Source organism: Melospiza melodia, chromosome W (assembly GCF_035770615.1).
Source record: "Melospiza melodia melodia isolate bMelMel2 chromosome W, bMelMel2.pri, whole genome shotgun sequence".
Classification (NCBI taxonomy): Eukaryota; Metazoa; Chordata; class Aves; order Passeriformes; family Passerellidae; genus Melospiza; species Melospiza melodia.
This window is the reverse complement of record NC_086225.1, coordinates 14,928,116-15,000,204: the sequence shown is the minus strand read 5'-3', so window position 1 is coordinate 15,000,204 and position 72,089 is coordinate 14,928,116. Positions and strand designations below refer to the sequence as shown.

Below are 72,089 nucleotides of genomic sequence, written 5' to 3'. Positions count from 1 at the left end.
CGAGCTGAGCTGTGGTTTTACCTGCGTGATTGTGGGGAAAACATGAGAAGGTGGGATAGGAAACCTGGCACGACGGGTGCATGAACTGAAGGAAGCCACCAGAAGGAAAGCAGCTCCAGTTGCCCGTAGCCGAATGGCCAGGTATGATGATGATGACATGTCTGATCCCCTCGAAGGAACATCCAAAACATACGCCCAGGGAAAGAAGGATAACCAGGCTTAGAGGGCCCCTGCCTCCAGCCAGGTAGAGGCCAGGGAAAATCGTGTTTTCTGGTCTGTGTGGATTCGTTGGCCTGGCACATCGGAACCACAAGAGTACAAAGCTTTGGTCGATACTGGTGCGCAATGCACATTAATCCCATCAAGACATGTGGGGACAGAGTCTGTTTCTATTGCTGGTGTGACAGGGGGATCCCAGGATTTCACTTTGGTGGAAGCTGATGTGAGCCTAACGGGACATGAGTGGAAGAAGCATCCTATTGTGACTGGCCCAGAGGCCCCATGTATTTTGGGCATAGACTACCTTCGGAGTGGGTACTTCAAAGACCCAAAAGGACTCAGATGGGCATTTGGAATAGCTGCTGTAGAGACAGAGGGCATCCAGCAATTGAACACCTTGCCTGGGTTGTCTGAGAATCCATCTGCAGTAGGATGCCTGACGGGAGAAAAGCAACGAGTGCCAATTGCCACTTCCATAGTGCATCGACGACAGTATAGGACCACTCGAGATGCTGTGATCCCCATCCATAAGATGATCCGAGAGCTGGAGAGCCAAGGGGTGGTCAGCAAGACCCACTCACCCTTCAACAGCCCCATTTGGCCTGTGCGAAAATCTGAAGGAGAATGGAGATTGACTGTGGACTACCGTGCATTGAATGAAGTGACTCCACCACTGAGTGCTGCCGTGTCAGACATATTAGAGCTCCAGTATGAGCTTGAGTCCAAGGCAGCAAAGTGGTATGCCACTATAGACATTGCCAATGCATTTTTCTCCATTCCGCTGGCAGCAGAATGCAGGCCTCAGTTTGCTTTTACATGGAGAGAAGTGCAGTACACCTGGAACCGACTGCCCCAGGGGTGGAAACACAGCCCCACCATCTGCCATGGACTGATCCAGGCTGCACTAGAAAGGGGTGAGGCTCCAGAACATCTGCAGTATATTGATGACATCAATGTGTGGGGGAACACAGCTGCGGAAGTGTTTGAGAAAGGGAAGGAAATCATCCAGATCCTCCTGGGAGCTGGTTTCGCCATTAAAAAGAGCAAAGTAAAGGGACCAGCTCATGACATTCAATTCCTGGGAGTGAAGTGGCAAGATGGACGGCATCAGATTCCTACAGATGTCATCAACAAGATCACAGCAATGTCTCTACCCACCAATAAGAAAGAGACACAAGCTTTCCTGGGTGCAATAGGTTTTTGGAGGATGCATATTCCTGAGTACAGTCAGATCGTGAGCCCTCTTTACCTGGTCACCCGCAAGAAGAACAATTTCCAGTGGGGCCCTGAGCAGCAACAAGCCTTTGTCCAGATCAAGCAGGAGATTGCTCATGCAGTAGCCCTTGGTCCGGTCAGGACAGGACCAGAGGTAAAGAACATGCTCTACTCTGCAGCCGGGAACCATGGCTTGTCCTGGAGTCTTTGGCAGAAGGTGCCTGAGGAGACTCGGGGTCGACCACTGGGATTTTGGAGTCGAAGCTACAGAGGGTCTGAAGCCAACTACACTCCAACAGAGAAGGAAATCTTGGCTGCCTATGAAGGAGTCCAGGCTGCCTTGGAGGTAATAGGCACTGAAGCACAACTCATCCTGGCACCCCGACTACTGGTGCTGGGGTGGATGTTCAAAGGCAAGGTTCCTTCCACTCACCATGCCACCAGTGCTACATGGAGCAAGTGGATTGCTCTCATCACTCAGCGCGCCCGTGTAGGTAAACTGAATCGCCCTGGGATTTTGGAGGTCATTACAAATTGGCCCAAAGGTGAGAATATTGGTGTCACAGATGAAGAGGAAAAAGAACCAGTGACACGTGCTGAAGAGGGTCCTCCCTATAACCAACTGCCCCCAGAGGAAACACGCTACGCTCTTTTCACTGACGGTTCCTGTCGCATCGTAGGGATGAACTGGAAGTGGAAATCAGACGTATGGAGCCCCACAGGACAGGTTGCACAAGCTACCGAAGAAGAAGGTGGATCAAGCCAACTTGCTGAACTCAAAGCTGTTCAACTGGCCCTAGACATTGCTGAGAGAGAGAAGTGGCCAAAGCTCTACCTCGACACTGATTCATGGATGGTAGCCAATGCTCTGTGGGGATGGCTGGAGAGGTGGAAAAAGGCTAACTGGCAACGTAGAGGGAAACCAATTTGGGCTGCTGATGAGTGGAAAGACATTGCTACCAGGGTAGGGAGGCTACCTGTGAAAGTCCGCCATGTAGATGCCCATGTACCCAAGAGTAGGGCCAATGAGGAGCACCAGAACAACGAGCAGGTAGACCAAGCTGCAAAGATAGGGGTGTCCAAAAAAAACCTAGATTGGGAACATAAGGGAGAGTTATTCCTAGCTCGATGGGCCCATGATGCCTCAGGCCACCAGGGCAGAGATGCCACCTATAAGTGGGCACGAGACCGAGGGGTGGATCTAACCATGGACAGTATTTCTCAGGTTATCCATGACTGTGAGATGTGTGCTGCCATCAAGCAGGCCAAGCGAGTGAAGCCCCTGTGGTACGGTGGGCGGTGGTCCAAGTACAAGTATGGGGAGGCCTGGCAGATTGACTACATCACACTGCCCCAGACACGCCAGGGCAAGCGTTACGTGCTGACCATGGTGGTAGCCACCACTGGATGGCTGGAGACCTACCCTGTGTCTCATCCTATAGCCCGGAACACCATCCTGGGCCTTGAAAAGCAAGTTCTGTGGAGACACGGCACCCCTGAGAGGATCGAGTCAGACAATGGGATTCATTTCAAGAACAGCCTTATCAACACTTGGGCTAGGGAACATGGCATTGAGTGGGTGTACCATATCCCCTACCATGCACCAGCTGCAGGAAAAGTGGAGAGGTACAATGGACTACTAAAAACCCAGTTGAAAGCTTTGGGTGGGGGATCTTTCAAAAATTGGGAGCAGCATTTAGCAAAGGCCACCTGGTTAGTTAACACTCGAGGTTCCACCAACCGAGCAGGTCCTGCCCAGTCTGAGTTCCTGAATGTAATAGAAGGAGACAAAGTCCCAGTGGTACATATCAGAGGTTTGTTAGGGAAGACTGTGTGGATCAATTCTGCCTCGAGTACAGACAAACCCATTCGTGGGGTTGTCTTTGCTCAGGGACCAGGTTGCACGTGGTGGATAATGCAAAGAGATGGAACAACATGATGTGTACCTCAGGGAGATCTGATTGTGGAGTAAGAATGATATGCAATATCACTGTTCATTGGATGTTACTGCCATTGTCTGGACATTAAACCATACAGACATGAGATAGAAGGAAATGTGTAAGTGTTGAAGGTCTGGGCAAGTGGAAGATGGAGAAAGAAATGTGTAAGTGTCGAAGGTCTGAGCAAGTGATAGATGGAGCTTTAAGTGAGTAAAGTGAAAGGGGGGAATCCTGCAGCTCTGTAATATAGGGCCTGGATTCAGTGGTCCAGTGTGGGGATGTGATGAAGGCGTGATGGGTATTGCTTGTAAATTTTGGGGGAACAGATGGAAATTTTGTATGAATAATGCATGATGTGTTGTAGTATGTTGATGATATGGGGATAAGGGGTGGAATGTCCTGGGGTGATGTTATGATGCTTGTATCCCCATTCATCTGTTCTGTGCCTTTAAGACCGGCTCTGAAGAGTGGAAGTTTTGTTTGGGTTTCTCTTATCAGGGACACAGAGATGGGCAGTACATAGGGCTGTTTTGGCTTCTTGCTTTCAGCTTGCTGATTTGCTTGCTCTCTTTTCTGCTCTCACTTCTGCTCTGCTTTGGCCTCTGCTTATTAGCTAGTTCTAGCTAAACAGTCCAAATTCCTTCCTGGACTGTTTCTCCTCTCCTGTTTCTGTGACCATCTCGAACCTGCTCTGGACTGGGACCTGGGAACACCGAGGGTTTGCACCGTTTTGGCCTGCAGCAGCTGCCCCAGTGCCAGAGGGACTGAAAACAGAGCAACCACCCCCGAAAGAAACTTTCTGATTTTGTCATCTTTCTCAGAGCGGTGTTATCTGGTATTGTTCATTTTGTGTGCTGGGGGGTGCTGTGCCAGTCAAATAAACAGGTTCTTTCCACTTCTCTCTGAGGAATTCTTCCCAAACCAGTTGGGGGGGGGAGGGACCGTGTGGGTTTGCTCTCTGGAGGGGCCCTCCATTGCAGATTCTTTAACAAATTTGCCCTAAACCAGGACAAATGTGCTGAGGTGTTCCCACTTTCCTGCACACCTCCACCAACTCTGCCAAGGACGGTTGTCCAGGGATTGCACTGATGACCCGCTGGCAATCCGGGTTGGCATTGGCGTAGGCTAGACTTTCCATGAGATGTGGCTTCACTGCATCATCAGTCACCTGTCGATCCACAGCTTGTGTGAGTCGATCTATGAATGATGAAAATGGTTCAGTGGGACCTTACCTGATGCTTGTGAATGGAACGTCTGGTGCTCCTGCAGGAGCAATCTGCAGGATCGCTCTTCGCGCTGCTTCTTTAATGTCATTCAACACTTGTCTTGGGAGTCTCACTGCTTGCTCTGCTGGATTGTCATCTGGAGGATCCTCTGCTAACTGTGCCTCTGTAAGGTTTGCGCTTGGCCCGCCTTGGTAGCTGAGCCTCAGCTCTGTGAGATACCTTCTCCATCTTCTGTCCCATATAAGATTTTGCGTGTTGGTGAGAATCATTGACACAAGGCATTGGATGTCGTAAGGTGTAAAATCATACATGTTGAAAGTTCCCCTCAAGAGCTGTTGAAAATATGGTGAATTCAGCCCATTGTCTCTGGTGGCCTTTGCTAATTCTTTGATCACGTCGCGATCCATTCTGTCCCACCTTGGATTCTGACCCTGTGCATCATATGTCACTGACATTGTGAGGTCTCCTGAACCTTGCAATAGATCTTTTTCTTTTGATAATGCTTTTCTGATATGTTTCCAATCCATTGTTTTCACTGGCTCTTCTTCTTCTGGAAACTCCATTGGTATCTGCATGCACAGTGGAGTTGTAGAAATCATTGGTGTCTCTGAAGTCCACATTCTTCGCCTTGATGAAGTCTTTGGCCTTGCTCCTAAATCCGGAGTAGGAATCTGAAATTCTCGTGGTCGCGTTTTCTTGGCTGTGTCAAAAGATTGTAGAAAATGTTTTGCTGCTTCTGCTGCTGAAAACATCCATGTTGGAATTCCTTCTGATGCAGTGATACGTATTATGTCTTCTTGTGGTTGTGTTTCATCTGAAGTGTCTTGAGCGTCACGAGATTCAGAAGCTGAAGAATACTCCATTTGTTGTGTTGTCACTGTCCTCTTAGATGTAGTTTTGTTCTTGTACGTTGTTGGAAAAAAATGGCTGCAATGTTGCAGTCCCGCCACCAGATGGCGGTGTGGCTTGGCCGACTAGGTCTAGCATGTCTTGCATTGTAGTCATCCCACCAAGAGGTGGCGCTGTTGCTCGCCTAGTTGACCACGATGGCGTCACTACTTCGATTGGCTCCTGTTCGGCTGACTGCAGCATCCGCGATTTTGAGTGAGACTGAGACTGAGCGATTTTTGACTGAGCTAGCAATTGAGATTGGATACGTGAGCGTCTCCCCGGGATACGAGAAGTCTGGATCACAGGGACTGGGATTGAAGGGACCAGGATCAGGGAAGGGGTGGAGCCCCGGGATGTCGAACCCCGAGCACGCCCCTTCCTTGCCCGTGTCGTCACAGGGGAGTGGACCTGGCTCCAACCATGCTCTGCCCGCATCTTTCACTCACGTGCACCTTTGGGAACGCCTCCTGTCTCCCCTAGACTGATGTCACTGTTTCCATCCCGTTCCGCCTCTGATGTCTCCTCCCTAGCTTGATCCGTCACCACCGCCGGCGTCGCACCCGCGCAAACCGCATCAGATCCCATGTTTCTCACTGCGTCCGCACCCCCCTCATTGGCTGAGCCCGCCGCCACCTGAGGCTGCCGTTGCCGGCCACCCACTGCTGCGCGACCGCGCCTGCCGTGAGAGAGTTTTTCCCCGCCCCCCTCTGGTCCCACTTCGACCCCCCCTTCCCGACTCGGATGTTTTCCCTCCCCTACGTCCCTTTGGCTCCTGCGAATCAGGAGAAGGCACCCCAAGAATGGCGCAGTCCGGCTCCTCGATTTCACTTGGGGAAGTTTCAACCCTGAGCTCTCCCAGGAGTGAGATGGTGTCTGAGTCGGAGCTCGAAAACCCTGAAATATCTGGGGTTTCTGGGCGTTTTGGAGGTCCCATGGACTTTTGGGATGGTGAGGGAATTGGAGGTGATGAAGTTTCCTCCTGCTCCCCTTCTACGGGAGCTGTCTCCACCGGGACAATTGGGACTAGAGCCAACCTCCGTTTCAGGCTTTGCTCCCCTCCTTCTGCACCTGTGGGAGTTCTAACAAGGTGCTGTTTGGCAACCCTCCTAGATTTTGCTGAGGTTGCCTCCAACATCACCCGTGCAGGTGATAAGAGTTTCAGGGCCGTTTCATCCTTTCTAGTAGCTGAATGATAAAGATGCCTGTTAATTTCCTGCTAAAACCTACTTCAAACAACAGACGCGTCTCTGAGTACGGATAGTTACAGCATACCCATAACAAGAGATCTTTAAGTTCTTTCTTTGAAATTGCAATGGGATGTGCCTCTGCCATGCCCTGTAAGGTGGACAAAATCCTTAACTGTTCTTGGGAATATGTGGCCTCCATGTTCTTGATTTTGACCTTCTTACCAAATTTGAGTCGCCAGGGCAGTCCGAAGGTTCCTGGTCACTGGCCAGCAGTTCACAGGAGAGTGGATCCAGGCTCGCTTTCTGGCTCTGCTCTGGACTGGTCTGCTACGAGTCTCTTCGGCAGAAGTGGGAGTGTGATGGTCTCGAGAGTGGCTGCTGCTTCTTCGGGCTGTTCTTCGGAGCTGTTCTGGCTGCTTCCCAAGGAGGCTTATCAGTGCCCTCCTGGGAGCGAGTCCAGCTCGAGAGTTGCCCGCTTGGTGCCCACCCAGGAACGCCAAATCTCGGGTCGGCTGTCTGTTCTCCCCGATGGGGTTCTCAGCAACTCTGGACATCTGGAGTGATGTGTGAGTTCCCACAATAGATAAGCTCCTGTGGGGGGGGTGAGATGCCCTGCTAAAGGCTTTCTTGCCAATTACTTTATTGGTTAGTAAAAGGTATTTTACTTGTCCGTCAAATCTCTCTACCCTTCAATTGTTTACATATTTTCTTCACTGGTTCTCATGGGATAGGTTTAATGCTTATGCAGGTGCTAGCTGTTTTTAACCCAGGAATAGATTGTTATGTTAACGAACTGCCCACAACGGGATTGCTTTCACACGGGAATTTGCTAAGTGACAAGGCCAGCCACCCATTTAACAGAGCAGGCCTGACTTTATGAGGCCTTTCTCTTATAATTTTTCTACCTTACTGCAATAGTCCTATAGTTGTTCAAGGTTGAACTTCCAAACCATTGGAGCAGAGAAGTCCTCCAAATACTAGCCCATATTCTCCCACATTCCATGCCACTCATGACTATTCCCTGGCGGCAGAAGTACGACTGACACTGAAGAAGGTTCCAAGAATGAGCACTTCATTGTTTTTCAGTACAGATCTTAAAGAGCTTGAGAAAAAATGCATTGAAGTAGATTGTAATGGAATATAATTACCTTTTTCAATCCTGATATCTTTCACATTAGTTTGAAAGTTTAGCTTCTAATAGTTCTTTATGCTTAGTTATGTTGATTTGGCATGGCCTGGTCTTTTGGTAGTAGGGGAGGGCCGCAGAAGCAGCTTCTATAAGAAGCTGCTAGGAGCTTCCACCATGTCCGACAGAGCCAATCTCTGATGGTTCTGAAGATGAACATGCTTCTGGCCCAATTAGAGAGGTTGGTAATGCCTCTGTAATGACCTGTTTAAGAAGAAAATCAAAACAGTGCAATGCACAGTTTTTTCCAGAGGTGGCAAGGCACCGCCACTGGGGCCATCCTGGCGCAGTGTGCGGCTATGCGCTGTGGCTGCCACCATCTTGGTGCAGCCTGCGGCTAACCTTGCCTGCCTGGCTGCCCCTAGCCAGCCACTCTGAGGGCAGAAGGGCAGGGGTGGCAGCTTCTCCTTCCCAGCATCTGGCATGAAGAGAGGTGTTAAATGGTACCAGCCTCACGGCGGCCACCACTGCTCACGCAGTGGCAGTGGAGCCACCTGGCCGGCAGTGGAAACATGCTGAGCTACTCCCTGATGAGGAACCTAGACGAAATCAAACTCTCGGCATTGTGAAATTCTGCAAGAATCTTTGAATTGTTGGAACTTGCTGGCAATGGTACCTACAGGCAGCAATTTTTCTTCTAGTCAGAGAAGAGAAGGAAGTGAGGACATGTGAGGGAGAACACATGGTGGCACCAAGGTCAGTGGAAAAAGAGGGGGAGGAAATGCTCCAAGTGCCGGTGTGGTAATCACATATCCTCTGAACAGAGAGAGATATAACTCTCTCCCAGGATCTTCCTGGAAAGCTGTGAGAAAGCTCAGAGAAAAGAATGAGAAACAATTCTTTTCTCCACTAGCTGCACCTGTTGTTATGCACATGTGGAATGTGTTATGGAGATTTGTTTACCAAAGGGTGATTTCTTAATTGGACACTGGTGATGGTGTTTTGGATTCATTGACCAATTGGATCCACGTGTGTGTCATGACTGTCTGGCAAGGGCGATGGGTTTTTCTGAATAGTCTAGTATAGTATAGTGTAGTAACAATAAAGCAATTGATCTGCCTTCTGCAATCATGGAGTCAATGCTCATTATTCCCCGGCGGGGACCGCTACTACAATAGACTAGAGCTGAGATTCCTCTGCAGGCCATGATGAAGATCATAGTGAAACAAGCTGTCCCCCTGCAGCAGTCCATGAAGTCCACAGGGGATGCAGAGATCCACTCGTAGCTCATAGGAGAAGCACTTGCACCAGGGCAGGTGGATGCCAAAGAAAGCTGTGATCCAGTGGGAGACCTGAATGGAGATAGAGGGCCCCTGCTTCCAGACATAGAGAAAGAGGGCCCTTGCTTCCAAAACTGAGCAGTCTATCTTTAGAGGACTGCACCCTGTGGACCAGGGACCCATGCTGCATCAGTTTTGAGAGGACTGTTTGCCTGTGGGAGGGACTCACATTGCAGCAGTTTTGGGAGGACTGCTGCTTGTGAGATTTGAGCCACACTGGAGAAGTTCATGGAGAACTGTCTCACGTGGGAGGGACCCCACGGCATAGCAAAGACTCCTCTCCCTGAGCAAACAGAAGATCTCGAGTGGCGAACTGACCAAAACCCCCACACCCTGTCTCTCTGTGCTGTCAGTGGGAAGGAGGGGTTGGAGGAAAAAAGGTGTTTTTAAGGGCTTATTATACTTCTCATTATCCTCCTCTAACTCTGCTAATAATGCATTTACTTTATATCTTTAAATTTGAACCTGTTTTGCTCTTAGAGTGTTTTCTCCCAGTCCTCATCTCAACTCATGAGCCCTTCATTAATTTTATTTTCCCCTCTTCTCTGCCCAGCAGAACGGCTTGCATGGAGGCCTGGCATTTGGCCAGCGTCAAACCAAAACATTAGTTTACCACTCAGTCTATTTACCTTAATCTGTGTTTAACAAATTTAGGGTTTGGGCTACCATCTCATCATATTTCTATCTGAAGCTTTGTATACTATAAAAAATGTTCCACTATTCCAATTCTAAAATGTATTCCAGAATGAACTCGGTTAAAACAAGTATTTGTGAGCCATGCCTACTTAGTCATTTTACTGGAGAGCAAGGTTATCTGGTAATGGTGTAATCTGGTAATCTGTAGTGTGGGGATCAAATGTAACAGATTGTAAACCAGTTTAATCTTCTGTTTTAATTAAATGTAATGCTGTCATCCTATGCTACCATTGCAAATTTTTTTTCGATATATGTGTATAAGCAGGCAGTTTCTTTATCATATTTAAAACTACCCGTATAAGGGGACCAGAATGTATCCGCTTCCCAGGTAAATTATTTTCTCTTGTATTTTAAACAAAAGGAATTAAAAATGTTGCATATAATCTGAAGATAAACAGGACATAAATCCAAGTATTGCAATTAGTGAGGAGGAAAGTTTAGGAAGCTTGAATTTAGTTTTTGGCTGTAAGTTTATGAGAATTGTATGTTTAAGAGTTTAAAGTTTCTTAGTTTCCCAGCACAGTTTGAAGTGACTTTTAAAATTTTTGTTACTCTTCTTTTTGAGTTTCCATAGGCAGATATTCATTATTTAAAGCAGCTATTTAATTTTTGAATTCTGAATGCCTTTTAATGGTGGATGTAGTATCATTTAATTTGGGAAGGGGGGAAAGCTCTGTATTTCACATTTGTTAGTACAACAGGATGTAGCTCTACTGATGGTGTTAGCGTTCAAAAACACATAATCACGGGGGATTATATGCGGTGCTTTTTATTAAGAGCTCTGGGAATCGGGGTATATTCAACCCAAATCTCACTCCGACCATACATCCGAAATGATAATGTTTTATACTCTATCGTTACATGACTTTCATGTTAATTATTAAACTTATATTGTTCTATTGTATACATAAATATAGCCCCTCTCTGAATTTCCAACATAGTTTCTCACTATTCTTCTTATGGTTATATAATAATTACATTTAATTACTAAACAATCATCACATCTAACAATTATATAATTTATCATACTGCTTACGCAGGTGCAGTTGATCTGGGAAAGCACAAAGCCTAATATTTTAGATTCTATCTTTAACTTTTTCCAGGCTTCCACTACCATTCTCCCCGCTTTGAAAGCATTTTCACTTCACTATAGGTGTAAATGTTTTCACTTGATACAGTCCTTTATTCCTCAGTTCGTACTTGGTTCTTCAAATCCAGGGTTGATGTAAACGTTGTCGTGGATGCTGTTACGAACTGGAGAACCAGAAGGTGGTGGGCGTGGATCTCGTGTTAGTGCCTTTATTATCCTCTGGTTCCAGGATGTTTTCTTCTCTATCTCTCCCTTTAAGATGCTGTAAACTAACCAAATTGCTAAGAATACAATTAGTAAGATTATCACACTCTCAATGATAGATTTAATCCATGAACTCACATTCCACCCTAATCCTTTAAAGATTTTTTCCTAACCAGCTTGTAGCCAAATCCTTTTGCTCTTCTTGTGCTTCATGATCTATTTGTTTCAACTGATTGATGTCATATTCTACATCTGCAGTTACATTTGGGATATGAACACAGCAATGATCAACTTCTCCCTTTAAAAATCCACATACTCCATGCTCTTTCAGGAGTAACATATCTAGGGCCAATCGATTTTGTAAAGTCATTTTTGTGGTGGCTGGTAACTGTATATTTAATTCTTTAAATCCTTCCCGGGTGACTCTTGCCAGTCTACCTACCTGACCTGTAAGTTTGTACAGCATCTCTCTGCTCTTATAGTTTGCTATAGGACTAAGCAATGACTCTAGGGCCCATCCAAATTTCACTCCACTAGAGGGTTCTTGCCAAGTGTCATCTGGATTTTCATTGTCTAGAACTTCTCGTCTTGCTCTTATCTGCAGAAGTTCATGTTTTCCATTAAATGGGGACTTTTTCCAAATTGGACATAAGGTTAGGAGGCCTATAGTAATCTCCTTTACTTTCCCGTCTACAGGCAGATGTGTTGTCCAGGTACCATCACTTGCTGCCCATACAAATTGTCCTGGATCTCGGATTGTAATCCTGGTTCACCCTATAATTACTTTATAATTCACTCTGCCTTGTTTATGTTTGATCCCTCTGCAAGCACAACCAATTTGTAGGGCTATTGCCAGGGGTGGCATCTGTTTTATCTCTTCATCATCTGAGGTGCAGTCATAAGTTTTATTACATGCCCACCAACTTACTTTGTCTGCCCTCGTTCTGCTACTAGTGTCAGTGTTCGTTATTGCTGGATCTGTTTCATTCTCGGGGCCTTCCCACTTAATACACCAAGGGGTGTTTGCCATATATTGGAATCTTTGAAGAATACTCACAGATCACGCACTGTCCCAAGGCTCTATCTGATCTTTCCTATCCTTGGCCTCACATTCCCATACCAGAGTGGTTTCTGTAACTTGCCTCGATTTGGGTACCAGTTTACATGTAATTGTTTTGTTCTTTTGTATTTCAGGTAGCTTTGATGTTATGATTCCCCAATTTACTGGATCTCCTGCTGCCTTTGGTATTGGCAGACAGGCAGTTATTTGGCTGGTGTTCTGCATTTTGGCAAAATCTTTGACTAATCCAATCATTACATTCTCAGCCCGAACTGCATTAGAAACCTTTATCACCTGTGTTTCCGTTTGTACCTCTCTCTTCATTCTAGAATGAAGAGTGGCTAGTTGATCATTTTGCATTCCACGTCCCAAAGATATTAATAACCATAACGTTAGCACAATTACTGATAGCATTCTGAAAGCAATTAAACACGTCTTATCTGCAGCCTTTGTTCATTCCAGAGTTTATACAATCTGTGATCCAGGATGGACTTTCTTCACTCGGGTATAGTGGATCCAGGGTTCCACGCCGGCTACTTTGACTGCTGTAAAGGTGGTCAGTAGTACCTGATGGGGTCCACTCCACTTTTCTTTCAGCGGTTCCTCGTTCCAGTTCTTGATGTACACCTCGTCTCCTGGATGTGTGTTATGGACTGGGTTCTCGAGAGTCAGTGGTCTATTCCACACGAGGATACTCCGGAGCCGAGCTAAAGTTTTCCCAAGAGACAGAACATAATTATACACTTCCTGCTTTCCTGTGACATGTGCATTAGGGTTAGGCTCAGGAGATTCATATGGTTTCCCATACAATATCTCATAAGGACTGACTGACATCCCACTCCTAGGCTTTATCCGAATCCTCAACAGTGCTATTGGCAAAGCCTGGGGCCACTGCAATTTGGCTTCTTGGCATATTTTACTGATTTGCCTTTTTAGTGTCTGATTCATCCTCTCTACCTGTCCACTTGACTGGGATCTCCATGGTGTGTGGAGGTCCCAATTTATCCCCAGCAATCTACTTACCTCTCTTACTACTGTAGCTATGAAATGGGGTCCCCTATCTGATGATACCCCTAGGGGTAGCCCAAATCTGGGAATAATCTCCTGTAGTAACCACTTAACTGTTTCCTTTGCTTGGTTCGTGCGACAGGGAAGGGCTTCTGGCCACCCAGAGAATGTGTCAACCCCTAAATGAGCCTTGCTTGGTCTTATCCTATGCAAACTGTTACAGCTCCAGAGCTCAGTCCCCAAGGGGACTGGGTGCTAGAAGCCAGCTTGCTCTCAGACAAAGGCCACGGGACAGCCCTAGCAAGCAGGGAATATTCAGCTCTTAGTGATTAGGCAGCTCTTATGATTTCAAGCTCTTTTGCTTGCTAGGTAGCTTTTCCCTTGGCCTAAGGCTCCAGCAGACGGTAGAGAGAGGAGAAGCAGAAGACGCTGGCTGTTCCACAAGTATGGCTTTATTGGAGGGTCCGTGAAGGGTCTCAGCTCTTCTCCTTCCGAGTTAGTAGGGGTACAGTATGCTACTTTTATACCCTTGGCCTGGATCCAATCCTGACCAATGGCAAAGGTGTTAGAGTGACCATAAGTGACCAATAGTAGGGTTAACAACATATTGCCTTACATGGCTATAGGGATAAGGTACAAGGCGGATGTCCCTGGAGACAGGAAACTTCTTTGCCGCTGTGTCAGCATTCTATTCTCCAAGGGGCCCTGGCTAAACCTGAGGGGTTTACTACAAACCCCCACTAACAGGTATTTGTATCCTCGAGTTCTTGGTAGCTCTACAAAATCTACCTGCCAATAGTCTCCTGGCTCTATTCCTATCCGAATTCTTCCTAGCTGTGCCTGTCGCCTGGCCACCGGGTTGTTTTTCAAGCAGATATCACATTTTGACATTACTGATTTTGCCATTGTTAACATTCGTACTGAAATTAAACTCTGCTTTAGTAATTTTACCAATGCCTCTGCTCCCCAGTGACATTCGTTATGTTTAATTTGTAGAACTTCTCTCATTATCAAGGGGGGTACCACTATTTGTCCTTGTGCAGTTACATACCATCCCTCTGAATTCTTTTGTGCATTTAGCAAACGTGCCAGTCTCTCATCTTCTACTGAATATTTTGGTTTTGGAGGCAAATTGAATTGGGACACATTAAGCTTCAAAGGTATCAATGCCATTGTTGTTTGTACCCCTCAAGCAACCTGTCGGGCTGGCCAGTCTGCCTTTCGATTTCCCTCACAGATTTTGGAGTTTCCTGATTGGTGTGCTTTGCAGTGTATGATTGCCACTTGTTCAGGTTTTTGTTCTGCCTTTATCAATTGCAGGACTGCATTTTGATGTTTAATGTGCGTACCCCGAGAAGATAACAACCCTCTTTCTTTCCACAGTGCTCCGTGTACATGCACCACTGCAAAAGCATATTTTGAGTCAGTCCAGATATTTACCTTTTTCCCTTCACTTAATTCTAGTGCCCTGGTTAAAGAAAACAGTTCTGCCCTCTGGGCAGATGTATTTGGTGGTAATGCCTTTGCCTCCACTACTGTATTGACTGTTGTTACCGCATATCCAGCGTATCTGGTTCCGTTTTCCACGAAGCTGCTCCCATCTGTAAACAGCTCCCACTCCGGCTGCTCTAATGGGACGTCTTTCAGGTCTTCTCTTGCTGAATAGGTGTACTCTATTACTTCTACACAGTCGTGTTCTAATGGGCCTTCTTCAGTTGTGGTACCTAGGAACAAAGCTGGATTCAAAAGGTTAGTTGTTTTTAATGTGACATCATCCTGCTCAGTCAGGACTACCTGGAATTTCATCATCCTGCTGGGAGATAGCCAATGGCCCCCCTTTTGTTCTAAGACAGTGGTTACCATGTGTGGTACATAGACATCTATGTGCCTTCCCATAGTAAGTTTCCTGGCTTCCTGTATCAGCATCACAGTAGCTGCGACTGCCTGCAGACATGGGGGCCACCCGGCACTTATGTTGTCGAGTTGTTTGGAAAAGTAGCCCACCGGCCTTTTCCAGCTTCCCAGACGTTGGGTCAGGACTCCTAGAGCTAGGCGCAGCCTTTCATGTACAAACAGCTGAAAATCTTTAGACAAATCAGGTAACCCTAATGCTGGAGCAGTTGTCAGTGCTTCCTTTAATTTTAGGAAGGCTTCTTTCTGTGGTTTGCCCCAGGTGAATGGCTGTGTCTTCTGAGCTTCATACAGGGGTTTCGCAATCAGTCCATAGTCCATGATCCACAAGCGACACCATCCTGCCATCCCGAGGAAGACTCGCAGCTCATGTAAATTCTGGGGCTCTGGAATAGCACAAATAGCTTGGATATGGTTAGTACCTAGTTTTTGTTGCCCTTGTGAAATTTCACATCCCAGGTAAATCACAGTCTGTCGCTATTAGTATATCATCAACATACTGCAAGAGTAAGTATTGGTCTCTTGGTGCTTGCCCATTTTTGGTCCAAGTCTCCAGTTCCTTTGCCAGTTAGTTTCCAAATAGGGTCAGTGAGTTCTTTTCGTGTCTAGGTGAGCTGGGTCTTTCTTCCGTTCCCTGGGTTTTTCCACTCAAAGGCAAACAGTTTCCTACTTTCTTTGTCAAGGGGGATGCAGAAAAAGGCATATTTTAAATCAATTATGGTAAACCATTTATATATCTCCTTTACGGATGTTAGCAATGTATAAGGATTTGTTACCACTGGATAAATGTCTTTTGTTATTTTATTTATTGCTCTCAAATCCTGCACTAATCTATATTCACCATTTGGCTTCTTTACTGGAAATATTGGTGTATTAAATTCTGATTCACATTCTTCTAAAATTCGGTATTTCAAGAATTTCTCAATAATCTTTACTATTCCTTGCTGTGCTTCTGGTTTTATGGGATATTGTTTGACTTGTACAGCCCTTGCCCCCTTCTTTTAACTCTACATGCACTGGTTGTGCCAATTTAGATTTCCCTGGTATATCTGTCTCCCATACAGAGGGAATCACTGCATCTTCTACCTCCCTAGGGATAGAGGGGACAGGTTTTTCTTTGATCATTAATATCTGTCCCATCTTTGATTCAGGTATTTTCATTATAAGCTCTCCATTTTCAAAGGTTATTACCGTATCAAGTTTTGCTAGCAAATCTCTCCCTAAAAGCGGAATTGGACACTCAGGTACATATAAAAATTCATGTGTTATAACCTTGTTTCCAAAACACAAATTTAGGGGTTGCAGGAAAGGCCGTTTTTCCTCTTTCCCTGTAGCCCCAACTATTGTCGTTTCCTTGTCCCCAATTTGTCCTTGCAAATCATTCAATACAGAAAAAGTAGCTCCCGTATCTATTAGAAATCTGACCTCTTTATGCCCTAACTGTATGTTTACAACAGGTTCCTTAACTTGTTCTACCGGTTCTACGTCTAGTCAGCTGGTATACTCCCCCAGGACCATCTCCTTGGTAGCCTGCTGGAACTGATTGCCCTGGTCAAACTGGTTATTCAAACTTGGGCAATTTCGATTCCAATGTCCCACCTCCTTGCAATATGCACATTGATTCAGGCTTAACCCCTGGGTAACTGGTCTCCTACCCCGACCATTCCTGTTACGCCCCCTGAAATTTGGGTTCCCTCTCCCCTGTATTACTGCCAAAAGATTCTGCTGCTGCCTTTTACTAGCTTCTTTTTCCCGATTGTTATATACCTTCCAAGCGACCTCGAGTAACTTATCCAAATTCCTTAATTATTCGCCTTCTAATTTTTGCAATTTTCTACAAATGTCATCCTGTGATTGACCCAAGAATATGAGAGCGAGCTGAACCTTTGCTTGTTCTGTATCCATTTGAAGGTCTGTATATTTCCTTGCTACCTCCTTAAGCCTCTCCAAAAACGCAGTGGGAGATTCCTTCTTTTCCTGTTGAACCTCATATAGTTTGGACCAATTTATAGTTTTGGGCACAGCATTCTGAACTCCTATTTGGATCCACTCTTGGTATTTCTGTAATCTCCTCATATTGCACAATAAATTAGGGTCCCAATTTGGATCCTCAATTGGGAAATTCACATCTAAACTCCCTGTTACTAGTCCATTTCTAATATCTTCTCTTGCCCTCTCTTTGGCTGCCTTAAGTACCATTTCTTTTTCAGTAGAATCCATCAGAGTATCTAATATTACTTGTATGTCATCCCAGTAAGGATTTTGAGTTTTCATAACCATTTTTACTACGCGTGCCACTTTATCAGGATTTTCTCTATAAGTTCCAGCTGACTGTTTCCAAATAACTAAGTCTGCCGGGGAAAAAGGCACTTTTACATATACTGGCCCTTCCACTCCGACACCTTGTCGCAAGGGGGCAATCACAGTCTGTTTTTGTTTCCTTATGCCATCTCTATGCACAACTGGAGCAAGCTTTGCCCGACCCCGGGTTCTATGGGCTATTGGGGTCACTGATTCATTACCATTGCTATCTTTTTCACTCGCATACCTCTTTCCCCTTTCTATCACATTAGGTTTTGCTCATCTTCCAAGGAAGAGGGATCAGGTGATGATGGGAGAGGAGGATAAAGAGGGAAAGGTGTACTAGATGAGACAGGTTCAGGGGTAGGTGGGTGAGGAGCAGGTAGTGGGATAGGGTTAGGTTCTCTTGTTCCTATTGGAGCTACTTGTAAATCACTATCTGTATAATTTTCCCTACTCAAGCTTTCTCTTAATGCCAAGTGTTCTAAACAACGTTCCTCACAAACCCCACACTTTGCAGATGTTTTAACCATTAATAATCCACATTCATCCTGCCATTCTGGCTTTCCCCGTAAGGAGAAAAACAGATTGACATATGGGACTTCATCCCATTTTCCTTCTTGTTTACAAAATGACATTAACCACGAAATAGTGTTATATTGCAGGGTACCGTATTTTGGCCATTTTTCACCGTTCTCCAAGGCATATTCTGGCCATCATGAATTACAATAATCAATCAACTTAGTTTTACGTAATCCTTCCCCAAAGTTACCTTGTTTCCAATGTGCTAATAAGCACCCCAAAGGAGAATTTTGCGGGATAGGGGTGTTACTGCCCAAAATCCCTTTAAGTTTCTCCATTTCAAAAATACCACAAATGCCGAACCCGCAACACTTTCGCCATTGTCTTACGGAATGGCGCCTAGGCTTACACCAACAGGAATTCCTTTAGCCCAACCAAGCGTAGCTTTCGCTGCGTCTTATTGGCAGGCATCCAAACCAAAGTAAAAAGCACCTTACCTTTCTCCCGGGGATGTTTGTGAGCGGCAGAAGCGGTCACCGCCCATGGGCTCCCCGAGAATCCCTCGGTGCCGGCTGGAGTGTGATCGAGTCGTGAACTCGCTCAGCAGCACTCACAAGGCTCCCTTCTGGGTTCGCCAAAATGTTAGCGTTCAAAAACACATAATCACGGGGGATTATATGCGGTGCTTTTTATTAAGAGCTCTGGGAATCGGGGTATATTCAACCCAAATCTCACTCCGACCATACATCCGAAATGATAATATTTTATACTCTATCGTTACATGACTTTCATGTTAATTATTAAACTTATATTGTTCTATTGTATACATAAATTTAGCCCCTCTCTGAATTTCCAACATAGTCTCTCACTATTCTTCTTATGGTTATATAATAATTACATTTAATTGCTAAACAATCATCACATCTAACAATTATATAATTTATCATACTGCTTACGCAGGTGCAGTTGATCTGGGAAAGCACAAAGCCTAACATTTTAGATTATATCTTTAACTTTTTCCAGGCTTCCACTATCAATGGTAATGAAAATGAGAGGGAGAGAGGACCAAAACCCAAGAGAAAGAAGTGGTGCACAATACAATTGCTCACCACCTGCTAATCTATGCCCAGCCCGTCCCTGAGCAGTGCTCAATGACCCCTGGCCAACTCCCCCCAGTTACTACACTGAGCATGATGTTCTATGGTATGTAATATCCCTTTGGCTAGTTCAGGTCAGCTGTCCTGGAGATGCTCCCTCCCAGATTCTTGTATACTTGCTTGCTGATGGAGCATGGGAAACTGAAAAGTCCTTGACTTAGGGTAAGCACTACTTATCAACAAACAAAGCATAAATTTGTTATCAACATTATTCCCATACTGAATCCAGAGCACAGCACTGTGAGACAGAGTAGAGATCCATTCTGAATTAGGTGAAGTGTCTAAGAGAGGTGAAAAGTCTGTGAGGCCAAAGCTGAAGAAAAAGTCAGATGCCAGAGACAGCAAGACGACAGAGAAAGAAAAACAGAAATGACCACAAGGTCAATTTGCCCCTGACCTTGGAATTCCTTTGATAAAGGAGAACTGGCGATAAATGTCACACGGAATGAATATGTATGAACCTATTGTGAAACTGTATGCATATGCATTTGGAAGGGGGGATAAAAGGAGACCTGAGATCTTCAGGGGCACGCATGCCTTTTGAGGAGAATTTTCTCCGTATGCGTCCGGCGCCGTAAATAAACATACCGGGCTTTACAACTTTTATAAAGTTGTGAGGTTTCTTCTTTTCTCCGCAAAACAACTGTACCAGCTACTAAAGAGAAAATAAACTCTATCCCAGCTAAAACCTAGACAATATTTTCTTTATTTAATTTGATTTTTAATGTTTAAGAAACATGAAGAAACAGGGTTTATTTAACTTTTCATCTCCCTTTTTCAGATATAGATTCAACATGACACCCTAAATATAAGGACATGTGAAGCTGACAGTAGGGTTAAATTTGTCAAATTAGAGCTGTTCCTTTTGATTCTGTACTTTGCTAATTACAGGAGCATCATGTATGTTCATTTTCAGATGTCTTAATTACTAGCTTGACCGAAAATGCTTAAATGACTAAAATCTTATTTGGTCTTAAATCTGCATCTCTTGGTGTATTGGATGTAAATGGCAAGGGGGACAGAGCATAGGGGTGTGGCGTCTGTGGGAAGAGATCAGAGACTGACCTGTGCTGGACATAGCTGGCTTGGCGATGGACCCATCACAAGCCAAACCTGAGCCCATCAGCAAATTTGTGGCACCTCTATGAAAACATATTGAAGGAAGTGTGGAAAACACTGAACAGAGAGAGGAGGAAGTATCAAAAGGCATGAGAAAAAACAGAGGCAACATCAAGATCAGAGAAAGGAGAAGGAGGAGGTGCTTCATGATATTGGAATAGATATTCCCTGCAGCCTCTGGAGGATCCATTACAGAGTAGATGGATATTCTTAAAGAAACTGCTGTCTGTACAGAACCCACAACAGAGCAGAGGGGAAGTGTGAGAATGAAGAAGTAGTAGAGAGGAACCATTATCATAGAATCGTTAAGGTTGGAAAAGGCCTCCAAGATCATCAAGCACAACTGTCACCCTAGCACCATCAGTTCACCATTAAACCATGTCCTCAAGTGCCATATCCACATGTTTTTTGAACACTTTCAGGGATGGTGATGCAACCACTTCACTGGGCAGCATGTTCCAAGGCTTGACAACCCTTTCTGTGAATAAATTTTTTCCTAATATCCAGTCTAAACCTCCCTTAGTGCAACTTGAAGCCATCTCCTCTCATCCTGTCACTTGTTCCCTGGGAGAAGACACTGACACCCACTTCACTACAACCTCCTTTCAGGTGGAGAGCAATAAGGTTTCCCCTGAGCCTACCTTTCCCCAGGCTAAAAAACCTCCAGTTCCCTCAGCCATTCCTCACAAGTCTTGTGTTTCAGGTCCTTCTCCAGCTTCATTGCTCTTCTTTGGACACCGTCTAGCACCTCAATGTCTTTCTTGTAGTGAGGGGCCCAAAACTAAACACGGGATTCAAGGTATGGCCTTACAGATACCCAGTACATGGGGACAATCACTTCCCTGGCCCTGCTGGCCACACTATTCCGGATACAGGCCAGGATGCCATTGGCCTTCTTTGGCCACTTGGGCACACACTGGCTCATGTTAAGACAGCAGTCAACCAGTACCCCCAAGTCTTTTTCTGGTGGGCAGCTTTCCAGCCAGTCTTCCCCCAGCCTGTAGTGCTGCATAGGGTTGTTAGTGAAGACTAACCCACCACACTTGGTCAGTGTTAATTATTGTGGTGGTTTTGCATGGGAGGCATTCACAGAAGTGATGCAAAGCTTCCAACACACCTCTGGGAAAAACACATGCTAAAGATGAAAGAACCCAGGAACTTTCTCGTTCTTTTCTAGACGGTAAAGAGGAAACAGGGGTCGGACCTGGCGGCCACTGCCACAAGCCAAGGCCCCTTCCTGGGGCACCCACAACCCCCGCCCCCACCGCCCCCCCCTCCTTCCCCCGGTCATCAGCTGCTGGGTGGGGTAGGAGGCCTTGGAGCCAATGCCAGGATGGGCCGTGGCCCAGCCGGGTCAGCTGCCCAGCCTCAGGCTGGGGCCTGCTTAGCCAAGCTTCTACCACCATGGAGATTAGCCCACAACCACCAGGCAGAGGAAAAGAGAAGCCATCAGCCCCCCAGCTGCAGTTCCCGCTGCAAGCTACGGAGACAGCGAGACAGGCTGGGGTAAGGTGATCATCTGCAGGCCCCAGGTGAGATATTAACTCCTTCACTGATTCAATCCTCCCTTGAGTGAGAGAAGGAACAAAAATGCAGGCAATGTAGAAGAGCAACATGAAGACACTGAGGTCAGTGGAGAAGAAGTCAAGTCCCAGATGGGAAGGATGAGGAGATGCATTTAGTTTTAGGCTGAAATCCTCTTGTAAAGATATGGAGAAGGACTCTTTTTCCCTATATGCATGAAGGTATGGGGAGATGAAAATGTTCCAATTGTAGATATCAAGCAAAGGCCTCCATGCTAAAGCAAGCAGATGTTGAAGTAGCTGTGATCCTATGAGAAGTTTGAACAGAGAAGAAGAGTGATGAAGATCCTGTGCTCCCAGGATAAAGATTATTTCAGTATCGATTTCAGGTTTTTCACCATATAATTTTATAATATTTTAAAATTTTAGTGCTCACTCAAAATATGTGCAGAAGTATACAAGAGCTTCAAGCTATCTACATAAGCATGTCTTTATGGTGAATTATAATTACTCGCCTATTTCAAAACTACTTTTACCTCATCAGTACATCTGAGTTGCTATGTAATGTGTGGGTGACTTTTTTTTATTATTACAGATACCAAAGATGATGACTAGAAAGATTAATCTTTGGGACATTAATGCTCACATAACCTGTCATTTATGCAATGGATACCTGATTGACGCTACCACTGTAACAGAATGCTTACATACTTGTAAGTAGGAATATAATGCTGTGATTAAGTTAGAACTGTTGTTTTACTTGATGTGCTAGATGTTTTTAGTTGCTTAGTGTGTATCAGCCAGAATAAAGCAAATGCTATGCACTTATAAGTTTTCAAGAAAAATATATTGTTTTGTGAGAAGAAAATTGAAACCATAAATGGTAAATGGTGATGCATATCTTTAAGAATGTAGCTTTTCTGCTGAACATTAGAAGAAATGTGACGTGCTTTACAGAGATGATATGATGTTTCAAATTTTCTAGAAATGTTTTTTTCCACTACATCTGATTTCTAGATGCTGTTGATCAGCTTTAATGTATTTGATTTTTTTATTTCTCTTATAATCCCTTTTTAGTTCATTCTTGTGTCCCTTCTCCATGTGCTCCAAATCTGAAGTTCCTTAGTGTTCTGTTTGGAGTAAAGCATTTAGAACCCTAATCTATGTTATGAATAGATGTGGGGGTTTAGATAAGTCCCTGTCTTTTGCCCAGGCCTCCGGCAGCAGGTGGTAGCTTTATTGGGGAGGCCAGCACCTCATAAGCCACTCTCATTCACAAGTTCTTTAATAATGGTTGATTTGGTCTATTATAGAATGAATTATTTATTTAATAGACACAAAAGTAACAGTCATAAGACTTAAACTGCATACTACACAGGAATAAAGACAAAAAGAGACTACTAGTAAATAAGTAAATTAATAAATAAGTAAATAAGTAAATAAATAAGTAAATAGTAAGTAAATAAATGCAGTTAAAGGTACCATTACTTAAAGCTAGCAAAGAAATAATATAACTTAGAATCCAATGTTTCCAACAAACCAATTTATCATGAAGTACACATCAAAATCCTTTCCCTCACTTCCCAGGAAAGTAACCACAAAATCTGCATCCAAACTCTGGGGAGAAGTCTCACACCTTGTCAGGGTGTGTGCGTAGGAGGCTTCTACCTCTGTGATAATTTGTGTCCCTTTTGTAGTCTTTGTAAAACAGTGCCTCTCAGTCAAGAATTTTTCTTTTATCTCTTCCCACATCTGCTATCCAGACTAAGATGTTGATTCTTAGTTGGGGGCCTGAGCCCTTTTGGCACCAGAGATGAACCCTTGCTGGGTCTTTCACCCACATGGGTTATCTCTTCCATATGCACCAATCATCTGTAGTAGAGAGGGGGAGGACATGTCCTGCCACAGTCTAACCTTTTACTTTGCTTTGTCCCAAATTCTGTAATGCTGCCATTAACTATTAAAATTTATCTTGCTGGAGGGTCACTTTTTTGTTTTTCTAAAATGTATTTATGCCTTTGCAACCCTGAAACATGCACTGCAAGCAAGTTTGCCCAGTTCATGAAGTCCATGCCATTTCTGAGGAATGCATTTTTAGAGCAAACCTATGGGGTGTCTTGTGGAGTGTTCCTTATTAGAAATTTATGTTTTCAGAAACTTTTCTTGCCTTTGGTTTCATTCTGGGTCTTATGGTATCAATTCTGAGGGGAGACATAGCTTCACATTATGGATGGAAGGGTGGGTAGCAGCTTTTTAAAGAACAGCTGTAGAATGTTTTCATTTATACCTTTTTAGATTGTCTGTGACAAACTGAGCTGACCTGTGCTGAGTTTAGTTTGGAAGGGGCTGGTATCTCCGTATTCAAAACTGGAGGCTCTAATGATGACAAGTGAGAAGTTAGTGATTTTAGAAGATCAGTTTGGTTCTTCTGTTTACTTGTTTCAAACAGATTATGGCCTCACCCTTGCAACTGGATCTGGTAGCATATACTACTGGAGCAGACTGTAATGCAAGATCTGGGCTTCGGGGGAAAAATTAGTAGGATAGGCCCAATATTAATCTCTACCGCAACAGTAATTTAATCTTAAATATGTAAATACAATATGTAAGCAAAGCAAACATAATTATTGTTTTTGCTTTAACTGGTATTTATTCAAACATACCATCATGTCTGAGAGACAGATGGCACTACAGCTATAGTTCTCTCATCTTATTCCAGGAGGACTGTTGTAAGACTACCTAAGATTAAAGGAATTACTGTTGAGAGAAAATATGTTTAACCTTTTATGATAATAAAAAGAATATATATCATTTTGGTAGCTTGAGCTTTTTTAATTGCTGAAATTTGAGCTGGAATTCATTTAGAACTTTGACTCAGGAAAACAATACTGCAATATAGTGGAAAAAGAGTAGTACAGTTTGAAATGACAGAATTGTTTTTATTTGAATCAAATATTGTGAGGTTTTATAGATATCGCCGATGAGCAAGAAATGACACAGAATCACCAGAAGGCTGGTTTGCACAACAACAACTTTGATATGAAAAACTCTCCTCTTTTATAGACAGCTTCAACACATTCTACTTGATTGGCTAATTAACAAAAACATCTTTCTCACAAACAGTCCTTGAGAAGAACAGAAAAACAGAGTAGGAAAACACCACCTGCAGGTTGTTTATACTAACAAGTTATCATCGTTTCTCTACAACTCCCGAAAAAGTCTCACAAGTCCACTGTGAGAAAACGAATCTCGTTTTCTCACTCTCTGACCAGGCTGTCACATCCTAATATATAGACTTAGAAACAGTTCCAAAAGTATGTGCTATGTAGCATTCATTTTAAGAGTTTTTATCTATATACTAAAAACCTTTACTCATTTAATTTTTTGATTAAAGCCTATTTGTAGTGCATTTTGTGAAAGTGAAAAGTTGAATTGCATTTGAATAATATGATTCAAAGCAATGGACTTAAGGAAAAAGAAATTATTCTTTTGCCAAATGCTTATTATCATAAAACATTTTTCTTCTATGTGCATCCATGATAAAAATCAAAATGGCTACGTATTTTAAGGGCATGCAGAGTCTGTAACAACCTTTGTGAAAGCTGAAAAGAACAAGTACATATGCTACCGACCTATTTGAAATACTGTTCTAGTAGCTTTGGGAATGGAACTCTTCCAAATTTAAGCATGATTTGTTAGGAAGACTCTAACTAGATATAATTGTCTTAACATAGCTACAATGCATCACTTTTCAGAATTAAGAACAGAAATTAAGAATGTTCATTAAAAATGTTCTCCAGGTTGAACAACCCCAACTCTCTTAGACTTTCTCTATAGGAGAGGAATTCCAGCCCTCTGACCATTTTCATGGCCTTCCTCTGGACCTGCACTAATAGTTCCATGTCTTTCTTGTGTTGGAGATCCCAGAGCTGGACACAGTATTCCAGGTGGGGTCTCTCAAGAGTGGAGTAGAGGAGGAGAATGACTTCCCTTCATCTGCTGGCCACACTTCTTTTCATGCAGCCCAGGATATGATTGGCTTTCTGAGCTGCAAGTACACATTGCTCATGTCCAATTTTTCATCCACCAGTATCCCCAAGTCCTTCTCAGCAGGGCTGTTCTCAATTCATCCATCCTCCAGTCTGTACTGATGTCGAGGGTTGCAACGACCCAGATGTGGGACCTGCACTTGGCCTTGTTGAACTTCATGAGGGTCACATGGGCCCACTCCTCAAGCCTTTCGAGATCCCTTTGGATGAAATTCCTTCACAATAGTTAATCAACTGCATCACTCAGGTTGGTGTCATATGCAAACTTTCTGAGGCTGCGCTCGGTCCCACTGGGTCCTGGCTCTACACTTCACCTGGCCCTATCCCTGAAGATTGTGAATCACACCTGGGCATGATCACTGCACCTCTGTGCAGTCAGTCCATATTTTGTACATAGAGGGCATCCTCCCTACCCCTCCTTCCTTGCCTGTGCCTTCTGAACAGTTTATAGCCATCAATTGCAGTGCGATTCATCAAATGTCTGTGATAGTGATTTGATCATAGCTTTCTATCTGGACAGTGACTTCCAGCTCCTTTACTTTCTTACCCATGCTCCATGCAGTGGTATAGAGGCACTTCAGCTAAGCTACCTACCTTGTCACCTTTTTAGAGGAACATGCCCTAATCCTTTCAGGCTTTTCATAGGTTTTTCTCTGTTGGTTCCTAATACATCATCAGCTCCTGGCTCTTGTCTGGTGCTCAGAACTCCATCCCTTTCCCCTGCTAAATCTAGGTTAAAGCCCTCTTTATAAATCTGGCCAGCCTGTCGGCAAAGACCCTCTTGCCCTTCTTGGTTGGATGAATCCCATCAGCACCCAACAGACCAAGCTTCTCAAAGGTAGATCCACATTCACAGAAACCAAAAGCTTGAGTACGGTACTAGCCACATAGCCAGGCATTCACCTGTTCATTTTGTCTCCTCCTTCCTGAACCCCTTACTCTGAGAGAATAGAGGAGACTGCCACCTGTGCTCCATATCCTTTTAACATTGCTCCAAGTTACATACACTCTCTTTTAATGGTTCTAAGTTGCCTCATTGCAGTATCATTGGAGCCTACATAGAATAATAGGAGCGCAGTACCATGTATGGATCTCCCGCTCACATTCCTGAATACTGTTCTGACTGTTGAGCTCCTATTGTAACATAGCTTGAGTTCTTCTAGATGGGCATGCTTGCAGCTATGACATCCACTGCTGCCTTCAGGTGCCACAGGGACCTCCAAGTACTGTAGCGCCATGCAACCTCAGCTCTGGACAGCTATTTCAGTCCTTGCCAGGTCTATTAGTGTTTCAGTCGAAACCTTGCAGTTGTGGCAGGTGGGGACCATTTTCTTTCTGCAGGCTACTGTCTCGTAGTTCTCAGAAAAAAAATGCCCCCACTGATGCCACACTTCTGGTTAGCTGGGCCCCCTAGGGCCCAGTTATATGCAGCTTCCTGGGGTTTGAATTGGCCATGGAGACCATCAGCAACATCCAGCCCTTACTCTTCTGTTGCAGTGTGATGTAATAGCCTGTTTCAGCTATCCCAGTTCCTTCCCCAGGTGTGCTAACAACCTCTCCCTTCCCCTCCCTTGCCCCCTTGCTGAGAGCTGTCCGTCAATCTTGGCATTCCAGCAAGGGCATCGAGTGATTGGTGGAATTCAAAAGATGCCTCTCAGCCCTAGGGACATTGGGCCATCCAGGTGTCAGTTGTCCCCTGAAACTTCCCCCTCCCAACCTGGTTGGTGGGATCCCTACCCCTTCCCTCCCCCTCTCCCTGGGGTTAAAAGACACTGCAACCACGCGGTTTCTTCGTTCTGTTGGAGTTGTTGATGCATTCAGAGGCCTGTGTGCCAGGAATAAAGCTCTGGATCGAAACCCTCCAGCAGAACCCGACTCCTTTTTCCTTCACGTCACCTTGAATCCTTTCTGCCAGAGGTAAACCGGAGCTCCTGCATGCCTGGACTTGTCCCAAGCGCCCAGCTGCAGCATCCAGCTATCCAAAGGTGTCTCTGAGGTGAAACCACCTCAGCTGCCACCCTTGGTCAAGCAGCAAGGTCCAGAGGAGCCCAGGCACATTCCGTCCGGCAGTCTTGGTATTTAATTCCAATATTTCCCTCTTGCAAGATCTGTCTGTCATCTGCCAGCCAGTCTCCACAGACACAGCAAAAGGGATTCAGAGACCCACTCAGATACTGCCAGTGACTTTACAGGTTTCTTCAAACTATGTGTTGGTTTATTTTTTTATAATGAATAATGTTCTTGTTATTAGTTTTTAGAAGCTGCTTGGTGAAGTATTTGGAGGAAAACAACACCTGTCCAACATGTCAGATTGTTATACACCAGAGCCACCCATTACAGTATATCAGGTAATTGTGGGGTATGAAAGGAATAGCACAACTAGTTACTCTCTGGGCTGTACAAACTTCTAAAATTCAGCAGACTTTCTCTCTACATTTTTAAATTTGCTTATCAAAATTTAAAATATCTATAAAAAAGTTTCTTTAGAAGATAGAAGATTGATGTAAAAGAGGTAAGGTATTGAATTCTGGTGTGAATTTGCAAGTTTTTTTAAACAAATCCTTTTCTCTTGAATCAGACAAACACTAGACTTTATTGTTCGATTCCTAAGTGAAGTATAATGAGATTTAGTCTCTTCCTGTATTGCATACCTGGATCATAGAAGTTGCATATATGGAACATCAACATGAATTACATTTGTAGTAAATCTTCTGAACAATGACTGTCAATTGGATAGTGGTTTTCAATGATTGGGGGTGTGTGTTCAAAGATGTTGCAAATATACAGCGCATTATTGTTGATTTAGTCTTTCAAAGAACTGTTCAGTTCATAGATGCAGATGAGGAAGTTGGTAGCAGAAAAGTTAGAGTAGTGGCTTCAACATCTTGAATGGAAGACTTTCTGAAAGATTTGTACCTACTTCTTTCCATTCCCATACAGGGCTCCCTTACTCTGTGACCTATAATGAATGGGGTATTAAATCATAAGTTCCTTATTTTTCAGTGTATTTTCTGTTTATTTGTACACTACCTTTCTTTTTCTTCAACAGCTTCCTCTCATTTTAAAAATTTCAAAGGTATCAGTCAAATATTTATACCATCTGACTTGACTGCATCTGCATGAGAGATTTGTACCATAGCAACTTTCACTGATAGAAATGTATTGAGACAGTGCTGTTACAATAGCTGCTGTAAGATGTGTACTCTTGTCTACCTCTGTGAAAAGTTTCTTTTCATTTGTGGCACAGCTTCAAGTGTGTATGTCTCAGTTCTAGTTCAACTTTTGAAGAAGTGGCTATAGAAAATGAATTTGATTCCTTCACCACTTTCACTGAGAATTGTGCATGTCCTATAAAAGCTTTCTGAATTTCTGCTCAAAACTTTCTGTAAAGTTACCAGAATACATCCATGTGTTGCAGCATGTGTCACAGCACATGCTTCAGTTGAGACAGCCACAATATACAGAGTATCATTATACAATTTCAGGCTTTAAGCATTTACCCATACAGAGTAACACCATACCACTTCAGAAGGCATCAAGCATATGCCCATACAAAGTAACATGATATCACATCAGAAGGCTGCAAACACTTTTTCTTCTTTGCCCAACCTTTTATACCCCTCATTGTTCATGCATTGCACTTGTGTGCCTTCTGTTCCCTTTTGTGATTGGTCAGTACACCTTGGCACTTCATGTCTCATTGCTTTCAATACTGTTCACCTGCTTTTCACAGTTGTAGTCCATTAGGGATAAGGCTCAGCCACAGCCCCACTCCCAATTACCACAAACTGTGTACCTACATCCATGTATTGGTTGAGAAGCCTGTTTTCAATGCAAAGAGAGGCCTGGAAGCATATCCTCAAATTGAGTAGTTAGAAATGGATGACAGTTATTTGTGAATATGGAATGCACAATACTATGTCCTTTTAAAAATTGATCCTTTTCTTCAGTTTAAGTTCTTTGCTTTGCTACTTTGAAAAATGAAGATGCACTCCTAGAGAAGTATTTTCTTGAGCTAGTTGCAAAATACTGCCCCTTAAAGATCAGGGAGCCTTTTTCCAACCTGGTTTTGGAAGTCTGTGGTTTCTTCAATAGAGAATTAATAGGGAGGAACTTTGCATTATACCTTAGATAAAAGAATCTGAGATCTAATTCATCCCCACCCCTCTGGAGAATAGGTAAAACAAGCACATCTCATGTTTTATCATTAAGAATGCTGTTAAATTCTCACCTTAGCTCTCATGCTGATGACTAAAATAATTCCTTTAGATTTAAATGTTTTTGGAGATATTCCTGCATTTTGTAAATGACCTTTAAAAATCCTAACCTGAGAGTCAAAGCTGGGTTTTGGTATTATAAACTCTTCTGGGTTTAATGTCCTTGTAGCAGCTGAGGCTGACATTTTAGCCTGTACTGGATTTCATTTATTGTTCGTAAGTCAAGGTAATGTTCTGGTCCTTTCAGGCAACGACTTATTTTAGAGTAATACAGGAAATGGAAACTTAAACTTTGGTTGAAAACACGAGTGTTTAGAATCTTAAACAGTCCTGCTTGCCCACCATTTCCTTCCTTATGTGCTGGATCGGTCTTTTTTGTTCCACTGGTGGTTTGATCCTGGCTGGATGCCAGGTGTCCACCAAAGCTGTTCTATCATTCCCTTCCTCTACCAGGCTGGGGAGAGAAAATATAACAAAAGGCTCATGAGTTAAAGGCAAGGAGATCACCCACTGATTACAGAGGCAAAACAGACTTGACTACGGGAAATTAGTTTAATTTATTACTAATCAAAATCAGAGTGAAAAGTAAAACAAATCTTAAAAACACCTTCCCCCCCGCCCCCCACTACTCCCTTGTTTCTGTGTTCAACTTTATTCCTGATTCTCCACCTCATCCACCTCAGCAGCACAGGAAAGCAGGGAATGGGGGTTATGATCAGTTCATCATGGGCTGTTTCTGTTGCTCCTCGGGAAGAGGAGTCCTTCCCCTGCTCCCGCATGGGGGCCCCTCCCACGGGAGACAGTCCTCCACAAACTTCTCCAATGTGAGTCCCCACAGGCTACAGATCTTCACAAACTGCTCCAATGTGGATCCCTTTCCATGGGGTACAGTCCTTCAGGAACAGCCTGCTTCAGTGTGGGTCCCCCACAGGGTCACAGGTCCTACAAGGAAACCTTCTCTAGTGTGGGCTCTTCTCTCCACTGGTCCCTGCCAGGAATCTGCTCCAGCACAGGCTTCCCATGGGGTCGCAGCCTTCTTTTGGGCATCCACCTACCTGCTATGGCATGGCTCTCCTCCACGAGCTGCAGGTGCATCTCTGCTCCCTCATGGACCTCCATAGGCCATAGCAGGACAGCCTACTTCACCATGGTCTTCACCATGAGCTGCAGGGGAATCTCAGCTCTGGTGCCTGGAGCACCTCCTGCCCCTCCTTCTTCACTGACTTTGGTGTCTGCATAGTTGTTCCTCTCACATATTCTCACTCCTCTCTGGCCACAATCTTCTGTGCAATAACTTTTTATCCTTCTTTAAAATGTTATCACAGAGGCATTACTACTATCTCTGATTGGCTCAGCCTTGCAGCAGCATGTCTGCCCTGGAGATGGCTGACATTAGCTCTGCTGGACATGGGGGAAACTTACAGCAGCTTCTTAGTGAAGCCACCCCTGTAGCCCCCCCTGCTACCAGAACCTTGCCAGGCAAACTAAATACATTCTACCCCTTCCCTCTGTGAATCACATATTTAAGAATTATCATTAAGATCTGCATTTATAAACACAATCCTCACTCATGTCAGCAAAACAACAACAGAAATAATTACCCACACCAAAATCAAAATAACATCATCACAGCACTGAATGAGAGTGGACAATTTACACAGTTCACCTCTTTTCCCTTCACCCCAATCACAACAACCGCAAATCATTCCACTCTCTAGCATTTTTTACTCCGTGTTTTACCCATTACCCCTCCTAGTTACTATCCTTATATCCATTTCCTCATGATCCTGGGTTTTGGCACCAGGGTTCCACCCTTTTTAGCTAGATGAGATTCTGAGCTATATGATGTTGCTCTTGGGTAAAATACTGGATTATAAGAGCTGTCTTGTTTTAAGACAATTTAGGTGGGCAGACACTTCATAATGAGTTACATCCCATTTTAGTTTTAACCACTCCCTCTTAACCAATAAGGAGAGACGAATGTGAGAAGATATAAGTGAAAAAAGTAACAGTTTACTAAAAAAATTAAACAGCAACAGGCAAAAGAACCCAGTGATAATCACTAGTTAAAAAGTTGCTGAATCTCACGTACTCCCTGGGAACAAAGAGAAACAAAAATGGCAGACAAATATGGCACCTTCCGCAGATAACCTCGGATGAAGACACAAGGGAAAATGTCAGGCAAACCCTCTTCCACCAATAAAGAGAAATAAAGTACGAGTAGATATAAATGAAAAAAATAACAGTTTACTGACAAGCAAAACTGTAACAGGCAATTAATAACAGTAAAAAATTGCTAGATATAAAATTGCTAAATCTCATTAACTCCCCAAGAACAAAGAGACACCCAGAATGGTGCAAATACCCTTTTCAAGATGGCGCCCACCACAGGTGACTGCGTGTAGGGAGGCAAGGGGAAAATGGCATCTGACCCTTCTCTCAAGATGGCAGCCTTCACAGGTTACTGTGTGGTCTGGGAGAAAAAGGAAAAGGATGGTGGCAAAGCCTTTGAGGAAGGTACCAGCTTAGAAAGCAGTTGTAGTGGCAGATGAGAATTGCCAGCACATGTGGGGTCAATGCTGCCACCCACCACTTCCTCCTGCCACCTGGGTGCTAGACTCCGCCAGTGTTGGTGCTGTTGTCCTCTGCACTGCATGTGTGTTGGGAGGGGGAAAACCGGTCTGTTGGCACCAACACAGGGTGACCCAGCCCCAGGGACCATCTTGCTTTGCAAAGTTCCCTCCAAAACAGTTTTTGGTTGTGAAATGCAGTGTTTCCAAGTGGCTACCATTGCAAGCCTAGAAAAAAAAAAACAAAAACAACTGCCCAAAACAACATGCTCCAAAGTGGAGTCTCCACCTTCAGCGAATGCTGCCAGGACAGAGAGAGAGCTCCCTGCTTCAAGGCTCTGACATAAAAAGGGCAATGCCCTCCCTTCCTCTCCAGTTTCATTTTCTGGCTGCAGGGTCTTAAAGCAACTGTAACAAATTTTGGGCACAGATATATATGGAATACAATAACATTTTGGGCTACCCATGGCAATCCAGCAGTGAAAACAGTGTATCATCTCTCACTTTCTGGCAGCTGGTTATATGATGGTGCTTCCTCAGCATGTGTCACCTGCTCCTATTCCTCTTCTGGTGATAATCCAAAATTCTAACCTACAGGACAGTTAGTGATGATTTCCAAGATCGCAGGGTGATTTGGATTTCTTATTTGATCTCACTGTGCAATGAGAGCAATCCACTTACTTCACGTCACATCAGCAGCATGATGTGTTGCGAGGACTTTCCCTTTGACCATCCAGCCCAGCATTGGTAGTCAGGGTGCTAGAAGGAGCTGTGCTTCAGTGCCAATCACTTCTAAGGCAGCTCAAACCCCTTCATAAGCTGCTAGGATCTCTTTTTCAGTTGAGGTGTAACAGGCCTTGGATCCTCTGTATCCTGGACTCCAGAACCCCAGAGGTCACCCTTGAATCTCTCCAGGTACCTTTTGCAAGAGGCTCCAGAAAGGACCATTCCCCCTAGCTGCAGTGTAGGGCATGTTCTTTACATCCTGTCCTGACTGGCCCAACGGCTACTGCACGAGCAATCTCTTATTTGACCTGTTCATAAGCTTGTTGTTTTTCAGGATTCCACTTGAAATTGTTTTTCTTCCATGTCACAAGGTAGGCTTACAGTCTGGCTGTACTCCAGGATATGCATCCTTCCAAAACCCAGAGCACCTAGAGAAATCCTGTGTTTCTTGCTGGTCGGTGGGGACATAGCAGCTATCTTATTGATTGCAATCTGTTGGCATCCATCTTGCCATTTCACTCCTAGGAACTGAATTTCCTGGGCAGGTCCCTTGACTTTGTTTGATGGCAAAACCTGCTTTCAGAAGAATCTGGATTATTTCCCCCCCTTTCTCAAAAACCTCTTCTGCCATGTTCTCCCATACAATTATGTCATTAATGTACTGCCAGTGTTCTAGAGCCTCACCCTTTTCCAATGCTGTCTGCATCAGTCCATGGCAAATGGTGGAATTGTGCTTCCACCCCTGGGGCAGTCAGTTACAGGTGTACTGGACAACCCTCCACTTGAAAGTAAACTGTGGCCTGCACTCTGCTGCTAAAGGAATGGAGAAAAACACATTGGCAATGTTGATGGTGGCACCACTTTGCTGCTTTGGACTCTAGCTTGCTCATACTGAAGTTCCAGCATATCCGGCATCACACTCAGGGGTGGTGTGGCTTCATTCAGGCCACAATAGTCCTCTGTCAGGCTCTGTTCTCCATTAGACTTATTCACAGACCATATGGGGCTATTGAAGGGTGAGCAAGTCTCTCTGACCACTCCCTGGCTCTCCAGTTAATGAATCATCTTATGGCTGCAGATAATGGAGTCTCAGTTCATGCAGTATTGCTGACAATGCCCTGTTGTGGTGGTGATCGGTATCTGTTGTTCTTCAACTCTCAGGAGTCCTACAATAGAAGAGTCCTCTGAAAGACCAGGCAAGTTGTTAAACTGTCTAATGTCTTCTGTCCCCACAGCAGCTATCTCAAAAGCCCACTGATGTCCCTTTGGGTCTTTGAAATACCTACTCCTGAGGTAATCTAGGCAAAGAATACATGGGGTCTCTGGACCAGTCACAATAGGTTGTTGCTTCCACTCCTTCCCAATCAAGTTCACATAAACTTTAAATAGAGTCAACTGCTGAGACCCCTCCTATCACCCCAGCAATAGAAACAGGTTCTGCTCCCACGTACTGATGATATCAGAGTACACTGTATGGCAGTATCAACCAAAGCCTTGTATTTTTGTGCTTCAGATGTGCCAGGCCATCAGATACATACAATCCAATAGACCAAATTTTCCCTGGCCTCTACCTGGCTAGAGGCAGGGCCCCTCTGGTTCTGGCCACCGTTCCCTCCCTGCGCACACATTCTGAGGGTCCGTTCAAGGGGATCAGACATATCATCCTCCATTCTGTTATGCCTAGCAGCTCAGTCACTGGAAACTGTATCTACATTCATTCTGTAGAACTCCCTCTTCTAGTAGTTTCCTCTTTCAGCTTACACACCCGCGCTACGAGGACACAATTACATTTTCCATCCCATCTTCTCATGTCTTCCTGTTGTGGGTTGATGCTGGCCAGATGCCAGGCACCCACAAAAGCCACTCACCCACTCCTCTGCAACTGAACAGAGAAGAGAAAATATAATGAAAAGTTCATGGGTTGAGATAAGGACCAGGAGAAATCACTCATCAAATACCATCACAGGCAAAATAGGCTCAACTTAGGGATATAAAGTGAATTTATTTATAACAAAATCAGAGCAGGATAATAAGAAGTAAAATAAGCCCTTAAAAACACATTCCTCCCACCCCTCCTGTCGGTTTCTCGGCTGTTTAGGTGGCCTGGAAAGGCCCAGGGTGGCCTTGGACAGCCCGGCGCTTCAAAGGACGAGAAGAGACTTCTGATCTTTTCTCGGTCTCGGTGTTTATTAATTGTTTATCTAAAAGATTTTCTTTCAGCCCAACAGAGGTCTGCACAGCAAGCCAGCCATGAGCACACTGAGAGCCCCCGGGGCGGTCACTTATCTTTATACCCGAAGTTACGTATACAATATTTATAATTTTTCCCCAATACCTTCTACCCTTATTAACCAGTGCACTTCTAGTAATAACCAATCCCAAAGTGCCAACATCACCACAGAAGATGGAGGCCAAGAAGAAGAAGAAGAAGGACAGGACACGCCCCAATTCCTCCATCTTACTTCTTTAGACCCCCCTGTACAGAAATCCTAAACCCTGTGTTTTACACTCTAATTAACTTATCCCTTCACCATTCACCCAGTGAAATCCTCCTATCCTCATACAGGTGTCGTCTCCTGTGTAGGATCAAAGTCCTGCCACCAGACACTTCTGGCAACATTCCAGGACTCCCGAGCCCCCCAAGGGTGGTTTCGGCCACTCTGCACCTCCGTCCTGAGGTGCTGAGATCCCACACCCTCCCTCCTTCCCAGCTCTACATCCTACCCCAGGGTTGCAAGGAGATGGAATGGGGGTTATGGTCAGTTCATGACCTGTGGTTTCTCCTGCTGCTCAGGAAGAGGAGTCGTTTCCCTGCTGCACTGTGGGGTCCTTCCACAGGAGACAATTCTCCGCTAACTTCTCCAACGTGAGTTCATCTCACAAGCAACAGCTCCCTGCAAATTGCAGCAGCGTGAGCCCATTCCACAAGCAACAGTACCCCTCAAACTGCTGCAGTGTGGGTCACTCTTACCATGGGGTGCAGTCCTTCAAGGACAGGCTGCTCCAGCATAGGAACAGGGCCCCTTTCTCCACAGGTCTCCTACAGGATCACAGCCTCCTCCAGGCATCCATTCAGTCTGGCATGGGACTCCTCCCCTGGCTGAGGATGGATCTCTGCATCCCCGTGGATCTCCATGGGCTGCAGGGGGACAGACTGCTTCATCGTGGTCTGCACCACAGACTGAAGAGCAATCTTGGTTACAACATCTGGAGCACCTCCTCCCCCTCTTTCTCCACTGACCTTAGTGTCTGCATAGTTGTTCATCTCACATGTTCTCACCCTGCCCTTCTCTGGCTGGAATTAAAACTGCACCCCAACCTTAGTTTTGATTTTCTTCTTAAATATACTATCACAGAGGCATTACTGCCATTCTTAATTGGCCCAGCCTTGGCCAGTGGCACGTCCATCTTTGGAGCCATCAGGGATTGGCTCTGCCAGACATGGCAGAAGCTTCTAGCAGGCTTCTCACAAAAGTGATTTCTGTGGCTCACTCACTACCAAAAATCAGGCCCTGCAAAACCAATATACTTCCCTATGCTCACACAGGAAGAACCACAGGTTACCTCATGGGGTGTACCTCCTCTCCCTAGCCAGGGGAATCCTGCTTCTGATTGCAGGGGCTCTGGTGTGTACTGATAAAACTTGGGAAAGGCCCTCTAAGTTTCTTGCTGAGTTTCTGATGTCTCTAATTCTCTCTTCCAATTTCTGCATATGCTTAGCCAAGTCTGTTTCCACTGCTGAGACTTGGGCTCTTATCAGGGCATGGAGAGTGTCTTTATATGTCATGTTTTGACATGGACAGGAAGTAGGTTTTTTTTTTTTTTTTGGGATATGCTGTGGTCACCAATAGGTGTTCAGATTTTAATATTGGCACCTGGTTTAGCCACTGAAGTTCGGACACGCCTCTGAGAACACACAGGGGTTAAAACCAGAGCTGCTCCGCTGGGAGGCTCTCTTGGGACTTCGGCGGGAAAGAGGTCGGATCCCCCTCCCCCATTCAGCTGCTGCTGCTGGGCGGGGGAGGGGCAGCCATGCAGTAGGCCTGGGCCTGGACAGAGATGGGAGGTGAAGAGGCCCTTGAGGATGGAAGGGTGGAGGAGCACCAAGAGACATCAGGCAGCCACCTCCCCCCCTGCCCAGGAGAGAGAGAGAGGGAGAGCCGGCGTCTGAATTTGATAGCGGCTGGCTGAGAAGGAGAAGGGGGGGTGTGGCGAGAAGGTGCCCGGCAGGGCAGCGTGGGAGTTCCAGAGCTCCGGACAGGCATGAGACTGAGATATTTAACCCTTTTCTTGCATGATAGAAACCTTGAAAATGCTGATCCTCCTGGAGCTGAATGAGAAGAGAGATAAGAGATGAGATAAGAGGGAATGGGCCACGAGGGAAGTGCAGAAGACTCTTGAGTGGGGGGAGAGATGATGGAGTGGCCTTTTGGCTGGACTTTTCTTGTGTGGCCATAGACAGAACCATTTTTTTTTTCCTGTGACACAGAGACTGCATTTAGGGGGAGGCAGTGCCTCAGAACAAGGAGGGTTCCGTGAGGGTACCCCTCGGCCCCAGGGGGTGAAAAAATTGGGGGGGGGACAAATGTCCCGAAGGAGAGACTGTGCCTTTTTTTTTTTGAATGAGACAAGGCATCCTTGAAAGACAGCCCTAGAAGCAGCTCTGATCCATGCACAGTGGTGAGAGTACTGGGCATGGAAGGAAGATGTCACGATGGCAAAAGGATTTTCCAGGCAGTGCTGAGTGACATGGAAACACACGAGGTTTCAACGGTGTTTCCAGGGGAAGCCTATGGTACAAGAAGGACTCCTCTCCTCTTGATGAACTGAAGATTGAGTATTCTAAAGGGTGATGCCAGACTGAGAGTTGGTGATTTGGGGGGAATGTATTGCATTGGGAAATTTGATGGGGGGAGGAGGAAAATGCTTTTGTAAGGTTTTAATTTTCCTTGTGTGTTTTTTTCTTTCCTTGTAGTTTAGTTATTTTCTTGTAGTTTAGTTAATAAAGTTTTCTTTATTTCTAAGCAGGAGCCTGCTTTGCTTATTCCTGGTCACATCTCACAGCAGACACCAGGGAGAGGGTATTCTCATGGGGGCACTGGCATCGTGCCAGCGTCAAACCATGACAATATGTCTGGAACCTTCTCGTCATAGCACCCATTGTCTCCCTCATTCCATCGCAGCATCACTAGGAATTGGGAGTATGCCTGTGTCCCAAGTCACACAAGTTTAATCCACATCAGTGTTGTACATTTTACCAGGTCTAGACTCTTAGTGGGTTGGTTGTCATCTGAGAAAAGGATCTCTAGCACAGCCAGTTCCCGCAAGTGTTGGATTCCTTGCTCCATGGTCTTCCAAGGGCCTTGCTGCAGCTGGAGATCTTCTGGGCAAAGGTATTTCTCCTTCACACTTGCTAAGACTCGCGTCCAGAGGCTGAGAGGTTCTGGCCTCCTCATGATCCCTTGGTCAATACCCACATCACATGACAGAGATCCCAAGTGCTTTGCTTCAGTACCATCCAAAATTGTACCACCACCTGCAGTGTCCCAGACTCAGAACAACCAGCTCAATATAGACTTGTCAGTTCATTGTGTAAGGTCTTTCCTCAGATTGCAGATATTTTCTAAGGATAAAGATTCAGTCATTATTTCTGGTTCTGATTCCTCTGCTGGCTGTTAGGGTGCTGCCTCCCCATCGTCATCCATCAGGCTAATGGATATGGTCTTATATTTTCTCCTCTGGACAGGGGTAACTGCTTTTGGCCTAGGCTGTCTTTCTGGTTTAACTGCAGCCTGAGTGGCCATGGTGTCTACTGATTTTTTCTACTTCCCCTCTGGCCGTAGCTGCTGCTGTACAGTATTGAGCAGCATGCAATAAGCATTAGCCAGGGCCCAGCACAGTGCAATGAGCTGTCATTGCAATTTTCTTTCATATATTCTGTTACCTTAGCTGGGTTCTGTATTTGTTCAGAGAGGAACTTCCAAACTACTGGGGTAGAGTATTTCTTCAGAATCTGGCCTATATCCTCCCACATTCCATGCCACTCAGGATTTTCCACCAATTGGGCAGATCTCTGGGCAACCTACTTGAAAATCTCAGTCCTGATTCTAAATGTGTTGTAGTTCATATGGAGGAGACATAGCAGAATTAGCAACAAAAATATGGTGTCTTTAACATCGAGAGGAAATTCAACATTCTCAAAAAGTGATGTGTCAGACATGAAAGAGGAGAAAGGTAAAAAGCTGGGAAAAATCATTCCCTACTGTTCTCCCAAGAAGCTGGGTGTGATTATTAATATACCCCCAAAAGTAGCAGCCAAGACCAGGACAGGCAAACAGCAACACATCCCAAATGATCTTCATTGCCTCTGATGTTATCTTTATATAAACTGATATCGCAGAGTATATCAACAAAGTAATCTTGGTTTGTGTCACTGGTCCAAAAAAGATCCGTATTGCAGGCAAATTTTACCATATATATGGAGAATTATGCAAGCTTAGGTGCCACATCCCCATTATTAGACTGAGCGGCATGGTTACCAGTGAGTTCTTTACCTAATACAAAAATGTTTCAGTCAAAATTATTATTTTTTAACTTTCTGTCTCACGCCTCTTTAGTTGGGCCCCAAAGTTGCTTTGGTTTAAGACAATTTAAGTGGGTAGACACTCCAAAATGCCTTACCTTCCCTTTTAGATTCAACCATTCTCTTATCATCAATGAGAGATGAGTGTGAGTAGACATAAGTTAAAAAATAAAAGTTTACTAAAACACCAAAATACAACAAACAACTGAATGAGGAAAAAGGACAGCATGCTGGGAGTAGGTGCCACAGCAACCACAAGCTCATCTGCAAAATGGCTGCTCTGCCTTTTATACCATTGGGGGTTTCATCAGGCAACCCTGGCCTCTTCTAAAGTCTGTCAGTCAACTCTTCTTTGCCATTTATTGGTGGAGACTACTTTCTTGCAACTTGATTGGAGGTCAGGTGTTGTCATGCTGCACCTCCTAGTAACAAGCCTTCCCTCCTCCCAAATGCCCCATGCAAGGGGCACAGGTACACACCCTCCTTCCACATGTCTCAATTACCAAGGCTGTCCCTTGGCAACCATGGGGGAGGAAGGGGAGGGGAGAATATGGGGAGAACAGAGGCCATCAAAACAACAAATAACAACAACATAACTGTGCAGCAATAAAACTTCTCTTAACATACACATAATATTCATCCCTTAATTGCGAGAGCCAACCATTGCATTACCCATCTATAACAAAAACACTAGTTACAAAGTTGCTGAATCTTGTGGACTCCCTGGGAAGAGAGAGAAACAAAAATGGCAGACAAATCCTCCCCCCTAAGATTGCACCCTCCGCAGACAACCTCATGTGCAGACAACAGAGAAAAACAACACAGAAACCAAACCTACAAGATTACAAAAACTCCCTCTTCCCCCCAAACGACAACCAACAGGGAAGAAGGACGCAACAAAAAGAAAACCTAGAGTTCAAAAACAGCCAAATGCTCCTCTTATCTCTTCAGCGTCTGGAATTCGTGGAGGCACTTCGCCTTCTCCTCGTCAAAAGTGGCTGGCAGCCTGCTGGGGCAACTTATACTCTATACCTTCCCGCTTCAACCAGGTGCTGCTGGTAGGCCGGGCTGACTGTATGGAGCAGGAGCTGTTCCATTTTTCTCAGCGTGGTGCCACAGATGTAGACAGGTATATGCGAAATTTGTCTTAAAACAGCCTAGGATTGCAAAATGCAGTTTCTTGTAGACCTAAGCCAAGAAAGGAGGTCAGAGAGAAAAAATAGGCGACTTCTGCCTTGCACCATCACAGCAGCTTCCCCACGAGAACGAAAGGGCAAGGCAAGAGAGCCTTTCTGCTTGAGCGACCCCAATCTTAAGACCAGACCTCCATGGTTCTGTTTCCAGCCACTGGGTCTTAAAGAGACAGTAACAATTTTTGGCATAGCACAGATCGATATGGAATACATTTTGGGTTACCCAGGACAGTTCAGTCCATGTTTTGTCTGTTACCTCTTCCAATTACTATCCTTATCTCAAACTCTTCATCATCCTGGGTTTTGTCACCAGGGTTCCACCCTTCTTAGCTAGATGGGATGCTAAGCTGTATGACGTTGCTCTTGGGTAAAATGTTGGATTATAAGTGCAAATGCAAATTTTCATTCCTTTGTTCTCTTCTTTTTCCCTATCAACTTTTTTTCCTCGTGATTTCGAAAAAGCCCAGTACAGTTAATTAAGCAACCTAGCAACATAAGAGATTAATTAAAAGGGATAAGAAACAGTTTGGTTTCTAGAAACAAGTGTCTAGAAACAGAAAATAAAAAATACCTTGTCAAAATTATAAAGGAATTTTGAGAGTTATGTTACCGAAACACATCCAGGTTTATTGGCATCTCTCACGGGATGCCATCCTTTGCATCATAATGACCAACCTTCCTAGCATTTCTGTTAAACTTTTGTCAGTTCTTAGATAAGACTGAACCTTATCTTCAATCTTTCCTTGTTGCTGTTATTTCATGTTTGATATTTCAGTTACTCAACATAGATATTTTTATTTCTTACAAGACTTTAGAGGTTTGCAGAGTTGATTTAATACTGAATCTCTTTAAGAGAAATATTTCGAATTAAGATGGCTAATTTAAACCTTTAATTTTTCTTTTTTTCCCTGCTAGTCGTGATAGAACAATGCAAGATATTGTTTACAAACTTGTGTCAGGCCTCCAAGAAGGTACGTTTTCTACTATGACCAATTTTTACTGAATATTAGATTTAGACATAGTTCCCTTATATTAATCAAAGGAGGAAGTGATGAACACGTTCATCAAGGGATGAAAAACACCATCTCCACTTGCTCCAGTTTTAACACTACTTTTCCTCTGAACTTCATTCTTTCTTTAAATTTTCTATTTGTACTAGCAGTATTACTGAAAAAACTTCAGGAATGAAAAATGCTGGTGTTATTTCAGGGAAGAGTAACATTATGTAAATTTAGTTGGCACTGCAACTTTTTCATGTTGGCATTCTATAATTTGCATGCATTCTTTTTTAATAAATTGTGTACATATTCATGTCAGTTTTGACAGCTTTGCAGGCTTCTCAGAGGTAGAATAGTAATGTAGTATAGCTTTGAGTTTCAGTGAATTTTTCTTCTAAGATGTACTTAAATCCTTTGCTGATGGGTACATTTGTATTTGTGTTCTTATAATCTACTTTGACAATGAATCTGTAGAACTAATTGTTCGGTATTATTTTTCAACAGTGTGTTGCTACAATTATTTAAGTAGAATATTTCAATCCATTTAAGCTCTCAAGTGAGGACATTATAGGAGATTTATAAACAATTTTATGTGAAGATTTTTTTAAAATTGTTTCTGGGATATTGGAAATTGGAAATATGGATAAATATTCAAAACAAGTATTTTTTGACAGAAATATTGAATGTGGAAAACACAAAGCATGCTATAGTATTTAAAATATATTTAATATATAATAACAGAATGGTGTAATGATAGCTCTTCAAATGACTTGGTAGTATTCTGGCTCTCAAGAATAAGATTTTGGTTAACTCAATTATGGCAGCAAGAGTAGAGAAGTAGCAAAAAGGGCTAATACCACTTCCTGCCTGACAAGCTTCTTTTACAGAACAGAGGAAGGTTTTGGAATACCATGAAAAATATTCTGGTAGAACATTATTGCTAAACTAATATTTACAATTTTAAACAGTGGAAATGAAAAAGCAGATGGAATTCTATCACAAACTGGGTAGGAAGTACCAGGGGACATCAAAGGGGAGAAGTGCTCTGCAAAACATCATCTAGAATCACATCACAATGGTAAATGGTCTTATGTTTATTGTCTTGGTGGGGGATGCAGACAGCCATTAAGCTGATGAGCTGATGAAAGGATCTGTCAGAGGTAGGTGTCTAGCTAATATACATTATCACTCATTATTGTTGTGTGATAATGTACAAGGCTTGTATGTGCTCATATATTGGACTATTGTCTTAGTTTAAAAAAATTTATGGGGCAGAAACTCTGAAATAAGTTATCTCCCCTTAGTTTTCAACCTCTCCCATCTACCAATAAGGAGAGACAAATGCAAAGATATATAAGTTTAAAAATAACAGTTTACTAAAAGAAAACAGCAATAACCAAGAGATTCAAAGGTGAATGGTTCAACCCTTACCCATAAATGCAGAGGTCCCCCTAACTGTCCTGGGGAACACAGACAAAAATGGCAGAGTCCCCTCTCTGGGCCATGTGGCCAACAGAGAGAACAAAGGAAACAACACGTTGTCAGGAAAATTAATCCACAAACACCAGAGGTTTATTTCCAAAATGGAGACATAGGAGTCCTGTAACACTATTAGAATAAAGAGAGAGGTCAGGGGCATTTCCCATGAGGTCTCTCAAATTTTTAGAAGACACAGCCTCCTTTTTATCCTAATTTCCCGGCTGCATTTCCCTTCTCTCTTTCCCCATTGGCTGAGGTACTTGAGAGGTACAGACTTCCCAGAAAGCCTGAGAATCCCTTCTAATGTATACCCCCTGCTTTATCTTTTCCTTGTGTCAATCAGTGGAATTCCTATGAAATTTATGGTTCTTCCCATTGTTTCTTTCATCTCTCAGTATCCAATTTAATTTAACAGTAGACCTACAGTTTGTAAAGACAAACTCTCTCATTCCATTAATCAGTCAGTGGAATCCTTCCCATTGTTTCTTTTATCTCTCAGTATCTAATTTATTTACCAGCAGACCCACAATTTGTTTGTAATGACAAGTCCCTCATTCCTTTCAAATGAGCCTCCAGCCTCCGGAGTTCCAAAGCTCCCTTCTCCCCCCAAACAACAGGGGAAGGGAAAAAACCAAAACTTGGAAAAACTGTTTTGTCTGAAAGGAGTCAATGCTAGTCACTGTGAAGTCGGACAAAGGTGGGAACAACACTTTCAAAGTCAAGCAGCAAAAGCTCCACTTTAATGTTCAAAGTGTTAGGAAAATTAATCCACAAACATCAGAGGTTTATGTCCAAAAAGGAGACAGAGGAGGCCTTTGACTTTATTTGAATAAAGGGAGAGGCTGTGGGGCATTCCCCTGGGGTCTCTCAAATTTTTGGAGGATGCAGCCTCCTTTTTATCCTAATTTCCCAGCTGCATTTCCCTTCTCTCTTTCCCCATTTGCTGAGGTACTTGAGAGGTACAGAATTCCCAATGTTATAAATGATCAAATTGTGAGCCAAAATTATCAAAAATTTCAAAAATATTTATTAATTTGTTTGCGCGACCGAGTTTCAGTCTCCGAGACCACCACAGCCAAAGAGACAGCCTCGAGCCCGGGATTGACGCTGGGTGATCGTGGACCTGACCCCTAGAGTGTCAGAGTCTCCCCCTGGTTCACAAATGCTGCTTCTTGCAGCGAGGTTTTATACAGTTTATTGTGCCCAAGGCAAAGATGACCAAATTTCCTTTGTAACTCTTCACATGCATCGCTGTTCCTTTCAATGTGCAGAGCTGGACAAAAGCCAGTTCCAGGTGTGCAGTCAGTGTCAATAGGCTCTGGGAAAGCCATGTATTCATTCAGATGTATAAGTTTGGGCCGCTGACTATCTTGATTGGTGCAATCGGCAAGGCGATAATCGCTCTTGGGTGGCTCCCCGAGGACTCACTCACTCAGAATACGGGTGATCATCGCCCTGGAAGCTTCTATTCTTACATTAAGGCGTCGATCATTATCTTAACTTGTGTCCCGGAATTCGTTGTAATCTGAATAGACAGCTGCTCCCAGCCGGAGTGGTCAGAGACATAGTTTTTGGATCTTGCAATATTTTATACCATACATTAATAGCATGAATTATCCCTACCATATATTACACTGATATGCCTGGTTCCAAAGATTTCCCTCTAATGTATAACCCTCCCTTTTAATTTTTAATTCTTATGGAATTTAGGAGTTTTTCTTCCCCATTGTTTCTTTCATCTTTCAATGTCTAATTTCATTTATCAGCAAACCTAAAGTTTATTTGTAAAAGCAAATATCTTTTTCCATTCATCAATCAGTGGAATCCTTCCCATTGTTTCTTTTATCTCCCAGTAGACCCACAGCTTGTTTGTAAAGACAAATCCGCTATTCCTCTCAAAAGCCTATTTTTATACGGTTTTCAAAAGCATTGTGTTTAATTCTGATTAGTTAGTAACTTTCTTGCCACTCGATTGGTTAATAGGTGCTCATATGCGTACGAGCTAAGGTTCTCTTCTTCCTCGGATGTTTACATTTTTTCTTCACGGATTCTCAAGGGTAGAATCTTCTTCCCCACAGGTGCAAACTGTCTTCTCACAAAAATAGATTGTTATAAAAACTGTTTCTCACTATTACAATTCTTTTCTCACTGGAACTTATTAGGCTAGCTGTTAGCTTAGCTGAAGTAACAAGGCCTGATTTTACAAGGCCTTTCTTTTATAAGGTTTACCTATATGTAGCAAATGCTGCTGAAATGCTGGAAGAAACTTCCTGGCAGTTGCAGGGCCGACCCCCTCAGCAGCTGACAACTTATGAAGCAGCTACAACCTCCTGGCATGGCAGAGAAAAAGTGGTGGACTGCTGGCAGTGGCTGGAAAGTTGTGGAATGGGTCCAACCCCCAGCAACGGGCGGCTGTGGGCATCAGTGGACAAGCCCCCCCCTTCCCCCTCCCTCAGCAGGCAGCCGTGGTAAAGGCCTTGTGAAATCTTCCAGGGCACAGAGACAACAAAAGAGAGAGCTCCGTGTATCTGTTCCCTGTTTTTAAAGGGACTCAGCACACCTTCCCCTTCAGTGAACCCGGGTAAAGCACAGAGGTTCTGGGTCTTAAAGAGACAGTAAACAGACTTTGCATATTGACATGTGAAATGCACAATTTTGCATCACCTAGGACAACTATATACAAGAACTCACCTCTTTTGAACTCACCATCTATGTCTCAAATAGTTTTGCATCACACTTGTTTATAGAATGGGTTCTTTTAGCTGGCTGTACTGTGTTCCTGGTGAAGCTCTTCAGTAGTATCTATGTGGGAACTATGATAAGAAAAAGGTAATTTTACTGAGACCTTAAATTGCATTAACTTCAGAAACTGATGATGTTATGTCTGTCAGGAAAATTAATGCAAAGACCAGAGGTTTATCTTAAAAAAGGAGACAGAAGAGTCCTGTTACTTTATTCGAATAAAGGGAGAGGCCATGGACATTTCCCATGGGGTCTCTCAAGTTGTTGGAGGATGCAGCCTCCTTTTTATCCTAATTTTCCTGGCCACATTTCCCTCTCTCTTTCCCCATTGGTTGAGGTACTTGAGAGGCACAGACTTCCCGAATTGCCTAATACAGATCCCCTTCTAATGTGTACCCTCCCCCCTTTTCTTCTTCCTTATGTCTCTGTTCTTTTTCTCTAAGTCTATGGATTTAGCAGTCTTGAGTGAGTAACAGTCTGTGTCAAATAGTGAAATTCCTATGGAATTTATGGTTACACCCATTGCTCCTTTCACCTCTCAGTATCTGGTTTTATCTACCAGCAGGCCCACAATTTGTTTGTAAAGACACTTCCCTCTCATTCTTTTCAAGTGTAATTCTGTGATAGAAATGCTGTGGTGGTTATACCCAAAATGTATGTGCATGTGAGAGATATGCTACTCACGTCCAAAAATTTAGAAAGGTTTATTAAACCTTATCAAAAATACAACTGAAGACTGAATTGTGAAAAACACCAATCACTTGTTTTTAAAGTTTAAAAAGTTTAATGATAATAAAATGGTTATAAAAACGGCAATATAAATAGAGTAATAATAATTTGGACAAGTTTGATTTGGACAATATGAGACAGTAGAAACAAAGAGTTACAGATGTCTGGGTACATTTTTCTGGGTAAAATAAGCCCGAAAAAGGACAAACGCCAACAGAGGATTAACCCTTGAAAACAATAGCCTGTTGCATATTCATACACCTCATACATGATGCATAAATTCCATTCAAACATAAGATTATGTCTGGTCAGTGTCAACTTCTTCCTCTTAATCCTGATGGCATCTTCAGGGTTGAGCAAGGCAGGAAGAAGTTCATTTCTTCTGATAAGAGCGCAATAAATTCTTTTTCTCTGAAAGATTTAGGTGTCCTGTGGCTGCTATCTTGCTGCAAGTCCTTTCCTTTAAAAAAGTATCTTACATAGCATAGTTTCTATTTTAACATTATCTTATAACCTAAAGCTATATTTAACACACTGCTTAAAAAAATTAATACAGCATAACTTTCTAACATAACACATACAATATTCATTTTAATATTTGCAAAAAGCCAATCATAAAATACACATTTTTCACGGAATAGAGAAAATATTATGGCGCCAGAAGCAAATGATTTTTCCTACCATGAGCTCCCCCACACAATGGAGGTTTTGCATTTTAACTCTTTTGCCCCTTCCAGAGTTCTGTCCACTGACTCCTTCTTTGCTGTCCAGTGGAGTTTACTTCCTTAAATCTTGATTGGAGGTCAGGTGTTGCCATAGTGACAAGCCGACCCTCCCAAATGGCCCAAACCCAGGCAGTCCCCAATAACAACACAAGGGGGTGAAACATAACTATAAATCTATAAAACTCTTCTTAACATATATACATGATATTTGCCCCAATTGATAATTGTGAGAGTCAATCATCGCATTACTCATCTATCACATGCGTGTTTGTGTTTTTATCAAAGAGTTAACGAATTCTCAAATTTGTGACTGCCAGGAAAGCATGGCAGTTTTACAGAATAGTGAATGAGTCTTGATAAATTTGTAGCAGTGTCTTGAACTGATTTTCTGGGAAGCTTTGGATTACTGTCTACATTCTCACTACCAAGACTACAGCTGCTTTCCAACTTTTTTCCTGGTTACAAAAGACGCTGATCATGCTCTGACAAGTCTAATTACTTAAAAAACCAAACCCAAACAAAAACCCCACAGTTGCTCTTATAGTCTTGACTTTGTTTCAGGATTACCTGTCATTTGATACATATAATTTAATTACTCTAATGCTCTGCTTTCTTCTGAAAGGAGAAACTAAACGTGATGGAAATTCAAACAAACTACTGAAGAAAAACAGGAAGAAGACAATGACTATCATCAAAGTGATGAACAGGTGGGCTTACTTCTAATATAGGAGATTTGTTAGTTTTATTTTCCACTTCCACTTTAAATTATTATTTTCCTTAGATAAACTTTTTCCCACTGACAGAGACAATATACAACAGACTTCCATGTTTTTGTGTAAACTTGAGCTTCATCTTTTTTGTTTAGGTAGGTGTGGAGAAGTTTGGTTTAGAGAATTTCGTTAAGTTTTGATAGTTATAACTATTTCTGAGTTTCCAGAATACTGGCTAAACTCTGTGTTGGCTTTAATCTCAACTAGATTTCAAGTTATTTGGACCTTTTATCTGAGAGTCTACTCTCATGTAACTCTGGTGCATCAGGACTGAGTATGTTTCAATAATTAGAATGAAAATATTTTTTTACTTAGTATTTAGTGTTGTGTTTCAAACAAAATGTGTTTGAGTGTGGAACTTGCTATTGGAATACAAAAGTCACTGCCTTCATGTTTCCCTGCTAACTGCCCAAAGTAAATTAAATTTTGATTAATTTTCCATTTAATGATAGCTCAATGGTTATATTCAGATGGATTGTGCTTTGTATTAGATCATTTAGGTGCACAGAATGAAAGTTATCCTAAAGACTTTAGAATAAATAAAGTAGATGAAGAAGAGGGAATTGAAGCACAGAGTTTAAAAGGACCTTGTTTCCCATATAATCTTTTGAACTTCAAAAATGTGTTTTATCATCTACATCAGTAAGTTTTAAATTTCAATATATTATCTTAAAACATGCCCTAAATATTAAACTATGTTACTGGATTCAGAGGTTAGATTACTGTTGTGGTTTAAGACAATTTAAAGAGGTGGGCACTCTAAAATGAGTTACCTCCCCTAATTCCAACCAATCCCTTTCCACCAATAAGGAATGAATACAAGTGGATATAAGTGAAAAAATATCAGTTTGCTAATAAATGGAACAGCAACAGGCAAAAAAATAACAGTAAATAACTGCTCGATTCAAAACTGCTTAATCTCACAAACCCTGTGGGAACAAGGAGAGCCCTGAAATGCCGGCAATACCCTTCCCAAGATGGCGCTTGCCAGAGGCGGCCACATGGCTTGAAAGAGAAAGGGAAGATGACATCACACCCTTCCCTTCCAAGATGGTGCCCTCAGGTGACTGCATGGTCCCAGGAACAAAGGGACAAAACAGCAGAAACCCCTACTGAGAAAGACAGGAGCCTATAGAGCAGTTCTAGCAGCAGATGAAGACTTGCCAGATCATGTGGGGTCGGTGCTGCTGCTCGCTGCTTCCTCCTGCCATTTGCTGGGCTCCCCTGGTGCTGCTGCTGTGCTCTGCACTGTGGATGAGGGGGAGGATAGGAGACCAGTCCATCGGAACCAGCACAGGGTGGCCCGACCCCAGGAACTCACTTGGGTTTTTTTTCGCTGCTGGCAGAGTTTGCAAAGTTTGCTTTGAAACAGTTTCTAATTGTGAAATACAGTCTTTATGAGTGTCTACCATTGCAAACCCAAAACAACCACCTTCGAAGCAGAGCTCCCGCCTTCAGTAAAAGCTGCCATGAAAGAGAGTGTCTGCTTTCGTAGTCGTCTTTCTTGGAGCGGGGGCCAATTGAATTGGACCAGCCTGCTGGAGCAGGGCTGCCCCACTCAATGACAGGCAGGCACCTGTGGAATTCACCTCTAGGCAGTTCAAAACTACTAACTGTAGTCTCTCCAAGACAAAGAAAGAAAAATCGAAAAGAGAACCCAAAAAGGGAAAGCCCTCTGCCTAGGCAAAGACCAAGAAACCAGTGAGGTAGAAGTCACGCCACAAAAGAGCACAAGCTGCCTGCTTGAGCACACTTAAAAAGTGCCCATGTTACCACACACACACACAGCCTCCCCACCATTTTCCCTGCTGCAGGGTCTTAAAGAGACAGTAAAAATATGGGGCACAGATAGATACAGAATGCAAAACCATTTTGGGTTACCCACAACAATTAGAAACAGTCAATAAAAAGTGATAATGGTTTTCTCAGGGAGCAGCAAGGGCAGACTGCTGCTCCATAGGCGCAGGCAAGCCAGGAGCCAAGAGTGACAGCAAGGCAGACAGGGGCACTGACCTCACCAAAAAGGGATTCAGTCCCACAGTATTTGAATAAGGATAGAATAGCAGCTCTGGTTACAGTGAACAGATTCAGTCACAGTCCAGTGATCATCAGAAAAATCTTCAGTGATGAGGCAGGCCCAAGGTTAAGCTAGAAAGTAAAATCATCAAGTTGAAATCAGGTCTAGAGATGACAGTAACCAAGGTCATACAAAGTCCAGTGATCACCAAGCCAAGTCCATGGCAATGAAACAGGCCCAAGATCAAGCCATGAAGTCCAATCTCTGGGTCAGAGTCTAGGCCAGGCACAAGCATGGCTGCAATGTACCTCATGACAGGAGGGAGCTTTTGCAGGAACTCCGGGAAATAAACAGAATCTATTGCCTTTGGAAAAAGGGGCAGGCAACTCAGGAAGTGTTTAAGGATGTTGTTAGGATATGCAGAAAGAAAATTTGAGAGGCAAAGGCTCAGTTAGAACTTAACCTGGCCACTTCTCTAAAGGATAATAAAAATGTTTTTTTAAAATATGTTAATAACAGAAGGATAGCCAAGGAAAACCTCCATTCTTTACTGCATGTGGGAGGGAATATAGTCATCAAAGATAAGGAAAAGGCTGAGGTACTTAATGACTTCTGTGCCTCACTCCTCAACAATATGACCAGTAACCCTCACAACAACTGGCCCTGTGAGCTGGTAGACAAGGACAGGGAGCAGAATGGAGCCCGTGCAACCCAGGTGGAAGTAATTAGTGAGATGCTGTGCCATTTAGACACTCACAATTCTATGAGACTGGAGGGAATTCACCCAAAGGTATGGCTGGAGCTGGTGGAAGAACTTGCTAAGCCACTCTTCATCATTTATCATCAGTCCTGGCTAACCGGGGGGGTCCCAGATGACTGGAGGTTGGCCAATGTGAGTCCCATCCCCAAGAAGGGCCAGAAGGAAGATCTGGGGAAGTACAGGCCTGTAAACATGACTTCAGTGTCCAGCAAGGTTACGGAACAGGTCATCTTGAGTGCGATCACATGGCACATAAAGGACAACCAAGGGATAAGGCCCAACCAGCATGGATTTAGGAGGGGCAGGTCCTGCCTGACCAAGTTGATCTCCTTTTATGACCAGGTGACCCACCTAGTGGATGAGGGAAAGGCTGTGAATGTAGTCTACCTGGACTTCAACAGAGCCTTTGATACTGTCTCCCATGATCAGTGCTATGATGCCTGACATCCGGGAAGAATGATGCACAGAACTCCATGATTTCAGAAGGTTAATTAATTACTTAATTATACTATATTATATTATAACTTCTTTACAGACTATTACACTAACAAGAACTATCACTAACTAACTCATGACTGTCTCCAGACCGACAGTCCCCACAGCTTGGATCTGATAGGCTAATTAACATAAACAATCTCCACCAGAATCCAATTACCAAATTCCTTCAGATAAACAATCTTCCAACACATTCCACATGAGCACAAACACAGGAGCAGAAAATGAGATAATAATTGTTTTGATCATTCTTTTCTCTGCTTCTCTCACACCTTCTCTCTGTTCAGAGGGCATGTGAATACCACATCCCATGGCGTTCTTCTGGGAAAAGCTGGAAGCCCACAGCTTTGACAGGAGCACTCTTTGCTGGGTTAAGAACTGGCTGGATGGCCAGGCCCAGAGAATGGTGCTGCATCTGTTTGATGACTGGTTACTAGTGGTGTTCCCTGAGGCTCAGTATATCTTTATCGATGATCTGAATGAGGGAATCAAGTGGATCCTCAGTAAGTTTGCGGACAAGGCTAAGTTAGGTGGGAATGTTCATCTGCTGGAGGGTAGGAAGGGTCTGCAAAGGAATCTGGACAGGCTGAAGCCAATAGCATGAGGTTCCACAAGACCACATGCCAGGTCCTACACTGAGGTCACAACAACTCCATGCAGTGCTACAGGCTGGGGGAAGAATGGTTGGAAAGCAGCACAGCATAAAAGGACCTGGGGGTGCTGGTTGACAGTCAGCTGAACATTAGCCAGTGTGCCCAGATGGCCAAGAAAGGCCAATGGCATCCTGGTTTGAATCAAAAATATCTTGGCCACCAGTACTGTGTTCAGTTCTGGGTCCCTCACTAAAAGAAAGACATTGAGGTGCTGGAGTATGTCCAGAGAAGGGCAAAAAGGCTGGTGAAAGGTCTGGAGCACAAGTCCTATGAGGAGTGGCTGAGGGAGCTGTGATTGTTTAGCCTGAAGAAAAGGAGGCTCATGGGAAACATTATCACTCTCTACAACTACCTAAAAAGGAGGCTGCAGCAAGGTGGGGGTTGGCCTCTTCTGCTCAGCAAGTAGCAACAGGACGAGATGACAGTCTCAAGCTGCACCAGGGGAGGTTCAGGTTGGACATTAGAAGGAATTTCTTCACAGAAAGGGTTGATAAACATTGGAATGGACTGCCCAGGGAGGTAGTGGAGTCATAGTCCCTGGAGGTGTTCAAGAAAAGACTAGATGTGGCACTTAGTGCCATGGGCTAGTTGACAAGGTGGTGATCAGTCATAGGTTTGACTTGATGATCTTAGAGGCATTTTCCAACCTAAATGATTCTTTAATTGGTTGCTAAGTTTAGCAAATTAGCATAATTGATAAGAATCCCCAATTAGAACCACAGATGATGAGGGTCTTGATAGACAGATTGGAGCAGCCTCATCTTCACAAGCCCTGGTCCTCAAGGGGGACTTACACCATCCTGATATCTGTTGGAGGGACAACAGAGCAGGGCACAGGAAATCTAGGATATCCTTAAAATGCATTGATGATCACAGGATCACAGAATGAAATAGGTTGGAAAAGACCTTTGACATCAGCAAGTCCAACCTATGACCTAACCTAACATCTCCTCATCAACTAAACCATGGCAGTGAGTGCCTCATCCAGTCTTTTTTTTAAACACTCCAGGGACGGTGACTCCACCACCTCCCTGGACAGATGATTCTAGTCACTCTTTCAGTGAAGAAATTTTTTCTGAAATCTAACTTAAACTTCCCCTGGCACAGCTTAAGACTGTGTCTTCTTGTTCTGTCAGTGGTTGCCTGGGAGAAGAGACTGACCCACACCTGACCACAACCACCTTTCAGGTAGTTGTAGAGAATGAGAAGGTCTCCCCTGAGCCTCCTTTGTTCCAAGCTAAAAAACTCCAGCTCCCTCAGCCGTTCTTCATAGGGCTTGTATTCCAAGCCCTTCACCAGATTTGTTGCCCTCCTCTGGACATGTTCAAGCGTCTCAACGTCCTTCCTAAATTGAGGGGCCCAGAACTGGACCCAGTACTCAAGGTGCAGCCTCACCAGTGCTGAATAAAGGGGGAGAATGACTTCCCTGCTCCTGCTGGCCACACTATTTCTGATACAGGCCAGGATGCCATTGGCCTTTTTGGCCACTTGGGCACACTGTTGGCTCATGTTCAGTCACCTGTCAAACAGTACCCCCGGGTCCCTTCCTTCCTTCCCGCTGTCCAGCTCACCGTCCCCAGCTTTTAGTGCTACAGGGGTTGTTGTGATCAAAGTGCTAGGACTCAGCACTTGGTCTTGTTAAACTGCATGTTGTTGGACTCTGCCCATCTATCCAGCCTGTGCAGATGGTCCCTTTGCAGAGCCTTCCTACCGTCCAACAGATAGACACATGCTCCCAGCTTGGTGTCATCTGCAAATTTACTGATGGTGGACTCAATCCCCTCATCTAGATCATCAGTGAAGATATTAAACAAGACTGGCCCCAACACTGGTCCCTGCGGGACACCAGTAGTGACTGCTGCCAACTGGATGCAGCACCTTTTACTGTAGCAGGCCCAGAGCCTGCAAGGGCTCCCTGGTGGCCAGCAGCCTAAGACAGGAAATGCCAAGTCATGATGACTGGACCTTCAAAGCCTCTCTCTTCTGCCTTCAGACCCTTGCTTATCTCTCTGTAAGACTATAGGTCACTTTCCTTTGACCCTTACTATTGGACAATTTCCAAAAGCCCTATACCCTATATAAAGAGCTACTTTTGTCCAGCTCGGCAGAAGAGCTGTCCCTGAGACCTTCACAGAAGACTTCAATAAAGACATCACTGTGGAACCTCATACAGCCTTCTCCTCTCTCTCCCTTCGTCTGCCTGCCTGCGGCACTCAGCAAGCTAAGAGCTGAAATCACAATGAGCTGATAATCACTAAAAGAGCTGATATCACTCAGGCTTGCTAAGGTTGCTTGCAACTAAGAACTGCTTGGGAACTCGGACAGTCTGTTCTGAACAGGACTGCGCTATCCGGAACCATTGCAGCCCGCTGGGGACCCCCCGAAACCCAACTAAGGCCGCATTACTTGGCGCACTGAACTGAAAAGATCTCTGGAGCAGCATTTCTTCTTGAAATTGTTACTGTTGGAAAAGAAATGAAATTTAGCGAAATGTTTAATTACAGTTTAGTTATGAGTTGTGTGTGAATTGGTTTGTTAAAAGCAGTTTTGTAGCTGTTGATAGTATGTGTTGGGTTTCGTGTGTAACCTAGCAGGTAGTCTTAGGAACTTAATAAATATTTAAACTAGTGTAGGAAAGTAAGAATGCTAACCTGTCTGGAGGCAGCATACAATGTTCTTAGAATAAGATAAGCCGAAGATTTATGATTTTGTTTGTGAACTAAGGAATGTATCACAAGGGGTCTGTGGCTAGGCAAGGGGAACTGTTTCTTGGAGACCTTGTTATGAATTGCATGTATAAAAGGGAAGCACCTGTGCGTGAAGTTGGGGCTCAGACTTGGGACGCTAGTCCACCGGTTCCTGGGCCCTTTATAAAGCACCGCACAAAACTTATCCGAGTTTTGTATCATTTATCAATCAGCAACATTACTGCCTTTGGTTCGCTAAGACTTCCTGAAGAAAAGCCCTCTGTTATAGCAGGACTTTTCTGAAGGGCTGCCAGTCGACCCTAACAGCTGGCATCTGGACAAGAGTCCGAGGAGACTGACAATGGCAAGACCACCTCTAGCAGACCTTTGACCCACATCTGGCTGAAGAAGTGTAAATTTTAAACCAGCCTTTTATTGCACACATTTTTCCTTGGGTCCCTTTTTTTTTTTTTCTTTTCTTTTTCTCTTTTGTCTGCTGGTAGGGAACAGGAAATATGGGATCGAAACTTAGCATGTTGAAATGATCCCAGAACAAGAGAGACTTATATTTACTAATCCTAGAAATCCTATCTTCTAACAAATTTTCTTTCTGTAAAGGTATTCTTTCAAAAACTAACCTGAAAAAGTTATAAAATGGATTCTTTCTCAGTTTCCAGATACTAACACACACACTATCACTACAGATTCTTTTTGGGACACCGTTGGGACCACAATATATACCCTCCAAACTAATCAAGATTTTTCTGTAACTCGATTTATCCCTATGTTTCACATCATAACCAAAGTTGTAGAAAAAACTAACAAAAGAAGCTTAACTTCTGTGCAAACCCCTTCTGAGAAAGGCAAGAAGATCTTATCTCTTTCATCAGACAACCTCCCTTCTAATGCTAATCACGCTGATAACAACCTTCCCCTCTCAATCCTGGAATTCAGTCCTCTGGGTCCCCTCAGTCCTAGTGCCGACCCGCAGCATCCTGTGTGCACCCTTCTCCCACTTCAGCTCCCCCCACCCCTGCTGTTATGAGTAAAAAAAAGGCTACCCCTTTCTTAAAAGGTTGCAGAGTGAACGGGTTGGACCAGTTGCCGCCAGAGTGGTGTTCTAACTGAAATAAACAGGGCCAGGACACTTCTTCTCCTTTTTAATGCCTTTATTAAAAGTGATCAGCTCAGGATTGGGCAGTTCGACAGGGCTGCAGTCTCCCGTCATCTCTCCCAGGACGACCCAGAGGAGGAGGATATGTGCAGCTTTGTCCACTAGGGGCAGAGCTGGGGATCAGGTCCTCGTGAGAGCCTTTTAGGGCATGGTGATCCCATCTGATGTTGGATTGGTCTCAGTCACGCTTCCTCCCAGACCTGGCCCGGGGGCTCTCGAAGACAGGGTGAGGAACAACGAAGGTTTTCAGCATCTCTGCAGGCCCAGCACTCCGCTCCTCTCATCTAGACATCACTCCAGTCTCTCAACTCTTAGGTGGCTCATTGTTTTTGGGGTTTTCTCAGTACGTTTGGAGCGGCAGTCCCTCACAGCATGCTGATCCTTGGAGTCACTTTGCATAGCCCCTCCCACCCTTTAAGGTCTCTTCACCATTCTGGGAAAAGTACAACTTAGCCTCGGGCAAGGCTCTGCTAATACAAAAGGAGCAATTAGCCACAACGACCCGTGATTACAATAACAAAACACACAGAACTTCAGCAGCGACAGTGATCTGGCTGCCTTTTTGTAACCTTTTCTCACAAAAAAAATTACCAGAATTTTTGTTCATAACACTAACTGTTTGTTATTGTAATCACCTGTCGTTATCGTTAACTACCTGTCGTTGATGGTGAAGAATTCCTCCTTTTGTCAGTACCACCCTGCCTGCTGCCAGGTGGATGACCCTTCCCGGACAGTGAAAGGAGAGGACATCAGGGGGGTGGGGGGAGGACATCGGAGGGCATGCAAATGACCTCGGAGCCAGCATGCTATGGGAAAGCCACCCCACCAAACTTACCAAAAGACCCCAAAAACAATGGGCCAACACAGAATTAAGAGATCAAAGTGATGTCTGGACGTGAGGAACAAAGTCCAGAGCCTGCAGAGACGCTGAGACCCTTTTTTGCCCCTCGCCCTTGCCAAGGAGGACCTCGGCTAGAGGCAGGACCCTGTGAGTAAAACGCAAGGAACAAGGGATTTCCTAATGCTCTCGTGAGGACGGAACCCCCAGCTCTGGCCACAGACCAGTGGACAAAGCTGCACTCTTCCTCCTCCTCTGAGTCACTCCAGGGAGCAGCAGCGGCCTGAGCGCGGACCCGTCGGTTCTCCCCCCGAGCTGATCGCTTTTAATAAAGGCATTAAAAAGGAGAAAAATCTCCTGCCTGTGTTTATTTCACCTGCCACGGCCCTCCCCACCCCTCCCGCCGCTCTCTCCTCCCCTGCCGCGGCTACCCCTGCCCCTCCTGCTGCCCCCCCACACCCTCGCATGTCTCCCTACCCCCACCACCATCCCTGCCGCAGCAGGAAGTCTCCCTGCCTGCCTGCCGCAGCCCCAGCACACCACGCTGTACCCGCGGCAGCCCATATCAGTCCCACTGCCTCCTCTCCCCTGCTTCTCCCTTGCCCCCATCACCAGTCTTTGCAGCCACACACCCATCCTCAATGTCATTTGAACGGAACCTCCGAGACCCCTCCCAGTACCACTCCACTTCCCCACACGCCCCAATCCTGTGCATGCTGTGCCACTCGTGGCGCTGCCATTCCAGCACCACTGCTGCCTCCCTCTAGCCAAGCCCTCCCATGTGCTCTCTCAGATTCCCTTCAGTTCCCCACACTCTTGCAAAATCTCGGTCCAACACGCCATAAAAAAGCATAGAGCACTGCCTGCTCGCTCTCACTCCTCCTCTGAGGACAGCAGTGACAGTGACTGATTCTGATACAGAGGACATTGATCCATGGGCTCTAATAAAATAGAAGCATCCCAGGCAGGAGACTGGCAAATGGCGCAGAAAATTAATGCCTTCCCAGTAGATTATAAAAAGGGAAAAAGAGGTGGAGCCACTACTAGAAAGACGTGGGAACCTAACACAAATGAAGAACTCATACAGCTAAGAAATATAGCCAAAGAACATGGTAGAAGATCACATATTTTTAGAAATTTCCTAGAAGCTATGTTCTCAGCCCATGTTTTAGTACCCCACAATATTAAAAATATTGCCCACTGCCTCCTTTCCCCAGCAGAATATATGTTATGGGAAAGGCATTGGAAAAGACAGATAAAAACATTATCAGACTGTCACCCTGTTTTTTTAAGATTTTCGAAGCCTTCTGATGTTGACATTCTTGTAGTGAACTTTCTCACACACTTTCTGTAAATACCTCATTGTTTTGCATTCCTTTATGGAGGAGGAGAGAGTTGATGGACTGTTGGTTTGACCAGTGTCATTGGAGAGGTGTCACTGTCACCCTCCAATCTGCCGTCACTTTTGGAAAACTATAAATGTTGGAGTCAGAAAATAAACTTCCCTTTTTTCTTAACCTTGAGAACAGCGGTGTGAGCTTGTGTTCTTTCGTGTCCTATAGTGACATCAGACACATATTCTACAGATGCTGATAGGCCAGATTTTAGAGTCAAACAGTTGGCTGTGGAAGGGGATTTACAGAAACCCTCTGACCAAGCTGACACCTTACCTAAGGGAGCACTACAAGATGTGGCTCTTGCAGCAAAAAACTCCTTACTTCTTACCCTAGATGACTCTATCCCTACCCAGCACTTTTCTAATATTAAACAAGGAGTAGATGAAAGCTTTATCAAATTTGTGGACAGAATTAAAGATGCTCTGGAAAAACAGATAGAGAGCACAGAGGCAAGAAAAGAACTGTTGTGCAAGCTTGCCATGAGTAATTCAAACAAACAATGCAAAACAATTCTGAGGTCTCTACCCTTGGATACAGACCCTACCATAGAGCAAATGCTGGAATGCTGTACACATCACATGTCAACTGAAAATACAGTGGCCCAAGCAGTTGCTAAGGGTAATGCTGAAGGAGTTTCTGGTGCATATGCAGTAATGGTTTCTAAAGACCAGGCCCGCTGCTTTCACTGTGGAGATTTTGGACATTTTATAAAAGACTGTCCAGACAGGTCACCTACCCAAAACCCCTGTAACACATACCAAAGACTCCAGTATCAGCAGCGCTACCAGCAGCATTCAAGAAATGAGTCGCGCAGCGCAGTGGAGCTCCATGCCAAGACAACAAATCAAAAACTGTCCAGATACAGCCACGCATCATCCCAGGAGATTCTGGACCACATGAATACGATCCAACACATGGAGCTATACAGATGGGAACCCGGCGCCAGCAGGTAAATGCTCTCTCCATTGACTTTAATAATGAGAATGCTTATCGTGTTCCCACAGGCAAACATGGGCCAAAAGGTGGTCCTTTTGACATCTTAATTATAGGTGACACTCTCCATAGCCCAAAGGAAATCTGTGTTGTTCCAGAACTAAGAACAGTGCACTCGGGACAAGAAATCTCTGTCCAGATGTACTGCACGGACTTACCATTTTTCCTTTCAAAGGGAACTCCAATCACGCAGGCCTTTCTACTCCCAAAGAATCACAGGGAACAGCTTCCTCTCAACCCTACAGCAATGTGGGAATGAGTTGTGGGACCAAGCAAGCCTACCATCCAGTATGGTCTTTCCTGCAGAGGAGAGAAGATCCACCTACCAGGGATGCTGGACAGTGGTGCTGACGTGACCATCATCGCCGGCTCAGAATGGCCAGCACACTGGGAACTACAACTGGTAGCAGGCATGATTTCCGGGATTGGTGGAGCTACAGTATCCATGCAAAGAAATAACAACATCCTTGTCTAAGGACCTGAAGGCAAGCTGGCAACCATCCGCCCATTTGTGGTAAGGGCCCTCATCACCCTTTGGGGCAGGGACATTCTATCCCAATGGGGGGCTTCCCTACGTATTCCCACTTGGGATTTCTAATCGGGGCCACTGAGGAGCATGCACTGCCAGATACCCCTCGTCTCATCTGGAAACGCCATGACCCGATCTGGATTGAACAGTGGCCCCTCTCAAAAGCAAAGCTGCGCGCTCTAAACACCCTTATGGAAGAACAGCTCGCCAAAGGCCACATTGTTGAGACCACTAGGCCTTGGAACTCTCCAGTCTTCGTACTGCAAAAGTCTGAAACGGACAGGTGGAGGGTCCTCCACAACCTTCGCAAAATCAACGAGGTCATCGAGGACATGGGCCCCCTCCAGCCTGGCCTGCCCTCCCCATCGATGCTGCCTAGAGACTGGACACTTGCTATCATAGATATTAAGGATTGTTTCTTCAGCATTTCACTGCACCCCCAGGATGCTCCACGGTTTACTTTCTCCATTCCCTCTCTTAACAGAGAGGCCCCACTCAAAAGATATCATTGGCATTTTCTTCCCCAAGGACTAAAGAACAGTCCCACTATATACCAGTGGTTTGTTGCTCACATCCTGTCTCCCATTTGAAACCTATTTCCAGATGCAATCATCCACCACTATATGGATGAAATCCTAGTTTGTGCATCAGAAAAAGCTTACTTAGACAAAGCAGTTAAAAAGACCACTGAAACCACAGAAAAGGCAGGATTTGAGATCCGTGAGGACAAAATACAGTACACCAACCCATGGACTTATCTTGGATTCCAGATCCAGGAAAGGACCATCGTACCCCAGCAGCTCACTATCCGAGACGACACAAAAATCCTGAGAGACTTACACAGTCTCTGCGAATCCATCAACTGGGTACGTCCACTGCTAGGAATTACAACTGAGGACCTCGGTCCCCTGTTCAACCTTCTTCATGGCAATGAAGACCTGGACCCTCCATGCACCCTCATGACAGAAGCACGAGATGCCATCACCAAGGTCCAAGAAGCCCTGTCTTCATGCAAAGCCCATCGCTTCGAGCCCAGTCTGCCTTTCCAGTTCATCATTCTGGGAAAAGCACCTCGGTTCTATGGACTGATTTCCAATGGGACACTCAGCTTTGAGACCCTTTATTGATACTGGAATGGATTTTTACAAACAACCTACCTACAAAGACAATTACCACCTTCCAAGAAATCATGGCACGTTTAATAAAAAAGGCCAGAACTCGCCTCTGCTGTCTTGCAGGGTGTGAATTCACATGCATATACTTGCCACTGACCACTGGGGACCTGGAGCATTTGCTCCAGACCAATAAAAATCTCCAGTTTGCCCTAGATAGCTATACAGGCCAAATTTCAGTTCATATCCCAAAACACAAACTTTTTTATTGTGATGTAACCTTTCATCTGACCCCAAAATAAGTCCAAAGTAAAACACCTCTCAAAGCTCTAACCATCTTTACAGATGGCTCAGGGTCATCTCACAAGTCAGTAATGACATGGAAAGACCCTCGGACCCAAAAATGGGAATTTGACATCCAAATAGTGGAGGGATCTCCACAGATTGCAGAGTTAGCAGCTGTTGTCAGAGACTTTGAGAAATTCAAAGACAAACCCTTTAATCTGGTCACAGATTCAGCTTATGTTGCTGGTATAGCTATGAGACCAAAACATGCTCTTCTCAAAGAAGTTTCCAATCCAAAGTTATACCAATTGATTTCTACATTAACGCACTTAATCTCCCACAGAAAGCAACCTTACCATATAATGCATGTGAGGTCACACACTGACCTCCCAGGTATCGCAGAAGGGAACAGGAAAGCAGATGCATTAGCAATGGCAGTAGAAACTGCTAATGCCCCAACATCTTTGCCCAGGCAAAATTATTACACACATTTTTTCATCAAAATGTGCCTGCCCTTATCAGAATGTTCAAGCTCTCAAAAGATCAAGCAAAAGCTATTGTTGCTACATGCCCGAACTTTCAAAACTACGAAATACCATCTGTGGGGACGGGAGTCAATCCCCGAGGTCTGAACAGCTTCCAGCTGTGGCAGACAGATGTGACTCACTTCACACCTTTTGGAATGTCAAAATACATTCATGTATGGGTCGACACGTTTTCTAGAGCAGTATTTGCATTGGCACATCCAGGAGAAACTACACAGCACACCATAAAACACTTCTTCCTTGCCTTCACTACCCTGGGAGTACCAAAGGACATCAAAACAGATAATGGACCTGCCTATACCTCCCGTAAGTTAAAAGAGTTCTTCAGTGAATGGGGAATAGAACACAAGACAGGCATACCTGCAAATACCACAGGACAATCCATTGTGGAAAGGTGTGGTGGTTTGAGAAGAAGTAGGTTTTCTGAGATACTGTAGTCAAACCAATGAGTGCTCAGATTTTAATATTGGCACCTGGTGTAGCCACTGGGACACTGGATACGCCTCTGAGAGCACATGGGTTAAAAAAGAGAGCACTCCCGGGGGAAGCTCTCTTGGGTTTCTGGAGGGAAGGAGTTCTGATCTCTCCCCCTTCCCAGCTGCTGCCAGCTGGGCGGGGGAGGGGGGAAGCCATGCGGCCGTGAGGTAGGCCGGGCCTTGGACAGAGATGAGAATTATGCCTGGCCAAAGGGTAGAAGAGTGGAAGAGCACTGAGAAGTATCGGGCAGCCCCCCCTGAGAGAGGGACAGAGAGGGAGGGAGAGAGAGAGGGAGGAGGGAGAGAGAGAGAGAGAGAGAGAGGTGCCTGAGACAGTTACCTTGAAATTTGATATCATGTGTTGGCAGCGCTGCCTGGCCTGTTGAGAAAGGGGGGGTTTGTGGCAGAAGGTGTCTGGCTGCTTGTAGGAGTTTTAACCCCTTTTTAGACAATAAAAACTTTACAGAACATTAACCTTTCCTAGAAGAGAGATAGAGTTGAAGATGAAGAAGGAAATGCGTAAGTGTGATGAAGGTCTAGGCCAGTGAGAGATATTGGAAGAATAGAGAAGAATCCTAGTAGGAAGAGATGATAGAGTGGCTTTTGCTAGATTCTTTTTCTATAGCCATAGACTGAACCATGTTTCCTTGTGATACAGAGACTGCATCTAGGGAGAAGCAATGCCTCAGAACCAAGAAAGTTCAGTGTTGGTACACCTCGGCCCCAGGAAGTGAAACATGGGGGAGACAGATGTCCCAAAGTTGAGACTGCGCTCTTTTTAAAACGAGACAAAGCATCCTTAAAAGACGACCCTAGAAGCAGCTTTGGTCCATGTTCAGTAGTGAGAGCACTAGACATGAAAGGAAGAAGTCACTATGGCACAAGGAAGACTCTTGTCCTCTTGACGAATTGAGAATTGATTATCTACAGAGTGGTGATAGACCGAGAGTCAGTGATTTAAGAGATGTATTGTATTAGAAATTTAGTGAGGGGGAGAAGGAAATGTATTTGTAAGGTTTTCATTTTCCCTGTGTGTGTTTCTTTTTATTTATAGTTGTAGTGTAGTTAATAAAGTCTTCTTTATTTCTAAGTAGAGGCCTGCTTTGCTTATTCCTAGTCACATCTCACAGCAATAACCAAAGAGAAAGTATTTTCATGGAAGCACTGACATTGCGCCAGTGTCAAACCATGACAAAAGGACACATCCAACTCTCAAAAGAATCCTCAATCAACAGTGCACAGAAACAAGAATCATATCTCCAGGTGAAAGACTTTGCAAGGCTATGTCATCAACTTACTAAATTGTACAACATCAGAGCCTGATCCCCCAATACTTCGCCACTTTGCAAATACCACCCAAACAAAGCTCACTGAGAAACCACCTGTGCTAGTGAAGGACCCAGAAACACATCAAATTTCTGGGCCTTTCCAATTGATTACTTGGGGGAGAGGGTATGCATGTGTTCTACTACTATCAGGTCCAAGATGGTACCCAAGAAAAAACATAAAACTATACCTAGGCACTGCAAACATCACTCTCACAAACAGTGACAAGAATTCCCCTGAGTCAAACACAAGACCTCCACAAAACCAAACCAGTTCTGCCTGGAGACGAAGACGTTGCCGAATGTCCATGAGCAGAAGAAAAGACAGTCCCATCATGCGACAGCAGACAAAATAGAAAGCTGAACAACATTCTGCTGCATCAAGCCATAAGCCAGACAGAGCCTGAACACAAAATTCTTCTCTGAATTATATGTTGTTACCCCTTTTTACCCTAAAAAACTCTATTATCCCCTTTTCTCAATTCCTACCAAAACCCCCTAACCTTATACCCACTACCCCTCCCTTAGCTTAGAGAAAAAAAAAAAAAGGTGGGGACGGAGGGGAACGAACGGAGGAAAGGAACAAGGGAGAAAACCCTAACTGTCCCCTCCCATCATAAAGATAACAAATTTTGCTTATTTTCCCTATCAGAAGCCCCATTCCGGTCCATAGATAAAAAATATCTCCGTTGGTGCTGTCCTCACTGCTGCCTGGATGTTCTTCACCATACCGCATGCCTTCGGCTGGATTAGCCCACAGCCTAGCCATAATGTTTGAGTAACCTTAGCAAAGACATTAAAACAGGATAACATGTGCCTATCCATGGGAAACATTGATAACCCACTTTCCACATGTCTAGTAGGAATTCCCTTCGTAGCAGATGACTGACCCATCTATAACTCAGAGCTCCTCCGCACCACAGGTAAGAGACCCAACCTGGTAGATACTTGGGATGAGTGGACAAAAATGTTGCCCAGTGCTCTAGAGGAACCCCAAGAATTGGACCTGTTGGGATCCTCCAAGGGAACATACTGTGTCAAATTTTACTTTAGACGTCCGAAAAATAATTGGCCAGAAATTGACCAGACAAAAACAACATACCGAAAAGACATATCACCAATTAACAAAGCCTATAACTATCCTGGTTGGTGTAATTATACTGCTCGTGCGATCTCTGTGTCCTCTCTCCATCCCAAAGTGTTACCCAAGGGAACGTTTCTCATCTGTGGTGATAGAGTATGGGCTGGGATCCACTCCCGACTCCAGGGAGGTCGCTGTACCCTTGGAAAACTTTCTACCCTCACTCCAAATATCACCCTGTTACATAATTGGAAAAAAGAAAGTGAATTAAAATGCCACAAAAGATCCTAAACGGATTTTGATGAAAATTGCGATCCCAAATTATATGATTGGAACAAACCAAAAAGGATTGCTGTCTCCTTATTCCTACCATGGGTAGCTGCAGCTAAAGCCCTCGGTGAAATAAATCACCTCGGATGCTGGCTCAGTAAGCAAGTCAATGCTACATCTGCTGCCCTGAGCTATCTCTGAAAGGAAGAAGAAACCACAAGACATGCATCACTCCAAAATTGAGCAGCAGTTGACTTCCTGTTGCTTGCCCACGGACATGGCTTCCAAGACTTGGAAGGGATGTGCTGCTTCAATCTCCCTTCATGCTGAGAATCCATCCACGCAAACATCCAGAAACTGAAGGAACTTGTGAAGGATTTGAAAGTAGAAAACAACCCAGACTGGGTCAATGACCTTTTCGGTCAATGGGGATTAACAGGATGGGTTGCATCTTTGGTTAAGGGAATGTTGTGGATTTTCCTTGTAATTGTCATTGTATTAGCTATGTTCTCATGCCTTGTTCATTGTTTCAAGAAAACTATAGGGAACACCTTTTTAAAAAAACAGAAAGTGGAGTTGCAGCAGTCCCAGAGCCTGCAAGGGCTCCCTGGTGGCCAGCAGCCTAAGATAGGAAATGCCAAGTCATGATGACTGGACCTTCGAAGCCCCTCTCTTCCACCTTCAGACCCTTGCTTATCTCTCTGTAAGACTATAGGTCACTTTCCTTTGACCCTTACTATTGGACAATTTCCAAAAGCCCTATACCCTATATAAAGAGCTACTTTTGCCCAGCTCAGCAGAAGAGCTGTCCCTGAGACATTCGCAGAAGACTTCAATAAAGACATCACTGTGGGACCTCATACAGCCTTCTCCTCTCTCTCCCTGCATCGGCCTGCCTGCAGCACTCAGCAAGCTAAGAGCTGAAATCACAATGAGCTGATAATCACTAAAAGAGCTGATATCACTCAGGCTTGCTAAGGTTGCTTGCAACTAAGAACTGCTTGGGAACTCGGACAGTCTGTTCTGAACAGGACTGCGCTATCCGGATCCATTGCAGCCTGCTGGGGACCCCCCGAAACCCAGCTAAGGCTGCATTATTTCACCAGCACACTCTGGGCCCAGCCATCCAGCCAGTTCTTAACCTAGCAAAGGGTGCATCTGTCCAAGCTGTGGGCTGCCTGCCTTTCCAGGAGTATGCTGTGGGAGACAGTGTCATAGGCCTTGCTGAAGTCCAGATAAATAACATACACAGCTTTTCCCTCATCCCCCTGGCCAGACATCTGGTCATAAAAGGACATCTGGCTGGTCAGGCACGACCTGCCCCTCCTAAACCCGTGCTGGCTGGGTCTGATCCCCCGGCCATCCTGTAGGTGCCGTGTGATGGCACTCAAGATGACCTGTTCCATAATCTTGCCAGGCATTGAGGTCAGGCTGACTGGCCTATAGTTACTCGGATCCTCCTTCCTACTTTTTCATGGATGGGCGTCAGTCGCCAGCTTCCAGTCATCTGGGACGTCCCTGGTGAGCCAGGACTGATGATAAATGATGGAGAGCAGCTTCGCAAGCTCATCTGTCAGCTCTCTCATCACCCTAAGATGAATTGCATCTGGTCCCAAAGATTTGTGAGCATCTAAGTGGCTCAACAGGTTTCTGAAGACAACTTGTCTTTCTGTTGAAAACTGAGGCAAAGAAGGTCTTAAGTACCTCTGCCTTTTCCTCATCTTTGGTTACTAAATTCCCTGCCGCATCTAATAGAGAATGGAGGTTGTCCTTGCCCTTCCTTTTGCCATTAATGTATTTATAAAAATATTTTTTATTATCCTTTACAGAAGTGGCCAGATTGATTTCTAACTGGGCTTTTGCCTTTTAATTTTTTTCCTACATGACCTAGGAACTCCCTTAAGCATTTCCTGAGATACCTGTCCCTTCTTCCAAAGGTGATGCGCCCTCTTTTTTTTTCTTTACTTCCTTCAAAAGCTCCTTGCCCATCCAGGCCAGTTTTTTTCCTCGTCAGCTCATATTTTGGCACATAGGGACAACCTGCTCCTGTGCCTTCAACATTTCTATTTTGAAGCATGCCCATCCCTCCTGGACTCCTTTGTTTTTAAGGGTTGCTTCCCAAGGAACTCTCCAGATAAGTCTCTTGAATAGGCCGAAGTCTGCCCTCTGGAAGTCCAGTGTGGAAGTTTCATTGATGCCCCTCCTTGTTTCACCAAATATTGAAAACTCTATAATTTCATGATCACTGTGCCCCGGACGGCCTCCAACCACCACATCTCCCACTATCTCATCTCTGTTTGCAAACAGCAGGTCTAGCGTAGTTCCTCCCCTGGTAGGCTTGCTCACCAGCTGTGACAAGAAGTTGTCCTCCATACATTCAAAGAACCTCCTAGACTGCCTCTTCTCTGCTGTGTTGAGTTCCCAGGAGATATCTGGCAGGTTAAAGTCACCTACAAGAACAAGGGCTGATGATCTTGAAACACCCTCCAGCTGCTTGTAGAATAAGTTATCCAACTCTTCATCCTGGTTGGGTGGTCTATAACAGACTCCCACCAGGATGTCAGCCTTGTTGGCCTTCCCTCTGATTCTTACCCATAGGCACTCAACTTTATCATCATGAGTCTCAATTTCCATGGTGTCGAGAGCCTTCCTAATATAAAGAGCCGCCCCATCACTTCTTCTGTCTGTCTTGTCTCTTCTGAAGAGCTTGTAGCCATCCATTGCAGCGCTCCATTTATGTGAATCATCCCACTACATTTCTGTAATGGCAACTATGTCATAGCTTTCTTGGTGTACCATGGCTTCCAGCTCCTCTTGTTTGTTACCCATGCTGTGTGCATTAGTGTACATGCACTTCAACTGGGCTTCTCATTTCACCCTTGTCTCTGGCTTAGTGCCCTTGAGCTTGTTTCTGAAGAGCCTAGTTGCATCCCCTTCCCCCTTTGAATCTTGTTTAAAGCCCTCTCAGTGAGTCCTGCCAATTCATGGGCTAGAATCTTTTTGATAGACAGCTGGAGCCCATCTGGCTCCAGCAGGTCAGGTGCCATAAAAGTGTCCCAATGATCAAAGAACCCAAAATTCTGCCAATGGACCCAGCCTTTAAGCCACTTGTTGATAATGTGGGTTCTCCTGTTCCTTTCATTATTTGTCCCTGCCACTGAAGGGACTTAGCAGAATACCACCTGTGTTCCTGTCCCATCAACCACTCTACCCGGAGCCCTGAAGTCCCTTTTAATTGCCCTGGTGCTCGTCTTTTCAATCTCATCACTGCCAGCTGGGACTATCAGATCTGGGTAATAATCAGAGGGCTGAATCAGCCCAGGGAGTCTCCTGGTAATATCCCGTACCCAGGCCCCAGGGAGTGACCTGCTACAACTACCCTTCTTTTCTTTTTAGTGCTAGAGGTAGTGATCCATCTGACAGACGTAGTGTAATTGGGAGGCTCTCTGGGCAGATTATTTTCTTTGATGTCGTATGACTGACCCTCTGGATCCAGGGCCTCATACCTATTCTCAAGTGGTACCTGGGTAGGTGATGGGGGTAGGGAGGAATTTTTATTAACTCCTCAAGTAGGGACCTATTTCCACTTATCTTTATTTACTAGGTTTCCTCCTTCTGCCTGGTGGTAGGAGGCATGGAAGTCCTCTGACTCCTGGTGAGCTTCTCTCAGGGATGGAAGGGTGAAACTCCACCAGTCTATTTCCCTTTCACTTTCCCTAACACTTCTTAGTCTTTCTACTTCCTCTTTAAGCTCGGCCACCAGGCAGAGGAGATCATTCACCGGTTCGCACTGCACGCAGGCTTCTTTTTCATTGTCCCCTGGTACTACTGACAGGCTAAAAGACTCCTTACAGGAAGTGGTGTGGACATATGCATCCTTCTTGGGGTGTTCTGTTTGGGTTGGTACACTCTTACTAGCTATAGCTTTTGATTGTTTGGAGACCATTGATGAAAAAACCCATAACCAAACAATCCAACCAACCAAACCCCAACACAAAATAAAAACCCCACTAGGAGGAGGATCACTGCAACCCTGCCTGCTTGCCCTGCCTGTGCAAACTGCCACATGAAATGCTGTGCCACACCTTCAAAAATGTGCCATGCCCTCAAAGACGTGTCATATCCCTGTTTGCCCGCTCTGTGTCTCTGCACTACCTAGAGCCTTCTTTTAATCGCACCTCTGATGGCTGGAGGAAGCCCCTCCCTGCGCCTGAATGGCTGATGACCAGTCTTTCCAGCCAGACCCCAGCCCTACAGCACTATAGCAAGGCAAAGATCATAGCCAGGTTCAAACAAGAACTCAGATCATTAGGGAAGTTTGTGGTGATGAGGCCCTTAGGGTCTTGAGTGTGGGGTCACCAAGGCATGGGCTAGGCAAATGTTAAGAGCCAGTTTTAAACCAGTGCTTAATCTGTCACTAATCCTTAAAGGTACTAATATCAAAGGTAATTTTCCAGTCCATTGTTTTGATTCAAAGGAATTTACTGTAAAGTAAAGCACACCTTTATTGGCCTGGCTAGGGGGAGCGTGGGGCATGCAGGAGGTTAACACCAGACCTCCATGTGCATCTCCACCATGCTCATCTTACAGAACTTATTTATGCATTAACAAGTTTGGCATCTGCCTTGTTTGTTTACCTAAAAGTTACAGTCTTAAGGGGTTGGGGTCTTACATAACTTGTAGTTTTCTTATCTTAGGGTTACAAACATGGCACGCTATTCTTATTTAATACATTCATCATACCTATTTTGCTAAAGTTTAATTTTATTATTACACACTTTATTGCTATATTAGTTATACTTCATCTATAATTGGGTAATAATTATGTTCCTATTCTTTTATTACATTTTTCTACCCTTTGTGACAGTTCTTCTATTTGTCATTAAAATGGCAGTTAGTGTGCATCTTCCTTCTTATTGCTTAGCCCACAAGGGTTAAGCCCTTGTCCTGCAGAAAAAGTGGTTAGCCAAACCCATTAGCTCACATTTCTTTCCCTTATCATCTTAGTCCACTTGGTTTGGCTTTTTTCCAAGGGCAACTAGGCATAGCATCTACTATTTGTTTATCATCATAGCCCCTTCTGGGGCTAAGCTTCTTGTCTTGCAAAAGCAGTTGCAGTTGAGCACAGTAGCCAACACCCAACTTTTATTAATATATACCTTATACTAAGGTGCTTGTGTTAAAGGAGTCCTGTGTTTCATATATTAAAGGAGTCCTGCGTTTCAAGTCTCTACTCTTAAAACTTTTGCAAATTCTTTTGCAATTGTGATGTCATCCATACTTGCGATGTTACAGTCCACGTTTTACATCACATCCATAAGTTTACGGCCGTAAGGGCTATGGTTGTTAGTAACAAAATTAAAATCAGGTGGATTGAGAAATTAAAATGCTGGGTTGTTGTGGGTGATTGAGTCCATCCAAGAAAAATGTCACACCAGTGGTGTTCTCCTGTTTTTCCAATGGAGTCCACTATTTCCTTGATTCATTCCAGATCATGTTTGACAGTAATGATTTGTGGAAAAAAAATCCTCCACAATTTGTAAAAGTTGTAAAGCTGGTATGTTTATTACAGCGCTGGACACATGTGAGGATCACTCCCCTTAAAAGACATGCGTACCTCTGGGAACTCCAGATCCTTTTTTATCTTCCTTACTAATCCATATGCCTGGAATTTCACAATAGGTTCATACATATTCATTTTACTGATTTCCCATTACACTTGCAGCTAGTTACCCTTGCAGCTATTTTTTTATCAGAAAGTACAGAAAGAAATCCTGGATCATCCTGCTCTGCCTCCTGCAGTCTCTCCATCTGTTTCAACGTTCGAGCCCCCCCCCCCCCCCCCTTATCTCTGTCCTTCTGCTGAAGCTGTTTCTTCGAGCTTAGGTTTTTTTTGCGAGAACAGGCAGTCAGACCAAACAGCCATGTTTGCAAGCTACAGACTTAATTCAAAGATGTACATTTTACCTAAATCTGAAATGGATTTCTACTCTGGAAAATTTCCACTCTGTCTCAGTATTGCTCGCTGACCGGTCTCTTTAACATATATTGTCATAGTGTCCAAGTCTGGATGTTGCAGCATCTGTTTTAAGCTACTGTTATCCTTTGTGATTTTTGCAGTTGGGACTTCATGGTAGGATATATACTCATCTTGTACAAGCTGATATGTAGTAATGAGGGTACTGTAATTAAAGTCACAACCTACTATCCTTGTACAAGTACAAACACAAAAATTGGTATGGTTAGTAGGTTCAACACAGTCATCTATAGTTACATTTGGGCAATTAGTTGAACACATGCATATCCATTTCCTATGTAATATGCCTGGGACTTACTTTTCCAAGAAGGGAACATCTCAAAGGTACATGCGCTATCTTGTGTGTCCAAACATAAGTCTTCTGTCTCCAGCACTGCATTTTCACAAATAAATCCCAAGTGATTATGGGGAATGCACCCTTACAGTTTGCCATTTTTTAGTCTTGTTGTATTTTCCCCAGATATTGTGTCCTATAGGCCTGATTGTGGTTCCATTATGTTTGGTTCCCAAAGCAGCAATAGGAAAAATGCTGGTGACAGAAGCATTTTTGTATGGTTAGAACATAAGCTGTAATGTTTTCATTATGTGGCTCATAAGTGAAATTGACTAGTTTCCACCACAACTGGTACTGTTTTTCAAATTTTGTGACATTTTTAGCAATTATTTCTTGTAGTTCATACAGCAAAATACCTGATCTTCCTTCTCTAATTACACCAGATACCACTGTTTGCATCCACTGCTGTGCTTGTGATGCCTTGGAGCAGCTACCTAGAATAGAGGCTAGACAAGATTAAGAGAATAAAAGCAGGTATTTCTTAAAGGCCCTCAATAGGTACACCTTGGGCAGTCAGAAGCCTCCCAGAGTCTACACCCAAGATGGACAATGGTCTCAAGTTTTT

The 72,089-nt window shown here is 44.3% G+C and overlaps 1 protein-coding gene across 1 annotated transcript; it reads left to right on the top strand.

The window, feature by feature from the left end:
- Positions 1-21,616: 21,616 nt before the first annotated feature.
- Positions 21,617-48,656, top strand: LOC134431519 (polycomb group RING finger protein 3-like). The gene is given in 9 exon segments (XM_063179518.1): positions 21,617-21,718; positions 22,331-22,448; positions 28,036-28,132; positions 41,989-42,044; positions 43,040-43,078; positions 43,081-43,149; positions 48,369-48,389; positions 48,392-48,453; positions 48,612-48,656. Coding segments are annotated over 9 exon segments (609 nt in total).
- Positions 48,657-72,089: the final 23,433 nt, after the last annotated feature.